This window comes from Cololabis saira, chromosome 23, assembly GCF_033807715.1.
Source record: "Cololabis saira isolate AMF1-May2022 chromosome 23, fColSai1.1, whole genome shotgun sequence".
Classification (NCBI taxonomy): Eukaryota; Metazoa; Chordata; class Actinopteri; order Beloniformes; family Belonidae; genus Cololabis; species Cololabis saira.
In genome coordinates this window covers 520,541-592,089 of record NC_084609.1, presented here as the reverse complement: position 1 = coordinate 592,089, position 71,549 = coordinate 520,541, and the positions used below count along the sequence as shown (strand labels likewise).

The following is a 71,549-nucleotide window of genomic DNA, read 5'->3' as shown; positions in this document are numbered from 1 at the left end:
CTGATCACAGCTGTACGGTTTATCCCCAGTGTGAGTTTTCTTATGCTTCTTCAGCTTTGATGAAGTGGTGAAGACTTGCTCGCAATCATCACAGCAGTGTCTTTTGGGTCTTCCTTTATGACTCTGTAACAGAGAAGATGACTTACATTATTTTGTCTAAATTATCAAAAGCCTTTTCAGTTTCAATCAAGTGCTGCCTGTCATGTTCTTTCCTGTAAGACAATTACGTTTATCTTCTGAGGACTAATGTTAAACATATTTTGTTACAACTAGTTCTTAACAGTACGACACCTTCAGATGAGACTTCTTATACGTCTACGTAATGAGTGCTCTGAGAGCAGCTGAAACACACTCAAAACCCATTCATGAATTATTTATATTAAACACACACACACACACACACACACACACACACACACACACACACACAGTTGTGTGAAGAAGTGTTTGCCCCCTCCCCGATTTCTTATTTATTTGCATGTAAGTCACACTTAAATGTTTCAGATCCTCAAACAAATTTAAATATTAGACAAAGATAACACAAGTAAACACAAAATGCAGTTTTTAAATGAAGCTTTTTATTAATGAGGGGAAAAAAAATCCAAACCTACATAGCCCTGAGTGAAAAAGTGATTGTCCCCCCCTTTTAAAACATAAATTATCTGTGGTTTATCACATCTTTGAAAAGCTGAGTTCAATTTCTCTAACCACACCCATACCTGATTACTGCCACACCTGTTCTCATTCAAAAAATCACTTAAATAGGACCTGCCTGACAAAGTGAAGTAGACCAAAAGATCCTCAAAAGCTAGACATCATGCTGCAAATGAAAGACATTAAGGAACAAATAAGAAACAAAGTAATTGAGATCTATTGTAATGGAAAATTTTGGTATAACACTGTCTGTTGCCTGTTTTCAAGTGAACATTCCTATGCCGAGGTCATGTTCCTTTGACACAGAGCCTGGCACGGTTGCCAGGGTGATGGGTGATGTTTTGTCTAGTTTCCCAGCTCCCCAACTATAAGATAACTTTTCTTTAAACACATTCAGCTCACTCCGGACTGACGGTTCATGTGACCGGTTGCTCTGTGTCGCTCCATTCAATTGAATGTTTTTCCTCTTTTCATTAAACTTCCGAAAGACAGCTGAGGTGTCCTGACATTCTTTTTGAACAACAATGTTTGCCACCACAATTTGGCGACCACGAAGGGACCCCATCTGTGAGCGGATTTTTTCCTTCTCTCCTCCGGAATCGAAGGTGTTTTAAGCATGCAACAACCTCGTACTCCCCCATCAAGTGAAGGTCGGAGAGGGCCTCTCGTCCGGAGGGGGTTGGGAAGGTCCCTGCACCGACTGGGTCAAGCGAACCCGGTGGCTTCAGAAACGCCATGCTGTTCTTTCGGGTGAGTTTTGGAAAGATAACGGCCGAAATAAGCTGCGCGCTAACGTCTCCTCTCTGCCTAATCAGCTGATGTTGCCAGGAGTGCTTGGAGCCGGAGAGGGCTGGTCCAGCCGGGGTCTGAGTACCTGGGCTGTTTATTACTGACCTAGGAGTTAGTGAAGTGCGACGTCGGCTGTGGGTCGTCAGACGTGACGGATCACGAGTGCTTCTGTAGACGTGGTTTGAGAGTGGTAGACTACCCCAGGTTCGAGGCCTGGGGTGAAGTTCCCTCAGGTTCAAGTCCTGAGGTGAAGTTCCCTCAGGTTCAAGTCCTGAGGTGAGGTGTAGCTCCCCCAGATTTGAGGCCTGGGGTGAAGTTCCCTCAGGTTCAAGTCCTGAGGTGAAGTTCCCTCAGGTTCAAGTCCTGAGGTGAGGTGAAGGTACCCCAGGTTCAAGGCCTGGGGTGAAGGTCCCTCAGGTTCAAGTCCTGAGTTGAAGTTCCCTCAAGTTCAAGTCTTGAGGGCTCTGGATTCGGGGAAACCCGAGTTGCCGATATATGTATTTTTTTTATTTTACTTATCCAACTATCTCTGTGAGAGAGCTGCGCGAGTGTTCCGGCTGTTGTGACGTCACAGACCCTGATAAGAGGAAGACCTTGGTTAGCCATTGTGTTTTTTTGTGTTTTTTTCTCCTTCTGAAAATTTAGACTTGCAACACGTCTGAGAGGATCATATAATCAGCTGTGGGGGCCAGTTTTCAACAAGCCTTCTGGGAGTAATTTTTCCAAAGGACCAGATTTTTCAGCACTAAATGTGAGATATATGATAGTTAATTATGGAAAAGAATAGAACCCACAACCTTTGTCGGAACTGTGGGCCAGACAACTTAAATTTCCCAAAATAAAAAAAACAAGAAACAGGAAGCCTGAGCGTTAAACAGCTGGAGGCTTTGCAGGTTAGACAGAGGCCAGTTATCACTCGCTAAAAAGAAAAAATGAAAAACAAATTTAGATAGTTTGGAATGTGGCTGAGTGAGGCAGACACCCAAACAGACTGTGCCCCAGTGTGTGAAGCTGGACCCGGTTTGGACTCTGCGCCCCCCACCCCACCCGCCCCACCCTCCCCCCCCCCAACTAGCGCCCGGACCTCAAGCAGAGCTCACCGGCGCCTGGACATCACCCAGCTGCGCCCGTTTGCCCCCCACTGCCCCCAACCCCACCCGTGGGAGAACCCCTCCCCCATCTTCACCCGTTTCACCCATCGGAGAGACGAGGAAACGTGCTGGAAAGACTGGCTCTCTAAAGGAACTTTTTGACTGGCAGAAAGCCTGCGTTCGCCAGGAAAAGGGTGAGACTGTTGCTGCAAAAGGCTGAAAGAGAGAGCAACGGGAGAGGCAGAACACAGTGAGGGCCCGTGACGTCACAGACCGCTGCCATGCCCAGAGAGGGGAGAGAAGCCTGAGACGCGGGAGAAGGGGGGCCGGCTGTGGGATCTGCAGAACACGTGAGCACCTAAATACTAAATACACATACACACAAGAACCTTGTTTTTCATTTATTGTAATAATTGTCATTAAATTTAATCAAATTTAATTAATCTGATCATCGTCCAGTATTTTGGACGACTACAGCGTAGTTTCGAGGGAGCTAATAATGCTCACCTTTGCTCCCAAAGAACACCATTTTTTTTTCCTCCACAGAGGAAAAGTTGATCAAGCGGGCAATCCTAAGTACACCCTGACTGCCTCAAAGATTTAACAGGAACATTTAACATTTAACAGCAATTTGTAGGTCTGGATTTTATGTTTAATGTCCAGAAGGAAGGGAAATCAGCACACTCGTCTGTTTAAGATTAGATTATGATTTAAGATTATAACGTAATTTATTAATAGACGTTGGAATTGAGTATTGTGTCAGGAGTTATGCATGACGTGTGGGTACACACCCCACTAGCCACATGCTAGACTGGAACGCCTCATTCACGGTTAATTAAAAATGAGGTACGAATCAGATGAAGTGATAAAAGCGAAATGGATTCGACCTGAATTCACACACTATTCTGTCTCAGGTTCCGGTAGAACGTTGTTTTTTTTCCTCAGCATTCCAGTCCATCCTAACAGTCAATTTTGTTTGCTGTTGTTTTGATGGTAAAATGTTACACGTTTGTTTTGATGGTAAACTGTTACACGTTTGTTTTGATGGTAATATGTTATACGTTCACTCGTGCGGGGTCGGCTCGACCTGGGGTCAAGCAGCCGTGCTGATTGGAGGGGTAGCTGACGTAAGATACACTCCTCTCGATAGATCTAGGGGAATGGGAATTTTTGTTTGCCTGTTTCAGCTAATGGTTGTCCTGTCCAATGTTTTTTGTCTAGTGTTCATGACTGAAACTGTTTATTGAATTGGGATTCCTGTAAATGCATTAAAGTGGGTTTGAGTCCCACTGAGGGGTTGAGTTGAAGGTCAGGGACCTTCGGGGGTCTGGGACCCCCCCCTTTTTTTTAGCTAGGGATTTAAATTGCCAGAGAAACTTGGATGTTGATGGCGTGGCTTCGTGAAGATACTATGTTGATACTATACTATGTTGACATGAGCCTGAAAAAACAGAAACAGAGATGGTCAAATTGATAAATATATGTGAAATTCAGCAGGAACTGCTGATGCGCCTGCGCTCTGTGTGTGCTGAGGTGTGTATGTGAGGGTGTGTGCGTGTGTAAGCGCGTGGGTGTGTGTAAGCTCCGTGTCGCCTGTCTGACTGCGCGTTCACGCAGGGAGCGTTCACGTGAGGCTACGTGGATGGGAGAGAGATGTTATCTCATTTCCTTTCTGTTGACATTTTTGTTAAATTGATACAAATAATATATTTTTTTAATCGTTCTTTTCCCTGGATGAGGAAATGGTGACGTGGAATTGTCAGAATTGGGTTGATTCACCGTTTGAATGGTTGCAGGTTACTTTTGTGATACTGTATTTGAACCGGATTGTATGGAAATGGGATTCTTGCCATTGAGCTGTGTATGATTGGGTTGATTGTGAAAAGCATGAAACATATCAATCATTTTTCTTTATTTTGTCTGTCGTGAAGTCACATACTGATGATTGACGGTTTCATCAAGAGTGGGTTACGTCCCGTAAAATGAGTGCCCTGTGTTTTTTTTATAGTGTTCATGAGCCTACTGTCATTGGCTCTGAGGGACAGTTTGGAAGTGCTTATTGCAGTATGTTGATGTTATCTTGGTTGCGAGTGAGTCCAGAGACGAATGCGTTAAAGCTTCTCTGGACCTGTTGACCCATTTTGGCTGAACAGGGGCATTAAGCCGGCCTGTCCGAACTGCAGTTTGTTGCCACAGGGGTTACGTTTCTGGGTCATGTCATTTCGGGGGAGGGCAAATCCATCTCGCCTGGCAGAATTACGGCCATTCAAAAGGAAAAAAGCCAGAACTGGTCACTAAGAAACAAATGATGTAAATTCTGAGCTCCACCGGCTATTGTCGACAGTGGGTCTCGCATTATGGTATGCGGTATGCAAGGTCTGCAGCTCAAAAATCAGTGACACCACAACCACAACTTCATCCGTCACTACAAAACCCACAATGAAAGGTAAGCTACGTGAATGTGTCTTTTAGCTAACTGTTACGGCTGTTATAAAGCTAACGTTTGATAACACTAACATAGCTTGAACTTAACGTGGCTAGAAAGCTAACCGATGTATGTCTGAGGGGAGTGGTTGTCTAGTGGCTACAGAGGTGGGCTTGGGTCTGGAGGATCCAGTTTTAAGCCCTGGGGTTTGTTCTCTCAGATGTAAGTCGCTTTGGATAAAAGTGCCTGCTAAATGACAGAATCATTATTATTATTCTCTACGGAGCCACTCATGACATTTGAAAAAAAAAATAATAATGCGTGGCCACAAGATAATATCTTGTGGCCACGCATTATTTTATTTTTTTCAAATGTCACCAAAGGGGCTCCGTACTTCTCAATAAAATACGCTGTAAAAGTGTCTTAAGCCAACTCATTGGCTGGTCAAATGGGTTAAACATTAACTAGGAAGGTAACTTTGCTAACATGAATGCTAACATGACTTTTTAAGTTAACGTTAAGTTTAAAATGTGTATAAGATTAAGGATCTGGACCCTAGTGGTCTGTAGAGGACCTGCAGGTCTGGATCTGGACCCTAGTGGTCTGTAGAGGACCTGCAGGTCTGGATCTGGACCCTAGTGGTCTGTAGAGGACCTGCAGGTCTGGATCTGGACCCTAGTGGTCTGTAGAGGACCTGCAGGTCTGGATCTGGACCCTAGTGGTCTGTAGAGGACCTGCAGGTCTGGATCTGGACCCTAGTGGTCTGTAGAAGACCTGCAGGTCTGGATCTGGACCCTAGTGGTCTGTAGAGGACCTGCAGGTCTGGATCTGGACCCTAGTGGTCTGTAGAGGACCTGCAGGTCTGAATCTGGACCCTAGTGGTCTGTAGAGGACCTGCAGGTCTGAATCTGGACCCTAGTGGTCTGTAGAGGACCTGCAGGTCTGGATCTGGACCCTAGTGGTCTGTAGAGGACCTGCAGGTCTGGATCTGGACCCTAGTGGTCTGTAGAGGACCTGCAGGTCTGAATCTGGACCCTAGTGGTCCGTAGAGGACCTGCAGGTCTGGATCTGGACCCTAGTGGTCTGTAGAGGACCTGCAGGTCTGGATCTGGACCCGGTCCCCCTCCCTCACCATTAGGCCTTTGTTGAAAAAAAAAAAAAAATGATTTTCTGATTCTAAATCAATTTTCATATTAATTCCTAAAAATTGATTCTTATGTCAAACGATCGATTTATTTTCATTATTACATTTTCACCCGGTGAACTTTAATCCCAGTAGTCACATCATTTAATTTACACATGTCCTGTTGAGCTGTTGCAATTTCTTTCTTTTTTGCACTTTAAATGGATATTGAAAGGAATATGTGAGTTCTTTATTTCTTAGTTATCTATTTCATATAGTTAACTTTTGGATTTTTTTTGTTTTTGCCCAAAAAACTATGTCTTGTTGGACACCAGAATTACTGGTGCCATGTTCTTGCCTTTAAATATGTTTAAAAGGGATGAAACATTAAAGTTTTCAGTTATAATTGCATAAATTGTTTATATTTCATTACTTTATATACTGTATTAGGGTAAGATTTGCATAAAATACTAAAAACCAAATTCTCAAAAATTAAAAACCGATAAAACATATAAAATTGAAAAGATAAACACAGAATTTGTGAAAAACTAAAAGTGATTTCCTCCGTCTCTGTTTCCTCCCTGGATCTGTTTGATAATTCTGACCCACGATGTTTCTGTTTCAGTTCTATCAGCATTCTGGGAGCTGATTGGTCCTTACAGCATCATTAGCTGCAATACTTGCTGTTGAATCTCAATATAATACTAGTATTAATATGTTGCAGAACTAGAGTCATATCATTCATGCAACAGCTGAAAAAACAGTTTTAATAACACTAACCCAAATCAATATACAGTGTATAAAGTTACATCTCAGAGAAAAAATTACTGCTGTACTAAATATAAATTAATATGCTTTAGGTATTTTTTGGGGATTTATCAAAGGCCTTTGATATGGTGAAGCATGAAATTTTGTTATCAAAAATGTCATGTTATGTTCTTCAAAAACAGGTTTTACAATGGGTTTCCAATTACTTAAACAGCAGAGAGTAATTTGTTGTTTTTAATGGTATAAAATCACAGCGGGCTGTACTAGAATGCAGGGTCCATTCTTGGACCCTTGTTGTTTTTGATATTTGTTAATGATCTTGTTAATGCATCAAGTTTATTGTCACCTTTAGTTTTTGCTCATGACACAAATCTCTTTGTCACTGATAAGAATTTTGATCCCCTTATTGCTAAAGCAAATGCTGGACTCATTAATTTTTCCCATTGGTTTAAGTTAAACAAGTTATTACTTAATGTCAAGAAATCTAATTTCATTATTTTTAGAAATAAAAACAAGAACTACAATGCAGACAAGGCCAACATTTATATCAATGACAAAACACTAGCACAAGTTTCATCAGCGAAGTTGTTGGGTGTCTACATTGATGAAAAACTTAGTTTTAAAAATCACTGTGAATTTGTCTGTAAAAAGGTTTCTAAATCTTTGGGCATTATAAAAAGGGTTAAACAACATTTGAAAAAAAGTACACTTCTAACCTTGTACTATAGTTTAATTTATCCTCACATCTCTTACTGTAATATCATTTGGGCTAGCACTTACCGCTCTTATTTACAAGCAATCCATAGATTTCAGAAATCCTTCGTTAGAATTGTCACCAGCTCTTCCTATTTAGCCCCAATGGAGCCATTATTTAAACAATTGCAACTTCTCACAATTTATGAGGTCAACAAGTATCAAATAGGAGTTCTTATGTATAAAGTTAGTTGCCTTCCTGCATCTTTACCCATTTTTTTTCAAAGTTACTTTGAGTTTATTCCCATTACCATGCACATTTTACAAGAGGGAAGAATCACTTGCACATTCCTTTCTGTACGACCTCTGTTGCTAAATATTCATTTGTCTACCAAGGTGTAGTGCTGTGGAACGATATAAAACATTTAACAGAATCATGTCTCTCTTTAAATACATTTAAGATTACATTTAAAAAATCCTTACAGATGTTCTAATTACTTTTGTATCATTGGGTATTGTATATGTATCTCTAGTTTTTATTATTATTTTTTATATATATTTCTCTTTTCTTTCAAAATGTTATGTAACTATTGTTCTCTGCTGTATAACATACTTCTTTGTATATGATGGAAATCTGCACATGTGTGTATGAGGAATTGTGGGTATTGGGTGGGGAGGGGGGGGTGTAAAGTGTTAATTATAATTATTGTAGGTTTAAGAGGGGAGGGTCGCTTATAAGCCCGTCGGGCTTCATGATCTTTCCTGCACATTTTAACTTTGTTTTATTACTGATTTTTTTTCCCTTGATGCTTGTATGTTTGTAATTGCAAAAAAAATATCGTATTGAATCGGATCGAATCAAATCTTGATAATTGATTCTGAATCTTAAGAATTGAATCGATTGTTTCCATTTGAATGGATCCCCAGCCCTGCTCACCATGTCCAGCTCCTCCCGCAGGTCCATCTTGGCCAGTTTCCTGCTGCGTTTCCCGGGATTCTTCACCTTCCCCTCCGGCATCTGTATGCAAAATCAAATAATCCATTCAAAAGTTGTGCAAAGTTCACTTTTATTTATAAAAGTATGAACCAAAGTGCCATAACATTTGTGGTGCAAACATCTCAGCAAACATCAGCACTTGTCAGTAACACATATTTAGTGTAAAAAGGTCAAATAAAATATAGCTTATTGCCATTGCCAGGGCATTAATGTCATCATGTTTTTTTAATGAAAAATAAAAAAAGTCTACCAACAAAATCCTGATCCACAATCATGACATTAAAACAGGCAATTTCTGAGGAAACAGCAGAAACTTTTAACGGGGAGCAGCTTTACCGTCAATATTCAGCACCAAATGTCCCTGTTAGAAAGTGTGAAGCACAAAATCACTATTGAAATTTCCTTTACAGGGTCGAATCCTCCGTCTGGGAGAACTTTAAAATTAAAATGTCCATGTAACCGTAATTTTACCGCTCTCCATGTCTGTTTTAGCTTTTCCGCATGTTTTTCCGCCAACTCTCTTCCGGTTCCGCAGCAGCCGGCAAAAGACTTTTCAAAACAAAAGCATGTGAGCAACATGCGTTAATGTGCAATAAAATAAATGTCGGCGTTAATAAATGAATGAGTTAACGTGATAATAACGCGTTGACTTGCCCAGCCCTAATAAATATGCATATAAAAGTTGAATTGGATGGCAGCGATATTGAAAGAGTAAACTAAGTCAGATTTCTTGGAGTAATAATGGATGAAATTAGCTGGAAATCTCATATTAAGCATGTACAAAACAAAGTTTCAAAGAGCATTGCAGTACTTAACAGAGCAAAACAGGTTTTGGATCACAGGGCCGTCCACATTCTTTACTGGTCACTAGTTCTTCCATATTTCACTTACTGTGCAGAAATTTGGGGCAATAACTATAAAACCAGGTTCCACTCATTACTCGTACTTCAAAAGAGAGAAATACGATACATTCATAAGGCTGGATATGGAGATCACACTAACTCACTATTCTTACAGTCTAAAGTACTAAAACTCATGGATCTAGTGGCATTTCAATCTGCACCAGTAATGTTTAAAGCAAGAAATCATTCACTACCGGATAAACATTCAGAAATTATTCATTGGGAGGGAAGGGGGTTATCATTTAAACTTCAAATCTTTATTCATGCGTACAACAAAAAGAAGTTTTTGTGTATCAGTTTGTGGAATTAAACTGTGGAATAGTTTGAAATTGGAATTAAAAGAATGTACAAACATGAAATAATTTAAGAAGAAATATAAAGAAATGGTTTATTTAAGGTATAAAAGTGAAGACTGTGTTTAAAGATCAGCAGCTGTGTGTGTTCTGCTATTCTGTCATGTTGTCTTTGTATGTTTATATACTTAGATATACGGATTATATTTATATCATAGTTATATTATATTTATATAAATTATATTATATTTATATAAGTTATATTATATTTATGACAGAGCTTACATCTTGTTTTAAAACAGGTTATTTTTGTAAAAAATTATATATATTCATACAAATTAGTGTATAGTATAAAAAATAAATACAGACATATAATTTATGTTTAGTTGTGGAAAGGGGGTGGGATTAAATAAGTTTATACTTCCTCCCACTCCTTTTCCAACATGTAACTGAAATATGTGTTTTGATGTTGGTTTTTTTCTTTATGTGGTGGAATGAACCTGGATTTATCTTTTTTCTTATTTTTTATACATGTTCAAAATAAACAAAAACGAACAAACTCTAAAACTATGTGTGAATGTTTATGTACCAATACCTGATGTATTATTTTTACAAGAATATCTTTGTATCTAGGAAATCTGAGGATCTCAGGGTTTTATTGTGTGTTTTTAGGTAATAAGGTTATTATATTTATTATATGTATGTGTGTAATTTATAGTAGTTTTGCTGTGTGACTGGGCCCCTAGGAGTTAATCTGTGGAACAGCTTAAATACAGAAATGAAAATGTGGAGCACGTTATTACAATTCAAAAGCTCCTATAAATACTAAATGATTAATAAATATAAAACAAAGGGATAATACACATAGACATGTACATGTGTATGTACTATTGTATTATTGCTTCTATAAATACTGTATAGAATGATATTTATTAATGACATTATTTTGTGCATCCTTGGGATCGAGGGGTTCGAACCCGCGACCTTCGGATCATGAGCCCGAAGCCCCAACCACTAGGCCACTCCGCTCCCGAACTCCGTGAATATGGTGGAGAAAAAACGTGAATTAGCCGTTAGCCGTTAGCTCCCCACCTTGCTGTCGTCCATGCCGCGTCAACGGTCCCGTCAGCCGCGAGAAAACACGTCCTAAACCCACGAACTGCGGGTTTAAACACGTCCTAAACCCACGAACTGCGGGTTTAAACACGTCCTAAACCCACGAACTGCGGGTTTAAACACGTCCTAAACCCACGAACTGCGGGTTTAAACACGTCCTAAACCCTCGAACTGCGGGTTTAAACACGTCCTAAACCCACGAACTGCGGGTTTAAACACGTCCTAAACCCACGAACTGCGGGTTTAAACACGTCCTAAACCCACGAACTGCGGGTTTAAACACGTCCTAAACCCACGAACTGCGGGTTTAAACACGTCCTAAACCCACGAACTGCGGGTTTATCTCGGTTTGGATTCGCTAGAAGACGAAAAATAAGAAGATACGACGAAAATACACCGTTGTTCTGCTGCTGCTCCTCCGGCAGACCGAGAACCGCGCATGCGCAGCCGCCTCCTGCGATACGTCACCGTCGCCGCCATATTGGATGTGGCAAGACTGCGCTGTAAACTAATACAAGTGAATGGACTTATTTTCATAAAGCGCTTTTCTACAAAGAAATGTACGTTTTACGTCTCATTTATTCATTCACACATGCACTTTTTCATCTTTTTTCCTCTTTTTTCTCTTTTTGCCTCTTTGTTCCTCTTCTTTTCCTCTTTTTTCCTTATTTTCATAAAGGGCCTTTCTTCAAAGAAATTTACACTTTACGTTTCATTTATTCATTCACACATGCACTTTTTTCCTCTTTTTATCTCTTTTTTACTTTTTTCCCTCTTTTTTTCTCTTTTTTTCCTCTTTTTTCCTTTTTTCCCTCTTTGTTTTTTTTTCTCTTTTTTCCGCTTTTTTCTCTTTTTTCCTATTTTTTCCTCTTTCTCCTCTTTTTTATCTTTTTTCCTCTTTGTTTCTCTTTTTTCCTCTTTGTTCCACTTTTTTCCTTATTTTCATAAAGCGCCTTTCTACAAAGAAATATACGTTTTACGTCTCATTTATTCATTCACACATGCACTAATATACTTGGGAAACAGTTAGGCACCAAATATAATATATTTAATTTTCTCAGAAGGCAAAGAACTTTATTGATCCCACATAGGAGTAATTCATGTTGTATCAGCTATAGAGAACAAGGTAGTGCCGAAAAACAATATATATCCCCCTCACAAAAATAAGAATAATAGAGAAACATATTTTCTCATCAACAAAACATATTTAAAAAAATTTCAAGTAGCAAAATAACATATTTGAACCATTTTTCAAACAATATATTAGCATTTTAGTCACACAAACACAGGCATATGCTGCAGCCTCCTGCTGGCGGGGAGCTGGTACTGCAGCCTCCTGCTGGCGGGGAGCTGGTACTGCAGCCACCGCGGTCCAGGTTGGAGTAAAACCTTGAAAACTCATGTTTTTAGTTTGAAATAATATTTCAATATTATTATATTATAATTACATTATAATTATAAATATATATATATATATATATATATATATATATATATATATATATATATATATATATATTACATTTTGCAAGGACAGTCAACTTAATTGAGTTAAGTTTAATTTATTTATCAAAATTAAGTTGAATTTACTTGCAAATGAATTTTGTACATACTAAAACTTAAGTAGTTTATACAAAGACTAGTCTTTCTTGATCTACATAAAAATCTCATGCGAAGAATTTGCCTTAATTTTTTAAAAGTAGATCAAGCAAGATATTTTTTACTGTGGTTTTCTACTTAATCAAATAAAACATGTTTCATCTAAACGCTGGTCGATCTGCCCAATAGCTTAAAATTGTTAGTAGAAAAGTAAATACAACAAGATCATTGCTTGTTGTTTGTGTGTAAATGAAAAGATTACTGGGATTACATAAATACTGCTGGTTCAGGAAAACATGCACAATGTCTTGTTTTTTGAACAAATGCAGATTAAGTTCAAAACTACATGTATTCATGTAAAGCAACAAACTTCATTTTTAATTGTTAATATCACAGATTTAAATATGTTATATTTACATGCGCTTAGATTTATTTTTCTCAGTGTTCCTTGTTAAATTATACATACCGTATTTTCACGACCATACGGCGCACCGTGTGAAAAGGCGCACCCTCAGTTTTGTGTGTAATTTTTGGTTTTAAAACACACATATGGCGCACCGACCCAAAAGGCGCCGTCTACAGACACGGAGCTGCACACACGCGTGCGGCAAATCACACACACCCGCTGCAGAACACACACACAAGCACACAAGTGTGCTTATTTAAAAATAGAGCGGGAGCAAAATTTAGTTTGATTGTATTGTATTTTATTTCAGTTTTTACATTAATCAAACCCTTCAGAGTCCTTATCCTCTGTTTCTGCATTAAAGAGCTCCGCTAATTCAGCTGCGCCAGTCCGAATTTCCAGACCTGTCTCAGCCACTTGATCATCATCCCTTCATCCACCCCTTTTCATTCGCCGTTATAATGACTCCGGCTGGAAACGTCTTATGCAAAGTTTTTCTTTTAAAAATCACCATAGGCGTTTCTCTCCATCAGCGTGGCAGGCAAGCACAATGGAGAACCCATGAAGGGAGGCCAACACGGGAGAGATATGTGGTCTCCTACTGGTTCCTGTCAGCACCCGCGCTGCTGCTTTGATCAAATCTAAATCCAGACCTTCACCCAGTGAGGATCTTCAGGACGGGCTGAAGAAGACTTTGCACATCAGTCCCACTCTCCCATCATCAACACAATATGTGGTGGAATTACCTCTCACGCAGGCGCAGAACGTACGTGCTAGTTGGCCGTTGGGTGTCGTCTTTGCGGTGTGTCCAAGTGCTTCATTTTGAGCCCGACCCAGCCTGACACAGGCGACACGTGGCGACAGCAGTCGGCCGACAGCGGGCGACATCGGGTTGGTGTGCCCTCGGCTTTAAGTCATCTTTGAAAATGTATTTCTTTTCATTGGCTTTTGGTGTACGGTAAATAGTGGCCTACATCTGTGAGAAGTGATTGTGTACTTTGTGTGTCTGTTCTTTGCCGTCAATTTTTTCATACTATTTTATTGATCATCCTAGTACGTTAGTGATTTCATTGTTTCTTCACTTTGTACTGTATTTTCTTTTGGTATTGTTTCATTTTAATGTATACTGTACAGCAGTTTGGTCGACCTCGGTTGTTTTTAAATCTGCTATATAAATAAAATTGACATTGACATTATATATTATATATATATTATATACTGCTACGTTTGTAGCCCCAGCTGCTACGTTTGTAGCCACAGCTGCTACATTTGTAGCCACAGCTGCTACATTTGTAGCCACAGCTGCCCTGCAGACTGAGGGATGCGTAGCTGCCATATTGACCAAACGGCCCCTCCATCCATCAAACATTCATACACATTCACACGGGGCAGGTGGGTAAGGTGTCTTGCCCAAGGACACTACGACATCAACTGTGACAGAGCCGCTCCTCTCAAGGCTGATCTTTCTGCACAACCTGCCCAAGACTTTCATCAGCTGGGAGGACACGAGGGATTTTCTAGACTGTTTTCTAGTCAGCAGGAAGTCACAAGCCTCACACCTGCACGTCAGGACAGGTCCTTTCTTCTCATTAGTTTGTCTGGGAGACACTTTAGGCAGATAAGATGTGACATTTTTATCTTTGTTGTTACAGAAATGAAACTTTTTCTGTTCAGATTGTTTTATTCAGACCTTTGGCAGCAGATCAATACCCAGCAGGAAACATGTTACATTCTGATGTTTGCCAAGCACATGCAACATAAAAGGTCATTTACATTTATCTAAACATGTTTTGCACAGAAATGTGGACATATTTTTTTCTCTTTTTGGTACGACAATACTGGACCAGATCAACTTATCCCTAAACTTAGGATATGTACCTCATGTTTTTAAAGTTGCAGTAAATACACCTTTCCTTAAAAAACTGGTTTCAAGAGTACTTGAATACTTTTAAACATGTTGCTGGTGTTTTTACATGTTGGATGTTACATGAATATTTCCATCTTCTCACTTCATTTTTACATCAACAACTTTGAAAACTGAAGGAATCAAATTAAAAAAATCAGATAAATCAATCAAATATTATACAAACTGGAAAAGTTGAATGTAAAATGGAAATGTTTAGATTTGAAGCTCAAACTTTGTTTCCGGGAAGAAGCACGACTTTAATAATCTAAACGTGAAGTCAAACATGAAAACATTTAGACAGAATTAAGAATAAATAAAAAAAAATAATGAGATAAAAATCTAATTTATGATCAAATATCAACAGTCCAGTAAATTATTTAATGTTTAAATGTGAAAAAGATCAAATAAAAATACAATAAACCAAAAAACTAAAGATAAATGGTGATTATCTCCTTCATCATCATCATCATCATCATCATCATCATCATCATCATCATCATCATCATCTTCATCATCATCATCATAATCATCATGGAGACACTGAGGAACCAGAACCAGAGTCCAAGTCCAGGATCCAACAGAGACAGTTTCTCTGACCGGAGACTCTGGAGACTAAACTGGACACAGAGACACTGAGGAAACAGACCTGGACCCAGACACAGACATGTACCAGTAGAGTCCAAATCCAGCACAGAGAGGTTCAGTGAAGCTGGTGTTGAAGGTGTGGAGGTGGATCAGTCTGTCAGAGACGACTTCATAGAAGGACAGAGTTCCAGCAGGAACGTCCACGTAAACTGCTGCTCTGCCAGAGCGTGGACATGGAGATGAGGAGGTGGTGGTTGTTTCTCTGTTATTGTGCCAGACATGGTACTGATCACCTGAATAACAGTCCAGACTCCAGGAATGATCGTTTCTTCCAAACCTACAGTCACCAGAGCCTCCTCTCCTGCTGATTCTTCTGTAACTCACTGATACAGAAACAGCTCCGCTCCACTGGACCTCCCAGTAACAGCGACCCGTCAGAACTTCTCTACACAGCAGCTGCTCCCAGTAATCAAACCTGTCTGGATGATCAGGATATGACTGATTCTCCCCCACACGTGTCATCTTCCTGTTGTTGTCAGACAGTTTGATACGTTTGTGGACTGTGTTTGTGTCGACGGTGAGTTGACAGGAATCTGATGGAGAGAACAAACAAGCAGCTGCAGTTATTATTGATCAGTTATTGATCACTGATGGACTCATGAACGAGTGAAGATGGTTGAATAAAAACACACTTACACTTCCTCAGACCTGGTGTCAGAAATCGTTGTCCAGCAGGCTCCACCCTGGAAGGAGGAGTTCACACATGAACAACGAACTAACAATAATGAACAAAATAAAGGACAGGATACATTAAAGACAGTAACATGTGTTGGTTCTCTGTTATTTATTGATGTCGTAATATACAGATGAAGGTTGGAAAATTTGAATATATTGCAAAACTTCATTCGTTTCAGTAAATTCAACTAAAGGTGAAACAAGTCAAGTCAGATTTATTTATATAGCACAATTCATGCACAAAGCAACTCAAAGTGCTTTACATAAAACGTTCCAATATGCTTCTTGAATTACTATCAACATCATACAGAACACAAAAAAAACATTAACAGTAAGATTAAAAAATAAAGTTAAAAATTAAAATAGAAATAAGAAATAAAAGCTAACAGTCGTAAAAAGTGCTGCGGTTTAGCAGCAGTTAAAAGCAGAAGTAAACATAAGGGTGTCTTTAGCTTAGTTTTAAAACTAGGCAAAGTTGGGGCAGATCTAACGTCTTCCGGGAGCTTATTCCAGCTATATGTGGCATAATAGCACAAAGCGGCTTGGCCATGCTTTGTTTTGGTCCTAGCAACAGTTAGCAGACCGGTCCCTGGTGACCTAAGAGGTCTAGGGGGTTCATAGTGTAGAAGCAGTTCAGAGATGAACTTTGGGCCTGACCCGTTGACAGATTTATACACTAGTAGCAGTATTTTGATGGGGGCGGCGAGGGCTGGCAAGACTGGTGTTAGCCTGAGCAGCCAGTTTGTTCATGCCGGCTGTAAATGGCGTTAGAGAAAGGTTGGAGGATGAGAGCAGGGAGGAGGAAGATGAAAGGGGGGTGGAGATATGGAGGTTGGGCTGGAAGCCTCTGGAGCTGGGGGGTGGGGATCTCTGTTGCAGGGGCATCACTGCTGTGGGGATGGGTGGGGATCTCTGTGGCGGAGGCCTGGCTGTTGAGCTGGGCTGGAAGCCTCTGGAGCTATATTATAATATATTATTTCCCATTACATTCAAAGTGAGATATTTCAAGCCTTTATTTGTTTTAATTTTGGTGATTATGGCTCACAGTTTATGAAAACATAAAAAATCTCAAAAAATTAGAATGTTTTATTAAATCAATAAATTATTTGATCATAAAGATTGTAACAAATAAAGGCTTAGAATATCCTGCTTTGCATGTAATGAGACTATGTAATGTATTAGTTTCACCTTTTATGTTGAATTATTGAAATATATTAACTTTTACACCATATTCAAATTTTCCAACCTTCACCTGTAACTATATTTATATTTACTATAGGAGCATAGGCTAGTTCAGTTGCTATATAGTTGTCTGTCTGTACAGTCATGCAAGTTCAATGCTATTAAGGCTCTTTAAACTTTAAAGCAAAGCATTTTGTTTTTTCGAATAGAATAAATGAAATTCTATGCATTTTAGAAGTTTTGTGGATGTCCCTTTTTATGGCGCCTCCGGTGCTGAAATCGGGGCGTTGTCAGGGTTTGACATTTCCCCCAGTTTGAGTTTCAGTTCTGTCCCTCGTGTTTCCATCTGCCCTGATTGTCTGTACTTGTGTCTAGTTAACCCTGTGTATATCTGGTCTTGTCTTTCCCCTGCTCCTCGCTGGTGCGGACTGTTTCCTCCCTCCATGTTCTCCTCGTCTGGTTTTTGGATTCTTGTTTTTGTTCTGCCTTTTTGATCCTGCTCCACAGCGTTTTTGGTTTGTTCTTACAAATAAACCTGAGTCTTCTGGAACTCCTGCCTCCTGCTCTCCTGCATTTGGGTCCTCAACAAACCACTCCGTGACAGAACGGACCAGCCAAGATGGACCCAGCGGAAGAGCTCATCACCCTCTTTCAGTTCGTCTGCCGGGAGGCGGAGAAGAACATGCTACGGGTCACGGAAGAGGGGTCCCCATTCCGGGGAACGCGCCTGGCTTTCCCAAGCCCGAGCCTTCAGCTTCAAGGGAGACGACGTTGGCGCCAGCCCCGGTCTGTTCCGGCTCCGGCGGTGGTTCTGGACCCATTAGCCCCAGTTCCTGCTCCTGTGATGGTCCCGGACCCCCCTCAGCCAGCACCGAGGACCCGGGTTCCCCCGAAGCCGGTCCCTTGGCTTCCCCCTGACCCGCCTGCTACGTCCCGAGGGCGAACCCCCAAACTGTCTCGCCGGTCGGCCCGGCCACGAAGACGGCCCCCACAACTTTGACCATGTGTTGGCCTGGGCCCTCCTCTGGGCCCCCTCCACCCACCCTGGGTTGGTTTTTGTGATGCTTCATTGGAACATCTGGGATCTGTCCCTTGAGTGGGGGGTAATGTCAGGGTTTATCATTTCCCCCAGTTTGAGTTTCAGTTCTGTCCCTCCTGTTTCCATCTGCCCTGATTGTCTGCACTTGTGTCTCGTTATCCCCTGTGTATATCTACTCTTGTCTTTCCCCTTCTCCCTGCTGTGTGTCCTACCTGAGAGTATCCTACCTGAGAGTGTCCTACCTGAGAGTGTCCCTACCTGAGAGTGTCCCTACCTGAGAGTGTCCTACTACCTGAGTATGTCCTACCTGAGAGTGTCCTACCTGAGAGTGTCCAGCCTCCAGCGGGGATCCTCCAGTCTAGACAGAAGCTTCCCTGCTGACTCCCCTGGATGGTTGTAGCTCAGGTCCAGTTCTCTCAGGTGGGAGGGGTTGGAGGTCAGAGCTGAGACCAGAGAAGAACTTCCTTCCTCTGAGATCAGACAGCCTGACAGCCTGCAGACACACAACACAGGTCTGCTGCATGTTCTCTGCTCAAGTGTCCTGCGGCAGACACGTTTAGCAGAATGTTCAGTGGACCTGGAGAAGACTTGAATGAATCCTGACCTGAGACACTCCAGGTGACAGTGTGGACTCTCCAGTCCAGCACACAGCTGCTCCAGTCCAGAATCCTGCAGGTCGTTGTTACTCAGGTCCAGTTCTGTCAAACTGGAGGACTGAGAGCTGAGAACTGAGGACAGAAGTGGACAGATGTTCCCTGAGAGGTGACAGCCACTCAGCCTGCAGATGGAAGAAAAGAACAACAACCAGGTTTTTTCACTGTTGTGGAAGAAAATGTAGTAGTGTCTCCAACTGTTCTGCTGGTCTTCAGCTCATCCTACCCCCCCAGTACAAACATAAATGAAAGGGTTTCCTTGTCAGAGTTCATGCTTGTGTGTGATTTTAGGTTTAATGTGTCATTAAAGTGTCTGGAAATGAAAGAACCAGCGCAAACTCACTCATGTGAGGTTGTACTGAAAAAAGACCCAAACAAGTGAAGAAAACATGAAATGTGGAGGTAAAACCAGACGTAGTCAGAAACTAGCCTCCACTCCAGAGGTTCAACATGTGTTTGTTGGTACTTACAGAACTTTCTTGGAGGCTTTGACCACCGGCAGCAGCCTCCGTAGAACCTCCTCTGAAGCTGAGAACTTCTTCAGGTCAAACACCTCCAGATCTTCTTCTGATGACAGTAAGATGAAGCCCAGAGCCGACCACTGAGCAGGAGACAGTTTATCTCTGGAGAGACTTCCAGACCTCAGGGACTGTTGGACCTCCTCCACCAGAGAACCATCGTTCAGTTCATTCAGACAGTGGAACAGGTTGATGCTTCTCTCTGCAGACAGACCCTTACCGATCTTCTTCTTGATGTATTTAACTGTTTCCTGATTGTTCTGTAATCTTCTTTGTTTTGGTTCCAACAGACCTCGTAGGAGAGTCTGATTGGTCTCCAGTTTGAGACCGAGGAGGAAGCGCAGGAATAAGTCCAGGTGTCCATTGGGACTCTGTAAGGCCTTGTCCACAGCACTCTGATAGAGCTGAGTCTCTGCTCTTGTTTTAAACCACCTGTAGGTGTTCTTTTTTTCCTCCAGCAGGTTGACTCCTGACTTGATGAAGGTCTGATGGACATGAAGAGCAGCCAGAAACTCCTGGACACTCAGGTGGATGAAGCAGAAGACCTGGTCCTGGTACAGGCTGCTCTCCTCTCTAAAGATCTGGGTGAACACTCCTGAGTACACTGAAGCCTCTCTGAGATCGATGCCACACTCTCTCAGGTCTGATTCATAGAAGATCAGGTTTCCTTCAGGTTTCTGCAGCTGCCCAAAAGCCAGTTTTCCCAGAGACTCCACCATCCTCCTGCTCTCTGGACTCCAGTGTGGATCCGTCTCAGCTCCTCCGTCATACTTGACCTTCTTCAGTTTGGCCTGGACCACCAGGAAGTGGATGTACATCTCAGTCATGGTTTTGGGCAGCTCCCCTCCCTCTCTGGTTTCCAGGACGTTCTCCAGGACTTTCTCCAGGACTGTAGCAGTGATCCAGCAGAAGACTGGGATGTGACACATGATGTGGATGCTCCGTGAGGTCTTGATGTGGGAGATGATCCTGCTGGTCTGCTCCTCTTCTCTGATCCTCTTCCTGAAGTATTCCTCCTTCTGTGGGTCAGTGAACCCTCTGACTTCTGTCACCATGGAGACACATTCAGGAGGGATCTGATTGGCTGCTGCTGGTCGTGTCGTGATCCAGAGACGAGCAGAAGGAAGCAGGTTCCCCCTGATGAGGTTTGTCAGCAGCACGTCCACTGAGGTGGAGCTTCTGGGGTCACTGACGATTGTAGAGTTGTGGAAGTCCAGAGGAAGTCGACTCTCATCCAGACCGTCAAAGATGAACACGACCTGGAACTCTTCAAAGCTGCAGATTTTTCTGGTTTTAGAGAAGAATCGATGAACTAGTTCCACCAAGCTGAACTTCTCCTCTCTCAGCACATTCAGCTCTCTGAAGGTGAATGGAAGCAGGAACTGGATGTCCTGGTTGGTTCTGCCTTCAGCCCAGTCCAGACTGAACTTCTGTGTTAGGACTGTTTTCCCGATGCCGGCCACTCCCTTTGTCATCACCGTTCTGATTGGTCCTCCTCTTCCAGGTGGGGGTTTAAAGATGTCTTCCTGTCTGACGGCTGTTTCTGCTCCGTCTGGGTTCCTGGAAGCTGCTTCAATCTGTCTGACTTCATGTTCACCATTGACCTCTCCGGTCCCTCCCTCTGTGATGTAGAGCTCCGTGTAGATCTGCTCCAGAAGGGTTGGGTTTCCTGCTTTAGTGATCCCCTCAGACACATGCTGGTGCTTCTTCTGCAGCTGACATCTGAGTTTGGATTGACAAAGGGCAGCGACGGTCTCTAAATAAAGATGAAATAAAGAAAACCACATAGTGATTAAAACCAGCCCAAACCAAGTTTTACTTCCTCTAAAGAATCAACATTCCAACATTCACTGATCAGCCGTTCAATGAGGAGTATTGAAGCGTTACCCTCCCAAAAACCCTTCCGATCAATCAGAGGAACAAGAACAGTGTTTCCTCTACGATTCACTTCAGACACACAAGTTGTGTTTGTTTTGTGTTTGCTGGAACTGAATATTCAATCCACACGGTTCATCTCTTAAGAATAAAACTTTATTTTACTGGGATATTAATGACCCTATTAATGAGATGTTCCTAACAGAAGATGAGCTGAGTTCCTCCACCTTCCAGTGGGTTTAATGTTGTGTCTGATCTGTGAATGTTGGTCATCTACTGTGATATTGGGTGTGGTTTATCCAGCAGCTCAGATGTTCAGAGAAACGTCTTACTGCTCTGCAGGAGGTCGGCCAGCTTCTCCTGCTTCCTCCTCCTCAAGAACTTCACTGTGATCTTCATGAATGTCTCTCTGATGCTCTTCTGCTCTTCATCTTCATCCTCCTCCACACTCTCTAAGGATTCTGGGTAATCTGGACTCAGAACCTTCTGGATCTTCTTCAGCTCGTCCTTCACAAACATGACAATGTCGTCCTCCAGCAGCTGGAACAGAAGACCACATGAAGGACACGACCAGACTGAAACCATGGAGACAAACATCAGGTCCATGATGGACAGACTGACAGTCCACTGGTCTCCAGAGACCAGCATGGAGACAAACATCAGGCCCATGTTGGACAGACTGACAGTCCACTGGTCTCCAGAGACCAGCATGGAGACAAACATCAGGTCCATGATGGACAGACTGACAATCCACTGGTCTCCAGAGACCAGCATGGAGACAAACATCAGGTCCATGATGGACAGACTGACAGTCCACTGGTCTCCAGAGACCAGCATGGAGACAAACATCAGGACAGATGGAGACAGTTGTTGTTCATGTACAGACCTGAAAGATGGAGTCCAGCTGGGTCTGATGCTGCTGGACAGACGGACCGCTGGGAGACTCTGAGATCTGCTGGTCCACTCTGTGGAGGAACAAGGAAGAATTAGCTCACATCATGTCTGTCCTCACAGAGACAAACACCAGCTGAAGGTCCATGAAGTCCTGTTGGGATGAGGACAGTCCATCAGAGGACTGGTCGTGGTGAAGGTTTACTAGTCCTGCTGATCCAACGAGAACATGTGACCTCAGTGAAAAGTTACAACAAGATCAGGAACGTGGACAACTGATGGAGACATGAAGCAGCTGAGGAACTCTGGACCATCATCAGCATCAGTAAGAGGAACTCTGGACCATCATCAGGATCAGTAAGAGGAACTCTGGTCCATCATCAGGATCAGTAAGAGGAACTCTGGACCATCATCAGGATCAGTAAGAGGAACTCTGGACCATCATCAGGATCAGTAAGAGGAACTCTGGACCATCATCAGGATCAGTAAGAGGAACTCTGGACCATCATCAGGATCAGTAAGAGGAACTCTGGACCATCATCAGGATCAGTAAGAGGAACTCTGGACCATCATCAGGATCAGTAAGAGGAACTCTGGATCATCATCAGGATCAGTCCTCTGGAAGGTGAGAACTCCAGACAGGAGATGAAGATCTATGAGGAGGAAGCTCAGATCTCCATCAGGTGATGGAGGACCACAGGGGTCCAGGACTACATGGATGTACTCAGGAAGAAACATGTCGACATTTCCCAACATTAGGACTGATTTAAATACATTTAATGTGTTTAAATACATCTCACCTCTCTGAAGAAGAATGTTGGTCTCCTTTAAAGGTGATAAGTCTGTGATTTGAGTGGTCGCTCTTCAAGGACAAACAGCTGGGTTCATGTTCCAGAGAGTCTCTTTTCTGATGGACCCTGATAGAAGACAATAGTTCAAAATGTAAATATTCTATTCATATGAAAAATAAGTTATACAGATAAAAATATTTAGTCTATTTAAAATGCATTAAACGTAAATCATTGGCAGCATTTGGATACATACGTCTTTACAGCAGAACGTTGGTCTCCTTTGAAGTAAATAACCTCTTCCTTTGACTGGTCGCTCTTCAAGGACACACAACTGGGTCCAGGTCCAGGTTGATTCCTGTAATAATGATGTTTGGTGATGTGAGTCTTGAGCTCTGACATGCAGAAGAGTCAGGGACAGTTAGAGATTCTCATCTCACCTCTGAGCTTTGCTCCGACTCTCATGTTCCCCACACAGAGAGGTTTTAGAGGGAGGGACTCCGTCCTCTCCGTCCTCACACTGGTCCATTCTGCTGAATTCACGTCCACATCAGCTCACACACACACCTTCATCTGCAGAGGAAACACACATCAGCTCACACACACACCTTCATCTGCAGAGGAAACCAATCAGCTCACACACACACCTTCATCTGCAGAGGAAACACACATCACTGGTGTTGCACACAGACCAGCTGATCCTGCTCTGGTTTTCTCCTCTCTTTAGTGTTAATGTCACTAGAATGCAGTCAGAAACCAGTGGGAGGTGGAGGAAGTCACTGATACAGCCGTATCTGCTGATCCGAGCTGCTCTGAAACTTTCTCTCAGCACCTTGTCTCATTTTCTGCTTCTAATATTAAAAACTCTAAATTCTGTTAACAACAGTTTAATGCACAAACAGGAAGTTGAAAATCTTGAACAAGCAGAAAGAGACTGGGCCTCTACGTGAGTCTGGTTCCTGTAAATGTGAAGAAGCTCAGAGGTGAAACTGTCCTGCAGAGACACGTCTCCTCCTCCTTCACAGCCTCATCACACAACAGTTACACAAGCAGCAAACAACTTCCTCCAGGAACCACGCTTTATTTTGAAAGGCTCCACAGGAAACAGCAGTCTGACTTTAATGCTGGAGACGACAGCTTCATTCCAGGAAATAAAAACACCAAAGTTTGATCGATGTAGAAAACTAATCATCGGCTGATCATCACGGTGTTTCTGATCAATAATAAAACCAATAAAAATGTTGTCATTAACAATCATGTAGATTTGTCTTCAGACACGAGAATGATCAAAGTTTGCAGGTAAATCAGAAGTGAGAACGAGTTCCTACCTTCACCTGTTTGAGTCAAAACACAAAGATCAGGAGGGTTAGGGAGCGGTGTAAGGCGTGGAGTGGGGGGTGGAGGGAAAACTCGTTTAACAGGACGAGTGAGAAAAGAAGGCGAGAGGAAGGACGGGAGGAAAACACACAAGTTTAATCACTGAGATGGAATTTGACTCAAGCACTGTGGTGTAAACATTTGATCCTGATTTTATTTCAAGGTATGGTGGGTGTGAAACAAAAAGCATGAAACTTTTGGGCTAATTTTGGGACGGATGCCAGCAAGATGTAGCCAGTGAAAATCCAGAATAACCTCGGCTTTACTGGCACGTTCTCACAAGAATGCACATGTGTGTTGAGCGTGTGTACGTTTACCACCAGTGAGGACACAAGGCCTTCAGCAGAGTCTGATCTCAACCACGGCCTCCTCTAGGACCGTCTTCTGTCCTGCCTCCATGTCTGCTAACGACACCCTTTATACTAAAACTACGTTTCCCATGAACCCATGAACTCAGCAACACACCTTTAGAGAAATGCTTTAAGTCTTTAAATCATATCTGTATTTATGTATCTATGTTTGTATGTGAGTGAGAATATTAAAATAATACGTGATTCAAGGTATGGGTTATCCTGCTGATGATGTAACATTACCTGGGGAAGTAATACATAAAATAAATGTATAAACTGAAATAAAACACAACAGTCAAAGTAAAGTGAAAGGCTGACATCGTAATATAGTCAAGAAAGGGAAAAGGAACATTTTGAAAGGAAATTGAAAATGACCTCATGTGGAAGTTCAAACGGGCCTAAAAGGTGTTGAAGCGTCTAGTTGTCCAGCAAACACCTTCACTATGAAGTCCTTAGGATTTCAGTGTTTCTAAGACTGGATAGATGAATATGTGAAAAGTCACCTCATTTAGACTGATAGAACATATTTAATCCAGTCAACTAGTACATGTAGCATAAATAATTATTAGAGTTGAGTTGACTATTCAGTGACTTATTTTCCCCCAATTTTCGTAATCTCTGCAAGTAAAATTCACATTTATTGACTAGTAACTTCTTAATGTGTTGTTTTTTGGTGAGAAACATTAAAATACAGAGTATTAACTTCCCTACAGCGCTCTTGTCAAAGGGGTAGTTCTTAGCGGTTTGGTACTGCAACAGCTAAGGTCCCCCAGGAAATACTCTAAGTTCCGTTCTTCGAGGGTGAGCGCTTAGTAACCCACAAACAAAGCAGGGGTGCAGCAACAACCATTTATTGCGCAAAGACGGTTATAAAATCAAGGGTGGGGAAAATGTCACTTAAAATGGGAGAACTGTTTCTTAAAATGGCCAATCCTTAAAAGGTTAAAAGATGAACAGTCACAGTCATTCCATTCCGGGCTCACTGTCCTCTAGCGCCCCCTCTGGAAGCATCGGCAGTCAGGCCCACGCCAACAGGGATCCCCGGTCCGATTCCGCCGGGGGCTCCCCAACCACCTGGGCCCCCGTGGGCCTCTGTCCATCAGTCCATCCTCCTCAGTCCATCCTCCTCAGTCCATTCTCTGCCCATTCTCCATCCATCCACCGTGCATTCTCTCCCTTGAATATCTAGGGGGAAGGGAACCCTCCCCGGGTCCACCATTGGTCTGGGGGGGCCAGCCTGCAGTGGTTCATTGGCCACTGCAGCTGTCAGTCAGGATCCGGTTCCTGCCTTAATGGTGTTCAGCTGTGTCTAATCAACTAAAAAAAAAAGGTTATTGCATGCCAAACTCAAAACCCACAAAAAGTTACGTTTCAAACAATAACTAAACAAAGCAACAAAAACATGCATGCAAATAAAATGTTTAACACAATAACATAATAAACAAACCATTAAACACAGCCTGGCACTCAGCATGACACTCTGTCTGAAGTGCTTGTCTATTATTTAGGGACATCACACCAGCCTGAAACAGGCAGCTCAAATATAGGACGACAGTTCTAGCCACATGTTCTATCATGAGTCAAGTCGGGGCACACATATTTTACAGTTTATACAAATATTAAAAACATGCACTTTTCCTGAAGCAGTAAATTGGATACTTATGACTACCTCTCAGCAGGGGCGCCGCTAGGGATTTTGGGCCCCATGAAAATAATCTTTTCAAGGGCCCCCCAACACAGCGGCGAAATTTGTTGATGCTATTTTACATACAATGCATTTTAATGGTATTTTTGACTATCATTACCATATTTGTGAAAGAAGAGCAACATGACAGTAGGGGAAGAACTGAGCACTCTGAATACAATGGACATACGTTAATTATATAGTATTTCTTACAATATAACTATTTGTAATAGCATAGTCACCAATATGTAAACTTCTCTGATTGGACTGAGAGCGGTCACCCCAGTCTGCTGCACACACCACAGATGTTCCCCTCTGTTTTTACTGCACGTCTTCTATTTAATTTTTAAAAGGGTTTATGCTTTTTAAACCATTAAAATTGTTCAAAATTACTTTTTTCATTAATTTTAATTATTTCCCACAACAGATTCACCTTTGTATTGTTTTAATATAAGATAAGATAAGAAATCCTTTAATAGTCCCCCAGAGGGGAAATTTCCAGATTACAGCAGCAAAGGGGATAGTGCAAAACACAAGAGGCATCAATATCACACAATAATAATAATAATAATAAAAAACACTATAAACAGTATATACAATAATAATAAGAAGAAGGAGAATAAAAATAGTAATAAATAAAAAAATACTAGTATACAAAAAGAAAAACAGATGGATATTTACAGATGTTATTTATGCACGTTGCAGAGAATGTTTTGAGACTATAGTAAAAATGTATCATTATTATTAATATTATTTCAACACACACAGCTGCTCACCTCCTTCCTCATGTGGGGGCACTGGGGCTGGTTCAGGGGCAGGGGGAGTTGGGGCTGACAGACAGCTGCTGCTGCTGCTGCACTTGACTGTTCAGAATGAGGCATCATTTTGACAGAGGGGAGATCAACTATTATTGAATGAGAACAGCTTGATAAATGTTTGACTTGATTTATTATTTAACTAAAATAGCAGTAAAATGTGAAAATCCAGTTTTCTTGAGCTAACATGGTGAGAAAAGTGAGCTAGTTTATAGACCACAGACAGGGAGAAAGTTAATATTCCGTAACTTTCCACCACAACTAACAAACCCACCTTTTTTTTCGGAAATACTGGGTGACATACTGTCGACCTTTCAACTCTCTCTCCTCTCTTAATTTATTTTGTTTTCTTTTTTGGCTGCCTGGTTGTTGAGGCATGATGCCTCTCCTCCTCCTCCTGCAGCTGTGACGCTGTGACAAACCGCACGTGCGCTACCTGCAGCTGATCCAGTCGGACTGAACCATTTTACGTAAATAGAGGGGGGGGGGCTGCAGGCGTTGATGTTTCCAAAACAAATAAAGTTATTGTTACCAGGGCATTGAAAATAAAACATTTGTGATTATATGTTATTTTATAACTTAGTGTTTTTACTTTTCTTTATTATAATTTTGATCATCATTAGGGGCCTCTCTGGGCCCCCCTCAATAATGGGCCCCTATAATCCGTATCCTTCACCCCCCCTTTTCGGCGCCCCTGCCTCTCAGTACCAGACAGGTTGAAACCTGCTGATTTGTAAACCTATTATGAAAAACAGGTTTTTTCTTGCTTTAACATATATAAAGTGGTCCGACAAATGTTCAGCTCAAAACAGCGTGTTGCAGTGCTGCTGCTGCTGCTCCTCCGGCAGACGGAGAACCGCGCATGCGCCGCCTCCTGCTGGCGGGGAGCTGGTACTGCAGCAAAATTAAGTTGAATTTACTTGCAAATTAATTTTGTACATACTAAAACTTAAGTAGTTTATACAAAGACTAGTCTTTCTTTATCTACATAAAAATCTCATGCGAAAAATTTACCTTAATTTTTTTAAAGTAGATCAAGTAAGATATTTTTTACTGTGGTTTCTACTTAAACAAATACAGCATGTTTCATCTAAACGTTGGTCAATCTGCCCAATAGATTAAAATTGTTAAAATAAAAGTAAATACAACAAGATCATTGCTTGTTGTTTGTGTGTAAATGAAAAGATTACTGGGATTACATAAATACTGCTGGTTAAGGAAAACATGCACAATGTCTTGTTTTTTGAACAAATGCAGATTAAGTTCAAAACTAGATGTATTCACTTAAAGCAACAAACTTCATTTTAATTGTTAATATCACAGATTTAAATATGTTATATTTACATGCGCTTAGATTTATTTTTTTCAGTATTCCTTGTTAAATTGTACATATATGGTTTGATTCTCCACTTGAATTAATGTTAATTATATGACTGGAACAGATAAGATCCCATTGAAAAAAACCTCAGGGAATACCTTTAATTCTAAATAAATACCAACAATACCTGGAGTAAGTTCAAAACACAAAGGATATTTAGGAAGGCAACAAAACCAAATGAGCAGAATGACTCAGTGGAAGGTGGAGCTGGTTTATTTTTGGGCCTTTAAGTTTCCAGAGAGGACAGATTGTTGGCAGGTACGTCGTCTAGTTGTTCTCCGGGTCCACGTATCTGAAAGAGAAACACGTTTGTGAAGGTTTTCCATCTGGAATGTGTTTCCCTCCTCTCCGTGTGTTGTGGCGGTGCGCCTGTTCGTCCAGCAGATGGAGACATTTCCCCGAATCGGCCGCCGACCCGCCGCTCCCCCCCGGTGACCCCGCAGCCCCCACAGAGAAGAATGGCCAAGGTCCTTTGTGATCGTATTTCTATCTCATCTCAACTTTATGTTTCAACACTGAAGCCTTATTTTTCTCCTGGTCTCAGGATGTGTGGGGTTTTTTAGGCTACTTAAAGGGGACCTATTATGGCGTCTAATACCTATTTTAAACAGGCCTTGAATGTCTTAAAAACAAGCTTTTGATTGTTTTTGCAAAATAAATTAGAAATTCAGCCTCTAAACCACGTCTTTATCATCCCATTCTCTAACCTCATTATCTATGCGGGATTCTGAGTGGGCGGGGCTATGATAATGAGGCTCTGTGCTGATTGGCTGCCTGAATGACGCGATACACCGCTACGAAAATATGGCGGAAGCTCCGGCTGGCGGAGTTACCGTGTCATAACTGCATGCGATGCGAGCGAGCGTCAGCGACAAAATCATTTCCATTGCTTTATTTTCTATTGGACTGTCCTAACTGGCCGCAGCGACGCAGTGCTGCGCATTACTGCAACACGCTGTTTTGAGCTGAACATTTGTCGGACCACTTTATATATGTTAAAGCAAGAAAAAACCTGTTTTTCATAATAGGTTTACAAATCAGCAGGTTTTAACCTGTCTGATACTGAGAGGTAGTCATAAGTATCCAATTTACTGCTTCAGGAAAAGTGCATGTTTTTAATATTAGTATAAACTGTAAAATATGTGTGCCCCGACTTGACTCATGATAGTACATGTGGCTAGAACTGTCGTCCTATATCTGAGCTGCCTGTTTCAGGCTGGTGTGATGTCCCTAAATAATAGACGAGCTCTTCAGACAGAGCGCTGTAGGGAAGTTAAGACTCTGTATTTTAATGTTTCTCACCAAAAAACAACACATTAAGAAGTTACTAGTCAATAAATGTGAATTTTACTTGCAGAGATTACGAAAATTGGGGGAAAATAAGTCACTGAATAATCAACTCTACTTTAAAATAATTCTTTATGCTACATGTACTAGTTGACTGGATTAAATATGTTCTGTTAGTCTAAATGAGGTGACTTTTCATTCATTCATCTATCCAGTCTTAGAAACACTGAAATCCTAAGGACTTCATAGTGAAGGTGTTTGCTGGACAACTAGACGCTTCAACACCTTTTAGGCCCGTTTGAACTTCCACATGAGGTCATTTTCAATTTCCTTTCAAAATGTTCCTTTTCCCTTTCTTGACTATATTACGATGTCAGCCTTTCACTTTACTTTGACTGTTGTGTTTTATTTCAGTTTATACATTTATTTTATGTATTACTTCCCCAGGTAATGTTACATCATCAGCAGGATAACCCATACCTTCAATCACTTATTATTTTAATATTCTCACTCACATACAAACATAGATACATAAATACAGATATGATTTAAAGACTTAAAGCATTTCTCTAAAGGTGTGTTGCTGAGTTCATGGGTTCATGGGAAACGTAGTTTTAGTATAAAGGGTGTCGTTAGCAGACATGGAGGCAGGACAGAAGACGGTCCTAGAGGAGGCCGTGGTTGAGATCAGACTCTGCTGAAGGCCTTGTGTCCTCACTGGTGGAAAACGTACAGACGCTCAACACACACATGTGCATTCTTGTGAGAACGTGCCAGTAAAGCCGAGGTTATTCTGGATTTTCACTGGCTACATCTTGCTGGCATCCGTCCCAAAATTAGCCCAAAAGTTTCATGCTTTTTGTTTCACGCCCACCATACCTTGAAATAAAATCAGGATCAAATGTTTACACCACAGTGCTTGAGTCAAATTCCTTCTCAGTGATTAAACTTGTGTGTTTTCCTCCCGTCCTTCTTTTCTCCCTCGTCCTGTTAAACGAGTTTTCCCTCCACCCCCCACTCCACGCCTTACACCGCTCCCTAACCCTCCTGATCTTTGTCTTTTGACTCAGACAGGTGAAGGTAGGAACTCGTTCTCACTTCTGATTTACCTGCAAACTTTGATCATTCTTGTGTCTGAAGACAAATCTACATGATTGTTAATGACAACATTTTTATTGGTTTTATTATTGATCAGAAACACCGTGATGATCAGCCGATGATTAGTTTTCTACATCGATCAAACGTTGGTGTTTTTATTTCCTGGAATGAAGCTGTCGTCTCCAGCATTAAAGTCAGACTGCTGTTTCCTGTGGAGCCTTTCAAAATAAAGCGTGGTTCCTGGAGGAAGTTGTTTGCTGCTTGTGTAAGTGTTGTGTGATGAGGCTGTGAAGGAGGAGGACACGTGTCTCTGCAGGACAGTTTCACCTCTGAGCTTCTTCACATTTACAGGAACCAGACTCACGTAGAGGCCTAGTCTCTTTCTGCTTGTTCAAGATATTCAACTTCCTGTTCGTGCATTAAACTGTTAACAGAATTTAGTGTTTTTAATATTAGAAAATGAGACAAGGTGCTGAGAGAAAGTTTCAGAGCAGCTCGGATCAGCAGATACGGCTGTATCAGTGACTTCCTCCACCTCCCACTGGTTTCTGACTGCATTCTAGTGACATTAACACTAAAGAGAGGAACAAACCAGAGCAGGATCAGCTGATCTGTGTCCAACACCAGTGATGTGTGTTTCCTCTGCAGGTGAAGGTGTGTGTGTGAGCTGATGTGGACGTGAATTCAGCAGAATGGACCAGTGTGAGGACGGAGAGGAGGGAGTCCCTCCCTCTAAAACCTCTCTGTGTGGGGAACATGAGAGTCGGAGCAAAGCTCAGAGGTGAGATGAGAATCTCTAACTGTCCCTGACTCTTCTGCATGTGAGAGCTCAAGACTCACATCACCAAACCTCATTATTACAGGAATCAACCTGGACCTGGACCTGGACCTGGACCTGGACCTGGACCTGGACCTGGACCTGGACCTGGACCTGAACCTGGACCTGGACCTGGACCTGGACCTGGACCTGGACCTGGACCTGGACCTGGACCCAGCTGTTTGTCCTTGAAGAGCGACTGGTCAAATCAAAGACTTATTGAATTTAAAGGAGACCAACATTCTTCTTCAGAGAGGTGAGCTTTATTTAAACACATTAAATGTATTTAAATGAGTCCTCATGTTAGGAAATGTCCACATTTCTTCCTGAGTAGATCATGTAGTCCTGGACCCCTGTGGTCCTCCATCACCTGATGGTGATCTGAGCTTCCTCCTCATAGATCTTCATCTCCTGTCAGGAGCTTTTTCCTCTGGTTGACACATCTGGAGGTCTCAGCTTCCAGAGGACTGATCCTGATGATGATCCAGAGTTCCTCTTACTGATCCTGATGATGGTCCAGAGTTCCTCTTACTGATCCTGATGATGGTCCAGAGTTCCTCTTACTGATCCTGATGATGATCCAGAGTTCCTCTTACTGATCCTGATGATGGTCCAGAGTTCCTCTTACTAATCCTGATGATGGTCCAGAGTTCCTCTTACTGATCCTGATGATGGTCCAGAGTTCCTCTAACTGATCCTGATGATGGTCCAGAGTTCCTCTAACTGATCCTGATGATGATCCAGAGTTCCTCTTACTGATCCTGATGATGATCCAGAGTTCCTCTAACTGATCCTGATGATGATCCAGAGTTCCTCTTACTGATCCTGATGATGCTCCAGAGTTCCTCTAACTGATCCTGATGATGGTCCAGAGTTCCTCTTACTGATCCTGATGATGGTCCAGAGTTCCTCAGCTGCTTCATGTCTCCATCAGTTGTCCATGTTCCTGGTCTTGTTGTAACTTTTCACTGAGGTCACATGTTCTCGTTGGATCAGCAGGACTAGTAAACCTTCACCACCACCAGTCCTCTGATGGACTGTCCTCATCCCAACAGGACTTCATGGACCTTCAGCCGCTGTTTGTCTCTGTGAGGACAGACATGATGTGAGCTAATTCTTCCTGGTTCCTCCACAGAGTGGACCAGCAGATCTCAGAGTCCCCCAGTGGTCCGTCTGTCCAGCAGCATCAGACCCAGCTGGACTCCATCTTTCAGGTCTGTCCATGAACAACAACTGCTTCTCCACCTGTTCGTCCTAATGTCCATCTGCATGCTGGTCTCTGGAGACCAGTGGACTGTCAGTCTGTCCAACATGGACCTGATGTTTGTCTCCATGCTGGTCTCTGGAGACCAGTGGACTGTCAGTCTGTCCATCATAGACCTGATGTTTGTCTGCATGCTGGTCTCTGGAGACCAGTGGACTGTCAGTCTGTCCATCATGGACCTGATGTTTGTCTCCATGCTGGTCTCTGGAGACCAGTGGACTGTCAGTCTGTCCAACATGGACCTGATGTTTGTCTCCATGGTTTCAGTCTGATTGTGTCCTTCATGTGGTCTTCTGTTCCAGCTGCTGGAGGACGACATCGTCATGTTTGTGAAGGACGAGCTGAAGAAGATCCAGAAGGTTCTGAGTCCAGATTACCCAGAATCCCTAGAGCATGTGTTGCAGGGTGAGGATGACGAGCAGAGGAGCAGCAGAGAGGCGTTTGTGAAGATCACAGCAAACTTCCTGAGGAGAATGAAGCAGGAGAAGCTGGCTGAGCGTCTGCAGAGCAGTAAGAGGATTTCTCTGAACATTTAAGCTGCTGGATAAATGTCCCAGAATGCCTCAGGAGATGAACATCATTCACAGATCAGCCACAACATTAAAGCCACTGAGAGATGAAGGGAGGAACTCTGCTCATCTTGTTCCAACAATGTTCTGCTGGAATCAGATCTGTATTCTTGATCCACATTAAGGCTATTTTGATTGTTAACTCCCAACTAAACATTTCTGCAGACCAGTTGCCCACACATTGTCCCAGCACCCCCTACAGTAGCAGCCCCCCTGTACAGGACAGCAGTGGACCTCAATAAACATGTTTAACCGACCAACACCACAAGATAACTGGAAGATTTTAGTCCAGGTTTTCCTCTTCCAGGAATCCTGCTGAACTCCAGATTGTCTTCATGGTTCTGCAGATTATTGGATCAGATCATCTTCTGGTGTTTTCAAATCCTAAACTTGAAAAATCCACTTCACAGACACCACAACAATAACTAGAACACAACAACCCAAAAAACCCACAACCCACCAGGGCTGTACTGCCAACATCCTGGTACTAGAAACCCCAGGACTCCAGATGTTCTTGTCACTTCCACGTCCTGAATGTTCAGAGGTGTTTTGCTGGTAAAAGTGATTCGACTCAATATTGTACAGCTCATCGTAACGTTGGAGTCGTGTTGGTTCACATCCTGATTCTTTAGGAGAATTAAATTGAACTTTATAAAACACTACTGTAACTGGTTTCTTTTTTTCCACTTTTATTAAGGTACTTTTGCTGAAGTTTGTAAAAAGCGGCTGAAGTCTAAGCTGCAGAAGAAGTACAAGCATGTGTCTGAGGGGATCACTAAAGCAGGAAAGACAACCCTTCTGGAGCAGATCTACACGGAGCTCTACATCACAGAGGGAGGGACCGGAGAGGTCAATGAAGAACATGAAGTCAGACAGATTGAAGCAGCTTCCAGGAAACCAGACGGAGCAGAAACAGCCGTCAGACAGGAAGACATCTTTAAACCCCCACCTGGAAGAGGAGGACCAATCAGAACGGTGATGACGAAGGGAGTGGCCGGCATTGGGAAAACAGTCCTAACACAGAAGTTCAGTCTGGACTGGGCTGAAGGCAGAACCAACCAGGACATCCAGTTACTGCTTCCATTCACCTTCAGACAGCTGAATGTGCTGAGAGAGGAGAAGTTCAGCTTGGTGGAACTAGTTCATCGATTCTTCTCTGAAACCAGAAAAATCTGCAGCTTTGAAGAGTTCCAGGTCGTGTTCATCTTTGACGGTCTGGATGAGTGTCGACTTCCTCTGGACTTCCACAACTCTACAATCGTCAGTGACCCCAGAATGTCCACCTCAGTGGATGTGCTGCTGACAAACCTCATCAGGGGGAACCTGCTTCCTTCTGCTCGTCTCTGGATCACCACACGACCCGCAGCAGCCAATCAGATCCCTCCTGACTGTGTCTCCATGGTGACAGAAGTCAGAGGGTTCACTGACCCACAGAAGGAGGAATACTTCAGGAAGAGGATCAGGAACAAGAAGCAGACCAGCAGGATCATCTCCCACATCAAGAAATCACGGAGCCTCCACATCATGTGCCACATCCCAGTCTTCTGCTGGATCACTGCTACGGTCCTGAAGAACGTCCTAGAAACCAGAGAGGGAGGGGAGCTGCCCAAGACCCTAACTGAGATGTACATTCACTTCCTGGTGGTCCAGGCCAAACTGAAGAAGGTTAAGTATGCCGGAGGAGCTGAGACGGATCCACACTGGAGTCCAGAGAGCAGGAAGATGATCAAGTCTCTGGGAAAACTGGCTTTTGAGCAGCTGCAGAAAGGAAACCTGATCTTCTATGAACCAGACCTGAGAGAGTGTGGCATCAATGTCAGAAAGGCTTCAGTGTACTCAGGAGTGTTCACCCAGATCTTTAGAGAGGAGAGCAGCCTGTACCAGGACCAGGTCTTCTGCTTCATCCACCTGAGTGTCCAGGAGTTTCTGGCTGCTCTTCATGTCCATCAGACCTTCATCAAGTCTGGAGTCAACCTGCTGGAGGAAAAAAAGAACACCTCCAGGTGGTTTAAAACAAGAGCAGAGACTCAGCTCTATCAGACAGCTGTGGACAAGGCCTTACAGAGTCCAAACGGACACCTGGACTTGTTCCTGCGCTTCCTCCTGGGTCTTTCACTGGAGACCAATCAGAACCTCTTACGAGGTCTGTTGGAACCAAAACAAAGAAGTTCACAGAACAATCAGGAAACAGTTAAATACATAAAGAATAAGATCAGTGAGGATCTGTCTGCTGAGAGAAGCATCAACCTGTTCCACTGTCTGAATGAACTGAACGATCGTTCTCTGGTGAAGGAGGTCCAAGAGTTCCTGAGGTCAGGACGTCTCTCCAGAGATAAACTGTCTCCTGCTCAGTGGTCTGCTCTGGCCTTCATCTTACTGTCATCAGAAGAAGATCTGGAGGTGTTTGACCTGAAGAAGTTCTCAGCTTCAGAGGAGACTCTACGGAGGCTGCTGCCCGTGGTCAAAGCCTCCAAGAAAGTTCTGTAAGTACCAACAGACACATGTTGGACCTTTGGAGTGGAGACTAGTTTCTGGTTTTACCTCCACATGTCATGTTTTCTTCACTTGTTTGGGTCTTTTTTCAGCACAACCTCACATGAGTGATTTTAATAACACATTAGACCTAAAATCACACACACAAGCATGAACTCTGACAAGGAAACACTTTCATTTCTATTTTTACTGGGGAGGCAGGATGAGCTGAAGACCAGCAGAACAGTTGGAGACACAACTACATTTTCTTCCACAACAGTGAAATAACCTGGTTGTTGTTCTTTTCTTCCATATGCAGACTGAGTGGCTGTCACCTCTCAGGGAAAATCTGTCCACTTCTATCCTCAGTTCTCAGCTCTCAGTCCTCCAGTCTGACAGAACTGGACCTGAGCTACAACGACCTGAAGGATTCTGGACTGGAGCAGCTGTGTCCTGGACTGGAGAGTCCACACTGTAAACTGGAGTCTCTCAGGTCAGGATTCATTCAAGTCTTTTCCAAACGCTAAACGTGTCTGCAGCAGGACACTTGAGCAGAGAATATGCAGCAGACCTGTGTTGTGTGTCTGCAGGCTGTCAGGCTGTCTGATCTCAGAGGAAGGAAGTTCTTCTCTGGTCTCAGCTCTGACCTCCAACCCCTCCCACCTGAGAGAGCTGGACCTGAGCTACAACCACCTGCAGGATTCTGGACTGAAGAAGCTGTGTCCTGGACTGGAGAGTCCACACTGTAAACTGGAGTCTCTCAGGTCAGGATTCATTTAAGTCTTCTCCAGGTTCAGAGAACATGCTGCTAAACGTGTCTGCAGCAGGACACTTGAGCAGAAAACATGCAGCAGACCTGTGTTGTGTGTCTGCAGGCTGTCAGACTGTCTGATCTCAGAGGAAGGAAGTTCTTCTCTGGTCTCAGCTCTGACCTCCAACCCCTCCTACTTGAGAGAGCTGTACCTGAGCTACAACCACCTGCAGGATTCTGGACTGAAGAAGCTGTGTCCTGGACTGGAGAGTCCACACTGTAAACTGGAGTCTCTCAGGTCAGGATTCATTGAAGTCTTCTCCAGGTCCAGAGAACATGCTGCTAAACGTGTCTGCAGCAGGACACTTGAGCAGAGAACATGCAGCAGACCTGTGTTGTGTGTCTGCAGGCTGTCAGGCTGTCTGATCTCAGAGGAAGGAAGTTCTTCTCTGGTCTCAGCTCTGACCTCCAACCCCTCCCACCTGAGAGAGCTGGACCTGAGCAACAACGACCTGCAGGATTCTGGACTGAAGAAGCTGTGTCCTGGACTGGAGAGTCCACACTGTAAACTGGAGTCTCTCAGGTCAGGATTCATTTAAGTCTTCTCCAGGTCCAGAGAACATGCTGCTAAACGTGTCTGCAGCAGGACACTTGAGCAGAGAACATGCAGCAAACCTGTGTTGTGTGTCTGCAGGCTGTCAGGCTGTCTGATCTCAGAGGAAGGAAGTTCTTCTCTGGTCTCAGCTCTGACCTCCAACCCCTCCCACCTGAAAGAGCTGGACCTGAGCAACAACGACCTGCAGGATTCTGGACTGAAGAAGCTGTGTCCTGGACTGGAGAGTCCACACTGTAAACTGGAGTCTCTCAGGTCAGGATTCATTTAAGTCTTCTCCAGGTCCAGATAACATGCTGCTAAACGTGTCTGCAGTAGGACACTTGAGCAGAGAACATGCAGCAGACCTCTGTTGTGTGTCTGCAGGCTGTCAGGCTGTCTGATCTCAGAGGAAGGAAGTTCTTCTCTGGACTCAGCTCTGACCTCCAACCCCTCCCACTTGAGAGAGCTGGACCTGAGCTACAACCATCCAGGGGAGTCAGCAAGAAAGCTCTGGTCTAGACTGGAGGATCCCCGCTGGAGACTGGACACTCTCAGGTAGGACACTCTCAGGTAGGACACTCTCAGATAGGACACTCTCAGGTAGGATACTCTCAGGTAGGACACTCTCAGGTAGGACACCTTCAGGTAGCACACTCTCAGGTAGGACACTCTCAGGTAGGACACTCTCAGGTAGGACAATCTCAGGTAGGACACACAGCAGGGAGAAGGGGAAAGACAAGAGTAGATATACACAGGGTATAACGAGACACAAGTGCAGACAATCAGGGCAAATGGGAAACAGGAGGGACAGAACTGAAACTCAAACTGGGGGAAATGTCAAACCCTGACATTACCCCCCCTCAAGGGACAGATCCCAGATGTTCCAATGAAGCATCACAAAAAACCAACCCAGGGTGGTACGAGGGGGCACGGAAGGGCCCAGGCCAAGTGTTAGGTTCAAACACTTAACATTCGTAATATCACACTTTTTGGAGACAAAAAGAGACACAGTACACAGTAAGTATCTTTTGACTTGCGCAAGGAGAGCAGCTGAGACGTTACAATCCCAACTAACTCTAACCCGTCTCTGCTGCTTCCTTTGCTTTTATTCACTCTGGGCACTCCCTAGTTTACATAGCTGACTGTGCCCCTAAAGGGAGGGGAAGGGGAAGGGGAGTGGTTGCAGTCAGTGGACAGGTATAGATTGTTTTTATTCTTGTTCGTTAGTAACAAGAAGTTTCCTCTTCTCTGCAGACTTCTGCTTTATGCTTATGCTGATAATCAGGAAACTTCTTGTGCAGCACTTTTTAATCACTTAACACAACATTCTTTATCAGTTTTTCACAGGCGTAAGAAAATTATCATGCGTTCTGTTAATAGCGAGCATGATAACTTCCTACTTATTTACAATAATTCCAACACATGGTCAAAGTTGTGGGGGCCGTCCTCAAGGCCGGGCTGACCGACGAGACAGTTCGGGGGGTCGCCCTTGGGACGTAGCAGGCGGGTCAGGGGGAAGCCGAGGGACCAGCTCCGGGGGACCAAGAATCCGAGGGGCCGGCTTCGGGGGACACCGTGTCCTCGGGGCTGGTTGAGGGGGGTCTGGGACCATCACAGGAGCGGGAACAGACCGGGGCTGGCACCGAAGTCGTCTCCCTTGAAGCTGAAGGCTCGGGGTTGGGAAAGCCAGGCGCGTTCCCCGGAATGGGGACCCCTTTTTTTTTTTAAATTATTAGGGCCCGAGCACCTTCAGTGCGAAGGCCCTATTGTATCTGTAGGAATTTTTATTATTAGGGCCCGAGCACTTGCAGTGCGAAGGCCCTATTGTATTTGCAGGAATTTTTATTATTATTTTTCTTCTGACAAAGTGATGGCCTTTTTGGCCCCCTTAACATGCCCAAAAAGTCACCAAATTTTGCACCCAAGTCAGGCCTGGCGAAAAATTTGATATTTAATGGTTTGCATTAATGGGCGTGGCAAAATGGCTCACCAGCGCCACCTAGAAAACTTTGTGCCTCAAGCCCCACGATACGGTTTCACGTACATGCACGAAAATCGGTACACACCTGTATCATGGCGCAACTGAAAGAAAAGTCTCTTGGCGTCATGCCCGAAACCAAACAGGAAGTCGGCCATTTTGAATTAGTCGTGTCATTTTGGCGAAATTTATGCCATTCCTTCGAAAGTTAATTCAGCCCGAACCGTAACGTGCACCCAGGTGTGTTATACATCAAAATGTGCGTCTCCATCCTGCGACCACACGCATTACTTTTCTCTTTCAAAAGCGTTACCGTGGCGACGCTAGACGCCAAAAAGCGCGCCCACCCTTCATCTGATTGGTTCGACAGAAAAGACTTTGTGCCTCAAGCCCCATAATACGGTGTGACGTACATGGAGGAAAATCGGTACACACCTGTATCATGTCACAACTTAAAGAAAAGTCTCTTGGCGCCATGGCCTAAACCGAACAGGAAGTCGGCCATTTTGAACATTCTGAATTAATTGCGTAATTTTGGAGCAATATATGCCATTCCTTCGAGAGTTAATTCAGCCCGAACCGTATCGTGAACCCAGATGTGTTATACATCAAAATGTGCGTCTCCATCTTGCGACTACACGCATTACTTTTCTCTTTCAAAAGTGTTACCGTGGCGACGCTAGACGCCAACAAGCGCACTCCCCCTTCATCTGATTGGTCCATATTTGATAGTTCCCCAAAAGGCACCAAATTTGGCATGCAAGCCAGGCCTGGCGATAAATTTGATATTTCATGGTTTGCATTAATGGGCGTGGCAAAATGGCTCAACAGCGCCCCCCGGAAAACTTTGTGCCTCAAGCCCCACAATACGGTTTGACGTACATGCACGAAAATCGCTACACACCTGTATCATGGCACAACTTAAAGAAAAGTCTCTTGGAGCCATGGCCGAAACCGAACAGGACGTCGGCCATTTTGAATAAATTGTGTCATTTTGGCGAAATTTACGCCATTCCTTCGGCAGTTAATTCAGCCCGAACCGTAACGTGCACCCAGGTGTGTTATACATCAAAATGTGCGTCTCCATCCTGCGACACCACGCATTACTTTTCTCTTTCAAAAGCGTTACCGTGGCGACGCTAGACGCCAAAAGGCGCGCCCCCCCTTCATGTGATTGGTCCATATTTGATAGTTCTCCAAAAGTCACCAAATTTTGCATGCAAGCCAGGCCTGGCGATAAATTTGATATTTCATGGTTTGCAATTAATGGGCGTGGCTAACGGTTCAACAGCGCCCCCTAGAATACTTTTATCTGCCATAACTTTTGAATGGTTTGACATAGGAAGTTGTGGGTGATGTCATGGGACTCTGCAATGAGTCCTTAAGCTTTGTTGGCCTTAATTAGCTCCGCCCCTTCTTCTGATTGGTTGTCCCTTTTTTCTACTATAACTTTTGAATGGTTTGACATAGAGAGTCGTGGGTGGTGTCATGGGACTCTGTAATGAGTCCTTAAGCTTCGTTGGCCTTAATTAGCCCCGCCCCTTCTTCTGATTGGTTGTCCCGATTTTCTGCCATAACTTTTGAATGGTTTGACATAGGAAGTTGTGGGTGATGTCATGGGACTCTGTAATGAGTCCTTAAGCTTCGTTGGCCTTAATTAGCCCCGCCCCTTCTTCTGATTGGTTGTCCCGATTTTCTGCTATAACTTTGGAATGGTTTGACATAGAGAGTCGTGGGTGGTGTCCTCAGATTCTTTATGGAGTCCTTGACCTTCATTGGCCTGAATTAGCCCCGCCCCTTCTTCTGATTGGTTGTCCCTTTTTTCTACTATAACTTTTGAATGGTGTGACATAGGAAGTCGTGGGTGGTGTCATGGGACTCTGTAATGAGTTCTTAAGCTTCGTTGGCCTTAATTAGCCCCGCCCCTTCTTCTGATTGATTGTCCCGATTTTCTGCTATAACTTTGGAATGGTTTGACACAGGAAGTCTTGGGTGGTGTCATCAGATTCTGTATGGAGTCCTTGACCTTCATTGGCCTGAACTAGCCCCGCCCATTCTTCTGATTGGTTGTCCCTTTTTTCTGCTATAACTTTTGAATGGTTTGACATAGGAAGTCGTGGGTGGTGTCATTTCTGATATGCTTATGGGGGGCGGTGGCCGTGAGTGCGAGGGCCCGTTCATTGCTGCTTGCAGCTTTAATTATTATTATTTTCCTGACAAAGTGAAGGCCTTTTTGCCCCCCTTAACATGCCCAAAAAGTCACCAAATTTTGCACCCTAGTCAGGCCTGGTGAAAAATTTGATATTTAAAGGTTTGCATTAATGGGCGTGGCAAAATGGCTCAACAGCGCCCCCTTGAAAATTTTGTGCCTCAAGCCCCACGATACGGTTTGACGTACATGCACGAAAATCGGTACACACCTGTATCATGGGACAACTTAAAGAAAAGTCTCTTGGGGTCATGCCCGAAACTGAACAGGATGTCGGCCATTTTGAATTAGTCGTGTCATTTTGGCGAAATTTATGCCATTCCTTCGAAAGTTAATTCAGCCCGAACCGTAACGTGCCCCCAAGTGTGTTATACATCAAAATGTGCGTCTCCATCCTGCGACAACACGCATTACTTTTCTCTTTCAAAAGCGTTACCGTGGCGACGCTAGACGCCAAAAAGCGCGCCCACCCTTCATCTGATTGGTTCGACAGAAAAAACTTTGTGCCTCAAGCCCCATAATACGGTTTGACGTACATGAACGAAAATCGGTACACACCTGTATCATGTTGCAACTAAAAGAAAAGTCTCTTGGCGCCATAGCCGAAACCGAACAGGAAGTCGGCCATTTTGAACATTCTGAATTAATTGCGTAATTTTGGAGCAATATATGCCATTCATTCGAGAGTTAATTCAGCCCGAACCGTATCGTGCCCCCAGGTGTGTTATACATCAAAATGTGCGTCTACATCCTGCGACTACACGCATTACTTTTCTCTTTCAAAAGTGTTACCGTGGCGACGCTAGACGCCAACAAGCGCACCCCCCCTTCATCTGATTGGTCCATATTTGATAGCTCCCCAAAAGGCACCAAATTTGGCATGCAAGCCAGGCCTGGCGATAAATTTGATATTTCATGGTTTGCATTAATGGGCGTGGCAAAATGGCTCAACAGCGCCCCCTAGAAAACTTTGTGCCTCAAGCCCCACAATACGGTTTGACGTACATGCACGAAAATCGCTACACACCTGTATCATGGCACAACTTAAAGAAAAGTCTCTTGGAGCCATGGCCGAAACCGAACAGGATGTCGGCCATTTTGAATACATTGTGTCATTTTGGCGAAATTTATGCCATTCCTTCGGCAGTTAATTCAGCCCGAACCGTAACGTGCCCCCAGGTGTGTTATACATAAAAATGTGCGTCTACATCCTGCGACACCACGCATTACTTTTCTCTTTCAAAAGTGTTACCGTGGCGACGCTAGACGCCAAAAGGCGCGCCCCCCCTTCATGTGATTGGTCCATATTTGATAGTTCTACAAAAGTCACCAAATTTTGCATGCAAGCCAGACTTGGCGATACATTTGATATTTCATGGTTTGCATTAATGGGCGTGGCCTAACGGCTCAACAGCGCCCCCTGCCATAACTTTTGAATGGTTTGACATAGAGAGTCCTGGGTGGTGTCATAAGATTCTGTATGGAGTCCTTGACCTTCATTGGCATGAATTAGCCCCGCCCCTTCTTGTCATTGGTTGTCCCTTTTTTCTGCTATAACATTTTAATTGTTTGACATAGGAAGTCGTGGGTGGTGTCATCAGATTCTTTATGGAGCCCTTGACCTTCATTGGCTTAAATTAGCCCCGCCCCTTCTTCTGATTGGCTGTCCCTTTTTTCTGCTATAACTTTTGAATGGTTTGACATAGGAAGTCGTGGGTGGTGTCATGGGACTCTGTAATTAGTCCTTAAGCTTCGTTGGCCTTAATTAGCCCCGCCCCTTCTTCTGATTGGTTGTCCCGATTTTCTGCTATAACTTTGGAATGGTTTGACATAGAGAGTCGTGGGTGGTGTCATCAGATTCTGTATGGAATCCTTGACCTTCATTGGCTTGAATTAGCCCCGCCCCTTCTTCTGATTGGTTGTCCCTTTTTTCTGCTATAACTTTTCAATGGTTTGACATAGGAAGTCGTGGGTGGTGTCATTTCCGATACTTAAGGGGGGCGGTGGCCGTGAGTGCGAGGGCCCGTTCATCGCTGCTTGCAGCTTTAATTTATAATTTTTATTTTTCAAAATGAAGACAGGGACAATAAAAAAAAAGGTTAACAACACCACATTTCACATAATCAAAAAAAGAAACATTACAATAACACCAAAAAAAAAGACAAGGGGGTGGGGGGAAGGGTTGGTACAGATAAACTTTAAGAATGATGGAGCCTCTAGCGTCAGTTAAGGTCCAGCTCTAAAAGAAGAATAAGTAAACTAAAATAAGAAGCATGTGACCAACACAACAGGTCATATTATTATTCCATTATTCTCAACAGTTGTCTGATGACAGTCCATGGGGCAAATTGGTCATTTTCATTGTCTTTGAGGATTGAAGTTGCCTTTTCCATTGATAATGAATCCAAAAAGTCCTTCAGCCAATTGTATTTGTGAAAGCAGTTTGGTTTGCGAATCTTCCAGTTCATAAGTATTAACCTCTTCACAGACAGAAAGGCGAGAGCAATGATACGTTGCATAATCTTCCCATGCACGCTCTCCACTGCACTCCCCAATAAACACACAACAGGACATTGAGGAACATGAATATTCAAAATAGCTTCCAAAATGTAAATTACCTCAGACCAGAATGGTTGGACTACTGGGCAGAACCATAGCAGATGTATAAATGTACCAAGCTCACCACAGCCATGCCAGCACAGTTCAGAGACATTTGGGTCCATTTTTTTAGCTTGTGTGGTTGGATATAAGCTCTATGTATAATTTTTGTGGCAGGGTGGAGAGGTTGATGGGACACGCGCACCTGTGTCCCATCAACCTGAGTGGCTGCCGCGCCTCCACCCTGCCTGCCTTATAAGGCAGAGCTGGACAGCAGAAGGGGGAGGTCGGAGAAGCTGGGTGGAGGTGCTTGGGCACGTGTGAGGGTTCTGGTGACAAATAAAAAGGGTTCTGCACAAAACTCTGTGTCTCTCCATCCTTCGGTCGGCCCCGGTAGCACTCGCCCTGCTACAATTTTAAATTGTATAATTTTATATCTCACACAACTGCAAATAGATATTGACTCCTTTAATATTAGGTTCCACTGATCTGCAGTGAGAGATAAACCAATGTCCCGTTCCCATTGTGACTTGGTGGAAGTTGTGCTGTCAGGCAGATATGAGCATAGTAATTTATAAATAACTGAAACTGTTCCTCATCCAGTGGAAGCAGCTGTTAATTTACTATCAAGGACAGTATTAGTTCCCATCTTGATTCCTTTCAAATTTACATTTTTAAGAATAGATTTGAACTGAAAACATTGAAAATATGCAGAATCATCCAGACCAAACTGTGTTTTAATCTCATTAAATGGCACAATATGTCTATCCCTTACAACCTGCCCCACCTGGGTAATATTGTGTTGTTGCCAGGTATTGTTAGTCAGTGTCCTGCCGCCTGCTGTTAACAGTGGTTTATTCCAAATAGGGCAAGATGGTAAAGACAATCCATCTATTAATATTTGTTTGTGTACTGTCTTTGCAATTTCACAGGAAAAATCAATAAGTGAATTGTCTATTTTGTCATTATATTTGGGATAGTAGTATAAAGATGAAATAGAAATTGATTTGTTGTATTCAAATATGGTCCTTTCCTCCAGCCACTCCCAACTACCCTCAATATATTGATTTTTATTTTTATATGCCCATGACGGTGGAAATCTTACATTATAAGCTAAATAATAGCGATATACATCAGGTAAAGCCAAACTCCCTTGTTTCTAGGCATTGACATTTTTTTACGATTAATTCTAGGCTTCTTGTCACACCAGAGAAAGCTTGAGATTATTTGATCAATTTCTTTAAACCATTGCTGTGGGAACTTTAATGATATGGCTGATATAAAAAAAGGATAATCTGGGTAAAATATGAATCTTTATTATTTCCACTCTGCCCCACAGTGATAACGGCAGGACTGTCCATCTTTTTAAATCTTCTCTAATACCTTTTAAAATATTAGGGCCATTTATATCAAATATCTTATTAATCGGTGATATGATATTTATGCCAAGATATTTTATGCCTTATGGTTTCCAAACAAAGGGTGCTGAGCCGAGGTGGGTTACAAAGGTGTAATGGCTAAGAGGAATAGCCTCACTTTTACTGCAATTAATTTTGTATCCTGTAAATTGACCAAATTCTTCAACAAGTTTAAGCAAATGTGGTATTGATTGGAGAGGGTGAGATAATGTTAATAAAATATCATCAGCATAAAGGCTCGCTTTAAAATCGTAGCCACTCAGATTAATGCCAGTTATATTTTGGTTAGCTCGAATGGCACAGGCCAGTGGTTCTAATGCCAGATTAAAAATAAGTAGAGAGACTGGACAACCCTGCCGTGTGGATCTGAAAAGTTGGAAGGGATGAGATATTATACCATTTGTTTTAACACAAGCAGTCGGTTCAAAATATAACGCCTTAATCCACTGTATACATTTTGGTCCAAAACCGTACTTGGAGAATACATAAAATAAAAAAGGCCACTCTATTCTATCAAAAGCTTTCTCAGCATCCAGCAATATTGCTACGGCTGGATGCTGAAAAGTAGATGCTCTTGCCATAACGTGAAAGAGTCTCCTCTTATTATTAGAAGAAAGACGGCCTCGAATGAAGCCGACCTAGTCTAAATGCACTAGTGATGGTATTACCTTCTCCAGACGCATTGCAAGAATCTTGGTGAACAGTTTATAATCGTTATTTAAAAGACTTAATGGTCTATAATTACTCATCTGCATATGGTTCTTGCCCCGTTTTGGAATAAGAGAGATGATAGCAGATCGCATGGTCATTGGCATTCACTGATTAAAGATAATATCACTAAAAAGCATGGTGAGAAATGGGGCTAATATATCCTGGAAACTTTTGTAGAACTCTATACTAAATCTATCACGTCTGGTGTTTTCCCATTTGAAAGCGCTTTAATGGCAGATTTGACTTCTGTTTCCAGAACACATGTCTCCAATATCTCCTTCTCATTAATCTTTAGGGTGGGTAATGATATATCGTTCAAAAAGTTATCAATTTCCTCATTATTGGCATGACATTCAGATTTGTACAAATTAGAATAGAATTCCTGAAAGGCTACATTAATTTGTTTTTGCTCAGACACTAAAGACCCCTTACAATCATATATTGCTGGTATAAAATGTTGATTTTCTATTTGTTTTAGTCTGAGTGCTAGCATTTTTCCAGCCTTTTCACCCGATTCAAAGTATTTTTTTCATAATTGAGATAAAGCAAATGATGTCTCTTCATGTATAATTGCTTGCAAGTCAGATCTTATCAGTAACAACAAGTTTCTAAGTCTGAAATTGTTTGGGTCAAGCATGTGTTGTGTTTCTAAATTCTTCAATTCAGTCATTACATTTCTTTTTTTGTTCAGTATTTTCTTCTTTTTTGCAGTAGAGTAACTTATTATCCATCCTCTACACGCAGCTTTAAAAGCTTCCTGAGGGAGTTGAAGCTTTGAACCAGAGTAGACTTGACTCGTGTGCTTTAACAGCATGGAAAAAACATCCACAGGACTCCGATGTAAAAAGATTAAACAAAAGTAGATTTATTCCTTTATTTCCACAGCATCTAGTTACAGGAGTTATCCTATTCCAAAGTTTTCCAAAAGAAAAAGCACTACGGTAAGAAAACTGCATCTGCTCCATCTGCTTTGCTCTTAAAGCGACAGTAACATGAAAGTAACGCAGTTACAAAAACAAGCTTTCTTAACCTCTCTTAAATTAACATTTTAATAACATTTTACCTATTTTAATGATCTATTTATTCAATGAAATTAACTATTCATTTATTTTAACATTAACTAATAAACCAACAAAAATCAAGTAGAAGCACCTAAATCACACTTTGGCTCCCATACTTCCCATATTATTTGAATAGAAGGGCCTGAATTTAAGTAAATGTCAAAAAAATTGCATATTTTTTCCCTAGTTGTTGCAACAACATCTTTCAAAAGAGAGTTGTTAAATCTCCATTGTCTGGTCTTATGTATATTAACTAGTGGAGAGAAAATAACTGATATAGGTGCATGGTCCATGGGCGGATGGTAATGAAGGCTAGGGAAGGCTAAGCCTCCCCAAATACAATGCCAGGTATTTTGCAAAAATGATATAATATGTGCGCAACATTAAGAAAAAGGCTTTGGTTAAAAAAAATGAAAAGTAGCCAGTCACACCCCCCTGGTCTGCGGACCGCTCAGGTGATCAGAACCGCAATGCATTATGTTGTTGTAAACATCCGCATTTTTGCCCGCCAATTACAAATGCACAGCCAGCAGCGCTCCTTTCAAAACACAACACAAAGCTCCAAGTCAAGACCAAGATGGATATACGTTCATTTTTTTTAAAATTTCCAAAAGAGAAGCAGACACAAAACATTGCCGAAGCTGCTGCCAATGTGACAGTGAGTGGGAGGAGAGCGACTGCACCGATGCACTGCCTGCAGCCACCGCATCAGCGACCCCCCCCCAGTGTCTAACACCGGCTCACCTGATGGTGCAGCCGGCCATATGAGCAGCGATGACCCGGGAGGAGGAGGAGACTGCACTGCCGGTAATCCTGCTATTATATTGGTCAAATTATGCTCAAATCATTGTTCCGCAACTGTTTTGGGTGAAAAAAAACCTCAACATTTTCGCGAGGATTCCTCCCTTTGTATAGCTTCACCAAATATTTCAGTCACCCGCCGCCTATGGCATGGTCAGATATGATAATACCATCAATCTGAGAGTCTAATACATTCTACATTACTGCTTTCGATATAAGCAGGTAATCTATTCTTGAATATGAATTATGAAATGTGGAGTAGAAAGTATATTCACGAATATTGGGATTAGATAAGCGCCAGATATCAGTCAATGCCAATGATTTTTTTAATTCAGTAAAAGCTGCTGAGAGAGCTCCATCTGATGGAAGGGGACAACTTGAACGGTCTATAGTTGGGTCACTAGCCAAATTAAAGTCTCCCCCCAACAGGATGGGATCTCCAGCAAACTTTGATAGAAGTACACTGAGTGATGATAAAAATATGGCTTGATTGGAGTTGGGTGCATAAATGTTAACAATTGTATATTTCTGATTTTGTAGGAGACCTGAGATTATAATATATATTCCGTCCTTGTCAGCAATTTGTTCTATTAGTTTAAACAAGATTATTTTTGCCAGTAAAATGCTGACCCCCCTTGCTGCTCCAGTGCCTGGTGCAGAAAATACCTGTCCTACCCATCTCTGTTTTAATTTAGGCATTTCAGCCTCTTTTAGATGTACCTCTTGAAGCATTGCCATGTCACATGTTAATGATTTTAAATGTGAAATGATCTTATAGCGTTTCATTTTATTTGCGACCCCATTTATGTTCCAGGATATCAACTTTATAGTATTAGGACCCGTATATATTCAGAATATATTTAATTAGTGTAGGTACTTTGCCTAAAAGCACAATATTTTTTTTCTGTACCAAACAAGGATTTAAAAAAAGAATTACACATAACAAACAACATGTAAGATGCCAAAAGGCAAATACACGCATAACAAAAAAGAGACGTAGCGTAGTTCCAGTCTCCCATCCGTGAACCAAAGAGGCAGATGGGCGAAGCCGTCATCGTAATTCAGACCCCAGAAAAAAGTAGGTGGGATTCAGCTCCGGCCACATGAGCAATACCCCACAAAACCCTCCCACAAAGACGCAGCGGCAGTCCAGTCACTTCTGTCTGGTGCGTAAAATAAATCAGACTCGGGCCACCGAGAAAAAAGAACAGTCATGCAGTGACAATACATGGATTGAACCATTTTACTTAATCTCTTAACAGAAACTGTTTCATTTAATTAAACTAAAATGTTCTATAAGTACTCGGTAGCCCATTAATATAGCCAAATAAAAGTGATAAGAATAATAACTCACATCTACTGGTGCGCTTCTAGAGTGCCTCGAAATTATCCAAATATATCTGCAAGATGTCTTTTCAGTTCTCTATTTACTTCCTCTGGGCTTTTGAAGATATATTTTTTTCCATCAATGGTAACAATGAGTCTTGCTGGGTGGAGGAGCCGTAGCGGTGATCTGTGTCCCGGAGTTTCTACTTGATATCTGCGTATTCTGCTCGTTTACACTGGAGCTCCACAGGTAGATCCTGATGAATGTCGAACGGCTTTCCTTTCCAGATCAGTTTCTTCTTACTTGCAGCTCTTAAGATGCTTTGCCTGTCATCCCATCTTAACGGTCGTATGAGATAGGGTTGGGTCGCGGCGGTTCTGAGGGGTCGGGTCGGGGCCGGAGGCTGCGGTGCTGTCTCTCCACCTCTGGTGCCGGGTCAGGTTTCCCATCCAAAACTTACCGCAGTATCTCCTCCATCTCCTCTTGTTGGTCACTGGCCTCCAGCAGACCCTCCTCCAAGCCCATCAGATCCAGATTATTCCTCATATGAGACTCCATCAGCATCACTTTACTTTTCAGGTAGTCCACATCTTTGGAAAGATCTTTAATAACTTTCCTGTCAGCACTGCGCTCGTCCTCCAATTTTCCAATTCGTTTTTCAGCATTATTCAGCACAGCCCGGGTATCTTTTTTTAGTCCTTTGATAGATTCACTTAATTCATCAAATCTGGACTCAAAGGAGTTTTTAAAGGTGTTAATTTCAGCCAATAGTTGTTGCGCCCAGGCCGGCGGTTCTTCCTCGCCCATCATTTGTTTGTAGGCAGCATGTTCAGTGTCTTGTTTTCTCCGTCTGGTATTCTGCTGAGATGTTTTACTGGCCATCCATGCAACAATATTCCTTACTGGTATATCTAGCAACAGTTTGCAGCGTTACTGACGTTTATCTGTTTTATTATAGGCACAGTTTAAATGCATTTAGGGTCCGGTTTTACGAGAGGCTCTAACACGCCATTCCTCACTTGTCACGTGATCCGCCCATCCTCCCAGATTTTTCAGAATGGGGACCCTCTTCCGTGACCCGTAGCATGTTCCTCTGTGCCTCCCGGCAACCTACTGAAAGAGGGTTGTATGGGGCAATGATAAGTATTCTTTTGGTTTTTATAATTACAGTAGATTTATATTGTTTATGTTTTAATTTGGATCTCAAATTTGCATTTTGATTAGTAATCGTTTTGGATTGATGCTAATTGAATGGGTTTAGGTTAACTATAGAACTGGAATACACTGTTTGGTTTGTGTTGGATTTAGTGATGCTATACCTTTAAGAGCTGCTGCTGAGCTCACCCAGATGTGTGAGTTTTCAGTTCCAGAGTTGAGCAGCAGTGGAGCCACACGGTTTCTTACTCGTAACCGGTTTTGAATGTTTTTGTGGATTAGTGACAGTTAGCAAATAAATATATTTTTGTTTTTTATAACTTAACTTGGATTCCATTGGATTTTTAAGAAGAACAGAGCTTGGGACTCGGGCCTGAGTAAAACCATAGCCGACTGCTAACTAGCATCTGCCTGATGAGCTCTCCCGCAGGGTCCATCTTGGCTGGTCCGTTCTGTCCCGGAGTGGTTTGTTGAGGACCCAAACGCAGGAGAGCAGGAGGCAGGACTTCCAGAAAACTCAGGTTTATTTGTAAGGACAAACCAAAAACGTTGTGGAGCAGGATCAAAAAGGCAGAACAAAAACAGGAATCCAAAAACTAGACGAGGAGAACATGGAGGTAGAAACAGTCCGCACCAGCGAGGAGCAGGGGAAAGACAAGACCAGATATACAAAGGGTTAACGACACACAGGTACAGACAATCAGGGAAGATGGAAACAGGAGGGACAGAACTGAAACTCAAACTCAAACCCTGACAACGCCCCGATTTCAGCAGCGCAGGCGCCATAAAAAGAGACATCCCCAAAACTTGTAAAATGCATAGAAATGTATTTACTCTATTTGAAAAAAAAAGATGCTTTGCCCGTGTGTTTTTTTGTGAAGAATGCTGACGAGATATGAAATAACCAGTAGCCAATTGAATAAGCTTCCCTTTTCCCTTTTTGGTTTATATATTTGTAAATGTGACACTAAAGGAGTCAGTGCCTCACCAACCATGAACCTCACCGCACGTCACTGTCACTGAGGATGGACTGTATCTGAATAGAGCTGGAGAGGCGCTGCTCACCTCTAACCTACTTCATACTGTTGACTATCACAAGGTCAAGACCCCCCCCCCCCCCCCCCCCAGCTCCAGAGGCTTCCAGCCCAGCTCAACAGCCTGATGCCCCAGCTTCAGAGTTCCCTACCTCACCACCTTCAGAGTCTTCTAGGACAGCCAAAGACATTGCCATTTACAGCCAGCATGAACAAACTGGCTGCTCAGGCTAATCGCGGCCCCCATCAAAATAATACTGCTACTAGTGTATACATCTCTCAACGGGTCAGGCCCAAAGTTCGTCTCTGAACGGCTTCTACACTATGAACCCCCTAGACCTCTTAGGTCACCAGGGACCGGTCTGCTAACTGTTGCTAGGACCAAAACAAAGCATGGCCAAGCCGCTTTCTGCTATTATGCCACATTATTTATTGACTGTTAGATTTTATTTCTTATTTCTATTTAAATTTTTAACCTTATTTTTTAATCTTACTGTTAATGTTTTTATTGTGTTCTGTATGATGTTGATAGTAATTCAAGAAGCCTATTGGAACGTTAGGTTCTGATATGATGTTGATCTCTTTGTATTTTACTTGCATTGCTCTTGCTGCTTGTCCCACACAGATTTTATGTAAAGCACTTTGAGTTGCTTTGTGCATGAATTGTGCTATATAAATAAATCTGACTTGACTTGTTTCACCTTTAGTTGAATTTACTGAAACTAATTAAGTTTTACAATATATTCAAATATTCCAACCTTCACCTGTATATTACGACATCAATAAAGAACAGAAAACCAACACATGTTGCTGTCTTTAATGTATCCTGTCCTTTATTTTATTCATTATTGTTAGTTCGTTGTTCATGTGTGTGCGAGTGTGACAGACGTGTCTGGGAATAATTGTGAAATACGGAATCAACTGTGTTCTGATCTGCCCCCCTTCCCCCCTCCTCCTCCTTCCAGGGTGGAGCCTGCTGGACAACGATTTCTGACACCAGGTCTGAGGAAGTGTAAGTGTTTTTTTATTCAACCATCTTCACTCGTTCATGAGTCCATCAGTGATCAATAACTGATCAATAATAACTGCAGCTGCTTGTTTGTTCTCTCCATCAGATTCCTGTCAACTCACCGTCGACACAATCACAGTCCACAAACGCATCAAACTGTCTGATGACAACAGGAAGATGATGTGTGTGGGGGAGGTTCAGTCATATCCTGATCATCCAGACAGGTTTGATTCCTATCGTCAGCTTCTGTGTAGAGAAGTTCTGACGGGTCGCTGTTACTGGGAGGTCCAGTGGAGCGGACCTGTTTATGTATCAGTGAGTTACAGAAGAATCAGCAGGAAAGGAAACTCTGATGACTGTAGGTTTGGAGGAAACAATCATTCCTGGAGTCTGGACTGTTCTCCAGGTGATCAGTACAGTGTCTGTCACAATAACAGAGTAACATCCATCACCTCCTCATCTCCATGTCCAGACTCTGGCAGAGCAGCAGTTTACGTGGACGTTCCTGCTGGAACTCTGTCCTTCTATAAAGTCATCTCTGACAGACTGATCCACCTCCACACCTTCAACACCAGCTTCACTGAACCTCTCTGTGCTGGATTTAGACTCTGGTCCAGTTCTGGTTCCTCAGTGTCTCTGTGTCCAGTTTAGTCTCCAGAGTCTCCGGTCAGAGAAACTGTCTCTGTTGGATCCTGGACTTGGACTCTGGATCTGGTTCCTCAGAGTCTCCATGATGATGATGATGATGATGATGATGATGATGATGATGATGAAGATGATGATGATGGTGATGATGATGATGATGATGATGATGATGATGATGATGATGATGATGGTGGTGATGGTGATGATGGTGATGATGATGAAGATGATGAAGATGAAGGAGATAATTACCATTTATCTTTAGTTTTTTGGTTTATTGTATTTTTATTTGATCTTTTTCACATTTAAACATTAAATAATTTACTGGACTGTTGTTATTTGATCATAAATTAGATTTTTATCTCATTCTTATTTTATTTATTCTTAATTCTGTCTAAATGTTTTCATGTTTGACTTCACGTTTAGATTCTTAAAGTCTTGTTTCTTCCCTGAAACAAAGTTTGAGCTTCAAATCTAAACATTTCCATTTTACATTCAACTTTTCCAGTTTGTATAATATTTGATTTATTTATCTGATTGTTTTAATTTGATTCCTTCAGTTTTCAAAGTTGTTGATGTAAAAATGAAGTGAGAAGATGTAAATATTCATGTAACATCCAACATGTCAAAACATCAGCAACATGTTTAAAAGTATTCAAGTACTCTTGAAAAAAAATATGTCCATATTTCTGTGCAAAACATGTTTAGATAAATGTAAATGACCTTTTATGTTGCATGTGCTTGGCAAACATCAGAATGTAACATGTTTCCTGCTGGGTATTGGTCTGCTGCCAAAGGTCTGAATAAAACAATCTGAACAGAAAAAGTTTCATTTCTGTAACAACAAAGATAAAAATGTCACATCTTATCTGCCTAAAGTGTCTCCCAGACAAACTAATGAGAAGAAAGGACCTGTCCTGACGTGCAGGTGTGAGGCTTGTGACTTCCTGCTGACTAGAAAACAGTCTAGAAAATCCCTCGTGTCCTCCCAGCTGATGAAAGTCTTGGGCAGGTTGTGCAGAAAGATCAGCCTGGAGAGGAGCGGCTGCTGATCAGCAGTATCTCAGGTGGTAGAGCGGGTCGTCCAACGATGGGAAGGTTGGTGGTTTGAATCCTGCTCTGTCCCAGTTGCTGTCGTAGTGTCCTTGGGCAAGACACCTTACCCACCTGCCCCGTGTGAATGTGTTTGAATGTTTGGTGGTTGGAGGGGCCGTTTGGTCAATGTGGCAGCCACGCTTCCGTCAATCTGCAGGGCAGCTGTGGCTACAAACGTAGCAGCTGTGGCTACAAAGGTAGCAGCTGTGGCTACAGACGTAGCAGCTGTGGCTACAAACGTAGCAGCCGTGGCTACAAACATAGCAGCTGTGGCTACAAACATAGCAGCTGTGGCTACAGACGTAGCAGCTGTGGCTACAAACGTAGCAGCTGTGGCTACAAACATAGCAGCTGTGGCTACAAACGTAGCAGCTGTGGCTACAAACATAGCAGCTGTGGCTACAAACGTAGCAGCTGTGGCTACAAACGTAGCAGCTGTGGCTACAAACGTAGCAGCTGTGGCTACAAACATAGCAGCTGTGGCTACAAACGTAGCAGCTGTGGCTACAAACGTACCAGCTGTGGCTACAAACATAGCAGCTGTGGCTACAAACGTAGCAGCTGTGGTTACAAACAACGTAGCAGCTGTGGCTACAAACGTAGCAGATGTGGCTACAAACGTAGAAGCTGTGGCTGCAAACGTAGCAGTTGTGGCTACAGACGTAGCAGCTGTGGCTACAGACGTAGCAGCCGTGGCTACAAACGTAGCAGCCGTGGCTACAAACGTAGCAGCTGTGGCTACAAACGTAGCAGCTGTGGCTACAAACGTAGCAGCTGTGGCTACAAACGTAGCAGCCGTGGCTACAAATGTAGCAGCTGTGTCTACAAATGTAGCAGCTGTGGCTACAAATGTAGCAGCTGTGGCTACAAACGTAGCAGCAATGGCTACAAATGTAGCAGCTGTGGCTACAAACGTAGCAGCTGTGGCTACAAACATAGCAGCTGTGGCTACAAACGTAGCTACCACCACCGGTGAGAATGTGTATGAATGAATAATGGTCTCTGTAAAGCTCTGGGTTCCTTGAAGGAGCTAAATAAAACCAAGTCATTATTATTATCATTATTATTGGAGATGGTGGCGGTTCGGCCTCAACGCTGCTCCTTGATGGTGGACGACCTTGGAGTCACACACTCTCCTGAAACCACTGCTGGTGTCAGCCGGGCCTTTTCCTGGTCCAGGTCTTTTCCTGGTCCAGGTCTGAGTCCTGGTCCAGGTCTGAGTCCTGGTCCAGGTCTTTTCCTGGTCCAGGTCTGAGTCCTGGTCCAGGTCTGAGTCCTGGTCCAGGTCTGAGTCCTGGTCCAGGTCTTTTCCTGGTCCAGGTCTGAGTCCTGGTCCAGGTCTGAGTCCTGGTCCAGGTCTGAGTCCTGGTCCAGGTCTTTTCCTGGTCCAGGTCTGAGTCCTGGTCCAGGTCTGAGTCCTGGTCCAGGTCTTTTCCTGGTCCAGGTCTGAGTCCTGGTCCAGGTCTGAGTCCTGGTCCAGGTCTGAGTCCTGGTCCAGGTCTTTTCCTGGTCCAGCTCGATGACGACTGTGTCTGCAGCTCGTAGTGCTGGAAGAGTCTGGCTCTTGTTTAGTTTTTTTGGTTTATTTTATTTTTATTTGATATTTTTCACATTTAACATTAAATAATTTACTGGACTGTTGATGTTTGATCATAAATTAGATTTGTATCTAATTATTCTTGTTTTATTCTTGACTCTGTCTCTAAACAGGGCTGTACAGTGCGACAGTTTTCATCGCATTTGCGAATAAAAATAATCCGGTGCGAAGAGAAATATGTATCCACTCACATTTGTGCGAGTGAGTTGCGCTGGGGTCATGTTAAAAAAAGTGTGAAAATCAATATGAATGTCTCTTGCCCTACATCAGCCTTTCTCAACCTGGGTGTCGCGGCACCCTGGGATGTCGTCAAAAAAATTACCTATTCTGACATTTCATATATAAATACCGTATTTTCGCGACCATACGGCCGGGGCGCCGTGTGGAAAGGCTATTAATACTATTTATGATCCGACCGCGCGTGGCGACTGCGCCTCGACACGCGGACCAAAATCTTACTCCGCTCAGAAGAAAGTAGTACCTTTTTGCGGCCCCGATCACGGGACTCTTGGGGGGTTTTGAGCTCTGAACTTTTAAGTCTGGTGTAGAGTTAAGCCTTACCTTATTAAATTAAACCTTTTTCGGGTCGTGAGTAGGATAAACAGAGGAAAACTTCTGCTGAGTTTGAGAGTACTTTACTGTCCGCTCAACAGTGTAGGATTTTAGAACATCAACACAGCACCTAGTGCTGTATCACTCCGCCCAATCTAAAACATACAGTATTAACAACTACAGATAAACTGACTAGTGTCATTATAGTCCCTGATTTACATCAGAATATAAAGAATAGATTTATAAAATAATGAACCCTGAATTACCAAAATAACCTTAACAAAAATAAATCTCCTCTTACACTTATAAGGTGAGCATGAATCAATCTTTTTTATTATGTAAAATTGTATGTATTTATTTACTTTTATTTATTTATTTAATTTTAGTTGTTGAATTTCTGGAAAATAAAAAAGTCAAATCATACATGAGAGAAACTCTTCAGTTTGTGGCAAAATATTTTTATTATATGAAACTGAAGATGCATAATGCAAACCTGACATTTACTTTTAGTTCAGTTTGTGGAAAATGGTTGGCCTGGCTTTCTCTTTAAAACTTAAACAGTTATAAAGCATTACAAACTGTAACAATAGGGCAAACGCACAGTATTGTTTTGTATTTTGTATCTTTCAAATAAAAGACAATTTTTTCCAGTCATATGTTCCTCATTCAAGGTTGTTAAAAAAATACTGCTATAATATCGTATCGTTATCGTATCGTGAGATTAGTGTATCGTTACACCCCTACTAACTGTCCACCCGGGTGTGCTAGTAAATTTTTATTTGTGCTACTAAATTTTTTAACTTGCTAGCACCAGTGCTACCATTCAAAAAAGTAAGCGTACAGCCCTGCTAAATGTTTTTATATTTGACTTCACATCCATCTATCCATCCTTTTTCTTCCACTCATCCGTTACCAAACTGGGGGGTGCGCCCCCTAGGGGGACCACGGCGCTATTGCAGGGGGGAGGTTGGAAGGTAGATACATTTTTTTAAAGATTTTTTATTTCTTTAAGATTTTGTCTTTAATACATATGTACAGTGAGAGAGAGACAGGAAATAGGCGGAAGAGAGAAGGGGAATGACATGAAGATGGTCTGGCCGGCGGGAATCTAACCGGGGACCTGCTGCTTCAGGCGCCACAACTACCCACCGCTACTGGAAGGTAGATGAGGCTAACTTCAGACCCGCTAGCAAAACAATGGATACATTTGTGACAGGACTCTCGTCCAGGAAACGTAAAGGATGAATCTTCACAGAATGTGTCAACTACCAAAGGAAAGAAACGCAAACATGAGGAGCCATATCCTGCCTTTGGTTTCACCGGTACAACGGCGGGTGATGAGGAGACACCACCGTGTGTCGTGTGTTTGAAAATATTAGCCAGTTAAAATATTAGCCAGTGATAGTTTGAAGCCAATCAAGTTAAAACGTCACTTGGAGACGACACATCCTGAGCACAAAGACAAGCCAGTGGATTTAAAAAAAAAAAAAAGCGAATTAATTGTCTTGAACAACAGAGTCGCTTCACAAAAGTCCGAGCCTCCAATGCTCAACTCGCTTCAGATAAAGTTGCATACAGAGTTGCTCAAAGTAAAAAGCTGCACACTATTGCAGAGGAATTAATACTTCCCGCTGCTCTTGATATAGTTTCAACAATGATTTTTGAAGCACCAGCTAGCAAACTAAAGACCATTCCTCTGTCAAACAATACCATCGCCAGGCGCATTGATGATATGTCAAAGGACATGGAGGAGCAGCATAATGAGAAAGTAGGAGAGCCGCTTAAATAAAAAAACATAAACATAAAAACCAGACCTCTCAGAACCCGGCTTTTTCCTGCGCTGTGCGAGGAAATGGAATCCGACCTCACAGCTGTTTAGTTTCACAGTGAGGCCCGATGGCCGTCACCTGGGAAAGCCTTATCCAGGGTCTTTGAACTGCGAGAGGAGATCTGCATCTTTTTGGAAGAAGAGGGTAGCAATCTTGCCCACAGGTTTAATGATAAGAAGTTCATCATGAAACTTGCATACCTCAGTGACATGTTTCTGAAACTCAATGAACTAAATCTGCAGATGCAGGGAACCCACACACACCTTCCACATCTGGCAGATAATGTCAATGTCAATGTCAATTTTATTTATGTAGCACATTTAAAAACAACCGAGGTCGACCAAAGTGCTGTACAGTATACATTAAAATGAAACAATACCAAAAGAAAATACGGTACAAAGTGAAGAAACAATGAAATCACTAACGTACTAGGATGATCAATAAAATAGTAATAAAAAAATAGACGGCAAAGAACAGACACACAAAGTACACAATCACTTCTCACAGATGTAAGCCACTATTTACCGTACACCAAAAGCCAATGAAAGTAAATATGTTTTCAAAGATGACTTAAGATAAGATAGAGAGAGATAAACTCAACTCATTCAAAAGAAAACTGAACACCACTATTATAATATATAAGGTTTATAACAACATTACAATACTTCCAGGCTGCATGCAGGAACTGTTCAAGCCAAGAGAGGGCAAACACGACCTCAGGGGAACAGCAATGTTTAACACAACAACAGGAAGAACAAATACAAAGGGTAGATGTATATCCGTTTTAGGAGTAAAACTGTGGAACCCTTACACCCCCATGTATTCCAGGGTACCAGCACCACCGTTACACCCCCATGTATTCCAGGGTACCACCGTTGCACCCCCATGTGTTCCAGGGTACCAGCACCACCGTTACACCCCCATGTATTCCAGGGTACCAGCACTACCGTTACACCCCCATGTATTCCAGGGTACCACCGTTGCACCCCCTTGTATTCCAGGGTACAAGCATCAGCGTTACACCCCCATGTATTCCAGGGTACCAGCACCACCGTTACACCCCCATGTATTCCAGGGTACCACCGTTACACCCCCATGTATTCCAGGGTACCACCGTTACACCCCCATGTATTCCAGGGTACCACCGTTACACCCCCATGTATTCCAGGGTACCAGCACCACCGTTACACCCCCTTGTATTCCAGGGTACCAGCATCAGCGTTACACCCCCATGTATTTCAGGGTACCAGCACCACCATTACACCCCCATGTATTCCAGGGTACCACCGTTACACCCCCATGTATTCCAGGGTACCACCGTTACACCCCCATGTATTCCAGGGTACCAGCACCACCGTTACACCCCCATGTATTCCAGGGTACGAGCACCACCGTTACACCCCCTTGTATTCCAGGGTACCAGCATCAGCGTTACACCCCCATGTATTTCAGGGTACCACCGTTACACCCCCATGTATTCTAGGGCAGGGGTTCCCAACCTTTTTTGTGCCAAGGACCAGCAGAACTATAAACAAAAAGCTCAGGGACCAGTTGACAATGTATGTCAATTTTAATAAACATTTTATAAAAAAACAATGCATTTTAAAATGCAGGCTATCATCAGCGACGTTAGCTGATGTTGTGGCCTTTAAAACTTGCTTCTGCAAATCTAACTCACGTTATTTCCTTTCAAAAAAATCCACTGGTTTGTCTTTGAGAGAAGGATGTTTTGTATTTAAGTGTCTTTGGAGCTTGGATGGCTTCATTGCTTCGTTGGCGAGCGTTTCTCCACATAAAATACATATTGTGTTTGGCGCCTCCAAATCGCCCGTTGCAACAAATCCATATTTTATATACATAATGTCGTACTTGCGATTAAAGCTTTTGCTTTTCTTTTTGGTAGGATTTTCCACTTGTTCATCACTATTTCTTTTACTCGAACAACTAGTAAAGAAACGGCTCATGGAGGTTTGCTGAGGTCCGCTCATCTCTGCAGCTGACTGTACCTAACCTGCATACAGCACCTGTGCATTGCGCTGGTCAGTCCGGTCAGGTACCAGAACTTATTGTCCGCCAAGCCATGACAGGGCTGCCACTCAAAGAAACACATTTCGATTTATACAAGTTTTGGATGAAATTATATGACAAAAGAATGCAAAAATTGTTTTCTTAAATTTAGTACGAGGTTGCTTTAATTATGTGGCAAATGACAATAAACACGAGAAAGATAGGTACTTCAATGAAAAATAGATATTTTATTCAACTTTGCTGCTGTTCATACAAAAAGTAAATAAAAAAAACCAAGGACAGGCACACAGTGATCAGTCAGTATAGACATAAATCCATAAATAAACAAACCTCTGTCCATCATTTTTCATTTTTTAAGGACAGGCAATTGTGTTATATAAAAAATAAATTATAAAATGAAATAAAACGTCTCGTATTTTTTCTACATCAAGTGGGTAAATGGGTTCTGGATGGCAGGACGTACTGTGGGTTGAACTGGTGTATCATTTGTTGAAATCCGTCACCATCAACCAGGAGAGCTGTTCATATCACAGATCAGCTGCAGTATTGATCAGTGAGCGCAGTCGCCTGCTGCTTCTTTTGCAGAAAGGGGTCCATGGTGGCTCTTCATCGGTCTGCATGCATTTAATTTAAAATACTTTTGTCAGGCACAGTCAGGCATAACGTTAAAGCTCTCTTTTAAAGCCAAAATACGCTTAATATCTTACCAAGACAAGTCCGTTTCGTTCAACTGTCCGAGGTGCTTTTTCTCTTCAAATGCTCGTGCATTACCGACGTGCTCCCGTGATAAGCAAGATCTGCTTTGCAAACCTTGCAAGTCTTCTTTTATTCGCCGTATCCAGGCTAAAATGCTCCCGAACTTTTGAAGTTTTGTTACCCGCAGCTGCACTGAGACGCAAAAAAAGAAAAAAAAGCTGCGCTGAGCTGTCGTGCAGCGCGGCTCTCGGCAGAGATTGTATGAGATGAAGTGAAGTGAGATGTCTCACTCCATTGGGAAAAAAACGTCTGGTGACAATTGCCGACAATTTTGATTATCGATTTTTGTCGACAACGTCGACGAATCGTTGCAGCCCTAATTATGATCGGAACACAAGCCATTTCACGGCCCAGTAGTAACGGCTCTACGGCCAGGTACCGGTCCGGGGACCGGGGGTTGGGAATCACGGGTCTATGGGACAGACAGCAGTGAGCTCGCTCGGACACAAGTACATTTACAGCTGATAATGAATCACTGTGAATACATCAATGTCACTTACGTGTATTGAATGGATGGATGAAAACTAAAAGCGTAATCAGACAAGCTTTTCTGTGTTATTTTGGACATAGACTAACATGACAGCTCGGACATCATTTTTAATCATCTCTCCAGTCTTGATGCTCCGGTCAGCTCGAGACAATTGTCTCGAGCTGTGGCAATTATAGCCATTGGCAATTATAGCCATTATTCTGAGTCCAAATCCCATGCAGTATATTCGGATCTGTATAGTATAGTATAGTAGGCTATTCCAAAACGAATAATGCAAACTACAGATCATGTCATTGGCACCCCAGAATAGAGCGCAGTGGAGTGCGCTCTGAATTTGGGCACACCATAGGTCTGGGTAATGTACTCGCAAATATCCAGTGTGACAGTCTTTGTGAGGAAATATCTATTCCCACCTTCTCTTTTTTTTTTTTTTTTATCCCGGTTTTTTTTTCCCATTTTTACCACCCCGTGCTCCTACCTAAGTGACAGTCCTGGGCATTGCCATTCTCTACCAACCCCGGGAGGGCCCTGCACTGAGCTCAGGTCTCCTCCTTAACCTGAGGAGTGAGCAGGCCACATCTTTTCACCAGACAGGGTGAGGATTCTCCGGCCGGACGTAGCGCGTGGAAGGATCACGTTATTCCGGCCAGATCCTCCCCACCCCATCTGGCACCCCGGTTGGCCAGAGGGGGCATGTATAGCCCGGGACTGTGTGCATGTTTTTGTGAGGGTAGCTCCCATTAGCTACCCAAGGGAACACGGGGAGAACATACAAACTCCACCAACCCCACCCATGGTGTGGGCGCCGAAGTCATGGGGGAACTAACACGCACTTCAGCGCCCACAGCGTCCCCCGGCGGGAATCGAACCCAGGACCTTCTTGCTGTGAGACGGCTGCACTACCAGCTGCGCCACCGTGCCCCATATTCTTATTCTATTCCCACCTTCTCTTTGCCACCTCCAAAACAGACAAACAGTTGTTGCGTCTCTCTCATGTAAAGTGCACTCCTAAACCCGAATCGCGCAAACCCGAAGCGCATGAGGAGATGAGGTCTCTCCTCCTCCTCCATTTGCACAAATTGATTAAACCAAAACAAACTAAGCAAACGTAATTCATTTGGTAGATAGAGTCCAGTTACTACAGAATAGCCTACAGTTCAGTTGAGTGGCCTAACGTTACACTCCCCAAAAAAGTGTGGGGTCTGACACATCCACATCATTAATTATGCAGGGCAGGCTGCGAGAGTGCGGATTGGTTTTATTATAATTTACACATTCACCGGCTAGTTTGCAAAATAGCCGTTTTTCTGTTTTTTCTACATTAGCTGCCCTGACGGTTATTTTGCACATTAGCCGGCTATTTTGCAAAATAGCCGTTTGTCCGGCTATTTTACACATTAATCGCCCTGCCGGTTATTTTGCAAAATGAGTCTCGAAAATAAAAGACCGTGTTTGTCCAACCTCCGGTGTGAAGTAAGATATGATACTTAATGGTGAGAGATTAAAAGACTGGGGGTGTGGTCTTCCCGACCCTTGAGAATAAAAGGGGGAGCGCTGAGAAGAGTTTTCAGACTTGGTATCCAGATGCCAACTCTCCTGTGAATGGTACAAATCGTATTCTTACAATAAACCTTTGCAGTATTGAACGGACCACCAGCTGACCTGACTCTGTGTTTTTATTCAGTCCAATTGGTAAAGGTGTTATACTGTAGTTTTGCTTCTTCATAATGTTTCCATCTTAAATGTGTTTTACGGGACTATTGTAGGATTACGGAGAGTAATGCAGAGTTTAGCTGAGAATCCGTCAGCAGATACTTTTACCTCCAGTGAGACAGATAGATGGAGGACAGCAGGTCCTTCCAGTTCTTCTAACATTTATGAGGTCATTTATCAGGTCAAGGAGGAAGAAGATGTGGTGACTTATTCTGCTGTGAGGATCAAAACCAACCAACAGTGACCCCAGCAGTCTCTGCAGCCGCGTCTCCAAACCCAAATAGAGGATAAAAGACCTGGAGGACGTCCGGTTGTCCATCTGCTGACAGGAAGTGGACAGTTGGACTCATGTTCAGTCGCATTAGATGTAGTTGTTCAGCAGGAGCACTTGTTGATCACTTTTCTTCTTTCTCTACTCCACCTTTCATTTGTACTCTGATGGTAGAATCTGATCTTTTATATCTGGAACTGTTAATTGCATTTTAGGTTGATTCAAGTCTTAATTTTGTCTCACTGTCTCATCAGTTGATTCTGTTTTACAAACTTCATTTATTCAGTATCAATAAACTGGAATAAACAAGTGTCTCACTCTAATATTTATGTGGACTTCCTTTAGATGTCATGTGACCATGTCCTTGTTTCAGTCAGATCATCATGTATCTAAACATTCATTTCCACCCAGAGCTGCATTTATATTTCCACCAAATGTGTTGATGATGGGAGAGTGGGACTGATGTGCAAAGTCTTCTTCAGCCCGTCCTGAAGATCCTCACTGGGTGAAGGTCTGGATTTAGATTTGATCAAAGCAGCAGCGCGAGTGCTGACAGGAACCAGTAAGAGACCACATATCTCTCCCGTGTTGGCCTCCCTTCATGGGTTCTCCAGAACATCTACAATCAAAGTCAAAACTATGTTATTTGCATCTAAAGTCCTAAACCAGGGGTGTCCAACCCTGGTCCTTGAGAGCTACTGTCCTGCATGTAGGGACACATTTAAAACCTGCAGGGACGTGGACACCGAGGACCGGGGCTGGTGTCGTTCCACAAAGGGAGTGCTGGTCCAGTTATTAGAAATTATTATTAATAATTGTCTTACGATAGTTATTAATAACTAATAAAGAAGATTACTTATCAAAATGAAATCAAAACGGGGCACCACCTGACTTATCAGGAAATAATACCTAAACAGCTAAATCAGTCTCAAAGTAGCTGTTATTCCCTACGTGCCAGCCTGTTGCCAGGGGGGGGGGGGGGGGGCACGTTGCAGAATAACAGTGAAGGAAGGAGTCCGAGCACAGACCTTTGCAACCAGCAGCTGTGACAAATATCTATAAAATAAACACAAACAACTTCTCTCATTCAAATTAATCTGAATTTATTTGCAAAAGTCTTAAAAGAAAGTGAAACAAAACCTGGGATGAATTCCAATGCCTAAACTACACATAAACAACAATTAACTAGACATTAAACACAAACTTCAGATCATATATGTGTGGGTGTGTGTGTCAGTGCGTATGTGTGAATTATTTCTTTCAAACTAAATTAAGTAAACTAAATTGGTGCATTTTAGCTGAACTCTCAAAATAAATGAGTTCAGCACTGATCACAAATGTACACTTTTTATCCAGTGTGAATACGTTGGTGACTCCTTAAAGCACCTTGCTGGGCAAAAGCTGCTCCACATTGATAACATCTGTAAGGCTTTTCTCCAGTGTGAATATGTTGGTGACTCCTTAGATTACTTGATGTGGTGAAAGTCGCTCCACACTGATCACATCTGTAAGGCTTTTCTCCAGTGTGAATACGTTGGTGAGTCCTTAAATCACCTTGCTGGGCAAAAGTCGCTCCACACTGATCACATCTGTAAGGCTTTTCTCCAGTGTGAATACGTTGGTGTCGCTTTAGGCTATCTTGTCGGGCAAAAGCCACTCCACACTGATCACATCTGTAAGGCTTGTTTACAGTGTGAATACATTGGTGACTCGTTAAAGCACCTTGCTGGGCAAAAGCTGCTCCACACTGATCACATCTGTAAGGCTTGTCTCCAGTGTGAATACGTTGGTGGACTCTTAGATTACTTGATGTGGTAAAAGTCGCTCCACACTGATCACATCTGTAAGGCTTTTCTCCAGTGTGAATACGTTGGTGAGTCCTTAAATCACCTTGCTGGGCAAAAGTCGCTCCACACTGATCACATCTGTAAGGCTTTTCTCAAGTGTGAATACGTTGGTGAATCCTTAAAGCACCTTTTAGGGCAAAAGCCGCTCCACACTGATCACATCTGTAAGGCTCGTCTCCAGTGTGAATACGTTGGTGTTGCTTTAGGTGATCTTGTCGGACAAAAGCCACTCCACACTGATCACATCTGTAAGGCTTGTCTCCAGTGTGAATACGTTGGTGTCTCCTTAAAGCACCTTGCTCGGCAAAAGTCGCTCCACACTGATCACATCTGTAAGGCTTGTCTCCAGTGTGAATACGTTGGTGTTGCTTTAAGTTACCTTTTTGGGCAAAAACCGCTCCACACTGATCACAGCTGTACGGTTTATCACCAGTGTGAGTTTTCTTATGCATCTTCAGGTTTGATGAAGTGGTGAACACTTGCTTGCAATCATCACACCAGTGTCTTTTGGGTCTTCCTTTATGATTCTGTAACAGAGAAGATGACTTACATTATCTTGGCTGCATTATCAAAAGCCTTTTCAGTTTCAATCAAGTGCTCCCTGTCATGTTTTTTCATGTGAGACAATTAAGTTTATCTTCTGAGGACTAATGTTAAACATATTTAGCTACAACTAGTACTTAAAGGAGCCGTCTGTAAGAAATGTCCAAAACTGGTACTGCAGTCACTTTCAAAATATTGTTGAACGGCGTGTACCCTCCCCCTCCTCCCCCCGACCACAGGTTGCCAGGTAGGCTGCAGAAAGCAGCAGGAACGTAGGCTGCCATGGCTGCCATAATTAGAGCCGAGCTGGCAACCCGGATGCAGAAACAATACTGACTTGGTGATTGGGAGATAGGTGGAGGGTGGAGCTTCAGAAACAATACTGACTTGGTGATTGGGAGATAGGTGGAGGGTGGAGCTTCAGAAACAATACTGACTTGGTGATTGGGAGATAGGTGGAGGGTGGAGCTTCAGAAACAATACTGACTTGGTGATTGGGAGATAGGTGGAGGGTGGAGCTTCAGAAACAATACTGACTTGGTGATTGGGAGATAGGTGGAGGGTGGAGCTTCAGAAACAATACTGACTTGGTGATTGGGAGATAGGTGGAGGGTGGACTACTTCTGCTACTTAATATAAGTAGCTTTTCCAACTGTTGCTCTGCTTACTGCCCCCTATCGGTCACCACCGGTATGACGGGCTCTCGTCGTGTGGTACGCGAGGTACGCTAGGGAGCATGAACAGACACGTACGCAGGGTACGCAGGATACGCAGCCACCTGCGTAGAGTATATTCCCGCCTAGCTTAAGATTAAGTCTCGTTTTGATGACAATTGGCTTGTAGCTTGTCTGTGTTTCAGTGGTTCTACATTCATGCTTTTACGTCTCTTTATTAGGGAGTTATTGACCGCAGAAGTGGAAATCCACAAATATCTGTCCAACTTTACCGAACCAAAAAGGTCTGGACTGCTGCGTCTGCGTGTGCCACATTTACATACATTCAAGTGCAGAAGTGCATATGTAAAAAGTTCATGTGTTTGTGTTATATGTGGTTTAATTCAAAAATACTGATGTATAATAAAAAAAAGAGGGTTTGGATCATCATTAGCAGACAGAAAAACAGAACGAGCAGCAACGTGGACCTGAACACTGACCTGCAGACCAGCAGAGGAAAAGCCCACTTTGGTCCTGCTGCTGGACTTTCAATGGGGGATTCAGATAGCGAGACACGGAGTAGACGTTTCTACTCAAGGCTGAAATATGCTTCTGCGTCACACCAACGCAGAGCACACGCCGCAGCCGTGACGCCGTGCTGAACCCTTCGGACTTCTCCGTCTCTTCATTTGGTCGCGGTGCAGTACCCCCCGCGGCCACTAGTTAGCGATCTTTTTCTGAATGGTTTATCCGACTTTTTCCGGTCACAGTAAATCAAAGAGATAAGGACAACTATTGTGCAAAAAACAAAAACAAAAAAAATCACATATAAACGAAGAAAAGAGCCCTGGAAGTTCACTACTGATTCAAACCGGAAACCGGAAATGCTTCGCTTTCAAACGAACCAATCAATGAAAGGTAAGCTACGTGAATGAGTCTTTTAGCTAACTGTTACGGCTGTTATAAAGCTAATGGTTGCTAACACTAACATAGCTTGAACTTAACATGGCTGGAAAGCTAACTGATGTAGGTCTGGGGGGAGTGGTAGTCTAGTGGCTACAGAGGTGGGCTTGGGTCTGGAGGACCCAGTTCAAGCCCTAGAATGGCAACCAAGATGAACAACCTTGGGCCCCTGAGCAAGGCCTTAACCCTAATTTCTGTGTGTTTGTTCTCTCAGATGTAAGTCGCTTTGGATAAAAGCGTCTGCTAAATGACAATATTATTATTATTTGTCACTATCTGGTGACATTTGAAAAAAATAAAATAATGCGTGGCAACGAGTTAATATCTGGCCACGCATTATTTAATTTTTTTTCAAATGTCCCCAAAGGGGTTCTGTACTTCTCAAAAAATTACGCTGTAAAAGTGTCTTAAGCCAACTCATTGGCTGGTCAAATGGGTTAAACATTAACTGGGAAGGTAACGTTTGCTAACATGACTTTTTAAGCTAAGGTTAAGTTTAAAATATGTATAAGATTAAGGTGACGTGACTTCTGGGTGGCGCCTGACTGCGATGCACGCATAGCTTAACAGCTAGCCTTCAACAACCTCTCAAATCCTCATTTTTACTTTTTTTTTACCGACTAAACTGACAAGTCATCACAGCATAATGTCTCAAGGGAAGCCTGGGAATAAACGAGAAGGAAACAGCATGTCACCGTTGAAGAAAAAAAACAATGGTTACGATGCCGAGAGAGGATCTGGACGACGCCATAGCTAACACTGTTAGCTCTGCTATGCTAGCGCAGCAGCAGAAACTCAGCAAGTTCATTCAGTCTGCAGTGAAAGAAGCGGTCAACGACATCCTCACCCCGCAGCTAGCAGAACTGACGCAGCAAATACAAGACACCAAGGCTACTGTGAGTGAGCTGGCCAAGAGCTTTGAGTCGTCACAGAAATCCATTCAGAGTAACACAGCTAAGTTTGACACGCTACAAGCTAAAGTGAGAGCCAATAAACATCAAGCCAACGATCTCCAGCGATAAGTGGAGGAACTCACCACGAAAATCACCCAGATGGAGGACCGCAGCCCAAGAGCTAACGTGAGACTGGTCGGGCTGAAAGAAGGTGAAGAAGGGTCGGACGATCTGGACCCTAGTGGTCTGTAGAGGACCTGCAGGTCTGGATCTGGACCCTAGTGGTCTGTAGAGGACCTGCAGGTCTGGATCTGGACCCTAGTGGTCTGTAGAGGACCTGCAGGTCTGGATCTGGACCCTAGTGGTCTGTAGAGGACCTGCAGGTCTGGATCTGGACCCTAGTGGTCTGTAGAGGACCTGCAGGTCTGGATCTGGACCCTAGTGGTCTGTAGAGGACCTGCAGGTCTGGATCTGGACCCTAGTGGTCTGTAGAGGACCTGCAGGTCTGGATCTGGACCCTAGTGGTCTGTAGAGGATCTGCAGGTCTGGATCTGGACTCTAGTGGTCTGTAGAGGACCTGCAGGTCTGGATCTGGACTCTAGTGGTCTGTAGAGGACCTGCAGGTCTGGATCTGGACCCTAGTGGTCTGTAGAGGACCTGCAGGTCTGGATCTGGACCCGGTCCCCCTCCCTCACCATTAGGCCTGTGTTGAAAAAAAAAAAAAAGATTTTCTGATTCTAAATCAATTTCACATTTAATTTACACATGTCCTGTTGAGCTGTTGCAATTTCTTTCTTTTTTTGCACTTTAAATGGATATTGAAAGGAATATTTGAGTTGTTTATTTCTTAGTTATTTATTTCATACAATTAACTTTTGGAATTTTTTAGTTTTTTCCCAAAAAACCATGGGCAAAAACAAAAAAAAAAACATGTTTTTGCCTTTAAAGATGTTTAAAGGGATGAAAACATTAAAGTTTTCAGTTATAATTGCATAAATAGTTTATATTTCATTACTTTATATACTGCCTTAGGGTAACATTTGCATAAAATACTAAAAACCATATTGTCAAAAATTAAAAACCGAAAAACACATAAAATTAAAAAATAAAAACGGAATGTGGTAAAAAATAAAAGTGATTTCCTCCGTCTCTGTTTCCTCCCTGGATGTGTTTGGTAATTCTGCCCCACGATGTTTCTGTTTCAGTTCTATCAGCATTCTGGGAGCTGATTGGTCCTTACAGCATCATTAGCTGCAATACTTGCTGTTGAATCTCAATATAATACTAGTATTAATATGTTGCAGAACTACAGTCATATAATTCATGCAACAGCTGAAAAAACTGTTTTAATAACACTAACCTAAATCAATATCAGATTGAATCAAATTGAATCAAATCTTGATAATCGATTCTGTATCTTAAGAATTGAATGGATTGTTCCATTTGAATGGATCCCCAGCCCTGCTCACCATGTCCAGCTCCTCCCGCAGGTCGATCTTGGCCGGTTTCCTGCTGCGTTTCCCGGGATTCTTCACCTTCCCCTCCGGCATCTGTATGCAAAATCAAATAATCAATTCAAAAGTTGTGTAAAGTTCACTTTTATTTATAAAAGTATGAACGAAAGTGCCATAACATTTGTGGTGCAAACATCTCAGCAAACATCAGCACTTGTCAGTAACACATATTTAGTATAAAAATGACAAATAAAATATAGCTTATTGCCACTGCCAGGGCATTAATGTCATCATGTTTTTTTATGAAAAATAAAAAAAGTCTACCAACAAAATCCTGATCCACAATCATGACATTAAAACAGGCAATTTCTGAGGAAACAGCAGAAACTTTTAACGGGGAGCAGCTTTACCGTCTATATTCAGCACCAAATGTCCCTGTTAGAAAGTGTGAAGCACAAAATCACTTTACAAATTTCCTTTACAGGGTCGAATCCTCCGTCTGGGAGAACTTTAAAATTAAAATGTCCATGTAACCATAATTTTACCGCTCTCCATGTCTGTTTTAGCTTTTCCACATGTTTTTCCGCCAACTCTCTTCCGGTTCTGCAACAGCCGGAAAAAGACTTTTGAAAACAAAAGTATGTGAGCAACATGCGTTAATGCGCGATAAAATAAATGTTGGTGTTAATAAATGAATGAGTTAACGCGATAATAACGCGTTAACTTGCCCAGCCCTAATAAATATGCATATAAAAGTTGAATTGGATGGCAGCGATATTGAAAGAGTAAACTAAATCAGATTTCTTGGAGTAAGTTGTGGAATTAAACTGTGGAATGGTTTGAATTTGGAGTTAAAAGAATGTACAAACGTAAAATAATTTAAGAAGAAACATAAATAAATGGTTTATTTGAGGTATAAAAGTGAAGACTGTGTTTAAAGATCAGCAGCTGTGTGTGTTCTGCTATTCTGTCATGTTGTCTTTGTCTGTTTATATACTTAGATATACGGATTATATTTATATCAGTTATATTATATTTATATCATAGTTATATTTATGATAGAGCTTACATCTTGTATTAAACAGTTTATTTTTGTAAAAATTATATATATTTATACAAATGAGTGTATAGTATAAAAAATAAATACAGACATATAATTTATGTTTAGTTGTGGAAAGGGGGTGGGATTAAATAAGTTTATACTTCCTCCCACTCCTTTTCCAAAATGTAACTTGAAATATGTGTTTTGATGTTGTTTTTTTCTTTGTGGTGGAATTAACGTGGATTAGTTTTCTTGTTTTTTTATACATGTTAGAAATAAACAAAAACGAATGAACAAATAGTGTTATAAAAGAGTCTGGATCTCACTCAATTTAAAAAAAGAGACAAACAAAAACTGTTATTAAATTATGTCTAACTCTAAAACTATCTGTGAAT

At 42.7% G+C, this 71,549-nt stretch overlaps 3 protein-coding genes across 5 annotated transcripts in view; 1 reads left to right on the top strand and 2 right to left on the bottom strand.

Moving 5' to 3' along the window:
• The window catches only part of LOC133424465 (zinc finger protein 664-like), an 11,710-nt gene extending 706 nt beyond the window's left edge, over positions 1-11,004 (bottom strand). The window contains exons 1-3 of one of the 2 annotated variants that reach the window (XM_061715099.1): positions 10,828-11,004; positions 8,481-8,561; positions 1-123 (exon numbers count right to left, since the gene is read on the bottom strand). The exon at positions 1-123 is cut by the window's left edge and continues 706 nt beyond it. In XM_061715099.1, coding sequence (XP_061571083.1) covers positions 1-123; positions 8,481-8,561; positions 10,828-10,842 — 219 coding nt within the window. In that variant the 5' untranslated portion in view covers positions 10,843-11,004. The remainder of the gene's footprint in view (positions 124-8,480; positions 8,562-10,827) is intronic. The other variant, XM_061715100.1, reaches the window with a different exon arrangement.
• Positions 11,005-14,431: 3,427 nt separating this feature from the next.
• Positions 14,432-24,343, bottom strand: LOC133424437 (NLR family CARD domain-containing protein 3-like). 2 transcript variants are annotated; one of them, XM_061715050.1, is made up of 11 exons: positions 24,074-24,343; positions 23,469-23,601; positions 23,285-23,386; positions 23,041-23,157; positions 22,236-22,314; positions 21,682-21,889; positions 19,427-21,230; positions 18,908-19,081; positions 18,626-18,796; positions 16,044-16,090; positions 14,432-15,940 (listed from the first exon to the last, which is right to left on the bottom strand). In XM_061715050.1, the coding sequence occupies exons 2-11, from the start codon at positions 23,555-23,557 to the stop codon at positions 15,375-15,377; spliced, it is 3,357 nt and encodes a 1,118-aa protein (XP_061571034.1). In that variant the 5' UTR covers positions 23,558-23,601; positions 24,074-24,343; the 3' UTR covers positions 14,432-15,374. The 2 variants fall into 2 exon arrangements, with proteins under 2 accessions (XP_061571034.1, XP_061571035.1); XM_061715051.1 differs by lacking the exons at positions 22,236-22,314; positions 23,285-23,386; positions 23,469-23,601; positions 24,074-24,343 and having other exon boundaries at positions 14,433-15,940; positions 23,041-23,151.
• Positions 24,344-30,993: 6,650 nt separating this feature from the next.
• Positions 30,994-54,349, top strand: LOC133424428 (NACHT, LRR and PYD domains-containing protein 3-like). Its single transcript, XM_061715037.1, has 14 exons — positions 30,994-31,282; positions 31,666-31,798; positions 31,881-32,090; positions 32,970-33,048; positions 33,401-33,608; positions 34,365-36,150; positions 36,459-36,632; positions 36,730-36,903; positions 37,015-37,188; positions 37,300-37,473; positions 37,585-37,758; positions 37,870-38,040; positions 52,743-52,789; positions 52,893-54,349. Exons 2-14 carry the CDS (start codon positions 31,710-31,712, stop codon positions 53,435-53,437), a joined length of 4,005 nt encoding a protein of 1,334 aa, XP_061571021.1. The 5' UTR covers positions 30,994-31,282; positions 31,666-31,709; the 3' UTR covers positions 53,438-54,349.
• Positions 54,350-71,549: the final 17,200 nt, after the last annotated feature.

Coding starts and splice junctions, on each gene's coding strand:
- LOC133424428 (XM_061715037.1), top strand. CDS start 31,710: ATGGACCAGTGTGAGGACGGAGAGGAGGGAGTCCCTCCCTCTAAAACC. Junction 33,609..34,364: donor GGCTGAGCGTCTGCAGAGCA/GTAAGAGGATTT, acceptor ACTTTTATTAAG/GTACTTTTGCTGAAGTTTGT. Junction 36,633..36,729: donor TGTAAACTGGAGTCTCTCAG/GTCAGGATTCAT, acceptor GTGTGTCTGCAG/GCTGTCAGGCTGTCTGATCT.
- LOC133424437 (XM_061715050.1), bottom strand. CDS start 23,557: ATGGACCAGTGTGAGGACGGAGAGGACGGAGTCCCTCCCTCTAAAACC. Junction 18,797..18,907: donor TGTCACCTGGAGTGTCTCAG/GTCAGGATTCAT, acceptor GTGTGTCTGCAG/GCTGTCAGGCTGTCTGATCT. Junction 15,941..16,043: donor GACACCAGGTCTGAGGAAGT/GTAAGTGTGTTT, acceptor TCTCTCCATCAG/ATTCCTGTCAACTCACCGTC.